This window comes from Vombatus ursinus, unplaced genomic scaffold (genome assembly GCF_900497805.2).
Source record: "Vombatus ursinus unplaced genomic scaffold, bare-nosed wombat genome assembly UNPS02010980.1, whole genome shotgun sequence".
Classification (NCBI taxonomy): domain Eukaryota; kingdom Metazoa; phylum Chordata; class Mammalia; order Diprotodontia; family Vombatidae; genus Vombatus; species Vombatus ursinus.
In genome coordinates this window covers 4,212,000-4,268,262 of record NW_020950758.1, presented here as the reverse complement: position 1 = coordinate 4,268,262, position 56,263 = coordinate 4,212,000, and the positions used below count along the sequence as shown (strand labels likewise).

General features: G+C 51.8%; 2 protein-coding genes across 2 annotated transcripts in view; one reads left to right on the top strand and one right to left on the bottom strand.

Annotated features, from left to right (window-relative positions):
• Positions 1–7,137: 7,137 nt before the first annotated feature.
• DDX1 (DEAD-box helicase 1) lies at positions 7,138–36,907 on the bottom strand. The gene is made up of 26 exons (XM_027855613.1): positions 36,841–36,907; positions 33,753–33,804; positions 33,370–33,433; positions 31,646–31,675; positions 28,737–28,833; positions 25,273–25,320; positions 23,986–24,069; positions 23,488–23,571; positions 22,419–22,495; positions 21,827–21,899; positions 21,651–21,727; positions 21,411–21,525; positions 20,446–20,584; positions 19,455–19,515; positions 17,382–17,480; positions 16,979–17,068; positions 15,700–15,888; positions 13,615–13,666; positions 12,258–12,404; positions 11,265–11,356; positions 9,783–9,855; positions 9,515–9,587; positions 9,373–9,415; positions 8,719–8,814; positions 8,310–8,430; positions 7,138–7,449 (listed from the first exon to the last, which is right to left on the bottom strand). Exons 1-26 carry the CDS (start codon positions 36,854–36,856, stop codon positions 7,319–7,321), a joined length of 2,223 nt encoding a protein of 740 aa, XP_027711414.1. The 5' UTR covers positions 36,857–36,907; the 3' UTR covers positions 7,138–7,318.
• An 18,668-nt stretch (positions 36,908–55,575) lies between these two features.
• The window catches only part of NBAS (neuroblastoma amplified sequence), a 267,157-nt gene continuing 266,469 nt past the window's right edge, over positions 55,576–56,263 (top strand). The window contains exon 1 of the mRNA XM_027855628.1: positions 55,576–55,693. Within this exon, the coding sequence (XP_027711429.1) occupies positions 55,580–55,693 (114 nt within the window). The 5' untranslated portion in view covers positions 55,576–55,579. The remainder of the gene's footprint in view (positions 55,694–56,263) is intronic.

Genomic DNA, 56,263 nt, shown 5'->3' with positions numbered 1-56,263 from the left:
AAATAGATGCCGGATTAGGTAGAATATAGATAGATAGATAGATAGATAGATAGATAGATAGATAGATAGATGGATGGATGGAGAGATGGATGGAGAGATGGATGGATGGATGGATAAATAGATGACAGATTAAAATAGATAGAAAGATAGATGGATGGATAGATGGAAGGATAGATGGATGGATGGATGGATGGATACATAGATGGATGGATGGATGGATAGTTGGATGGATGGATGGATGGATGGATGGATGGATGGATGGTGTCAACAGGCAATTACACCGTTATGAGAATTATGTGAAAACTAGATTTATTACAAAAGAAATGAACATGCATGTGGAACACAAGCCAGGTGATAGATAGATGACTGAATAGATGAGTAGATTAGACAGACGGACAGGCAGGCAGACAGACAGATAGATAGAACCTTTATTAATCACTACGTGCCAGGCACAGTGCAAAGTGCCAGGAATGCAAGTAGAAACAAAAAGGCAGTTCCTGCCCTCCAGGAGCTTACATTCTAGCGGGGGAGCGCACACATAAAGCCGGGGGAGGGCACAAGGTAGGGAGGCGGTCTGGGCCACGCGGGGCTGATGCGGGTCTAAAGAGAGCAGGCTGGCCGGCGGGGACTCTTCCTCTTGTGGTCTTGCCGCCAGTGGGAGGCAGATGACCAAAGGTTGCCTGATGGCCCTTCTTTGCCGTTGCGTCTCTGGAGAAATCGGTCCGACCTTTACCAAGGGCGTGAGAGCCTGAGGCTGGAGCGAGCTCTGCGGGGGCAGTTCGTTCCCTCGGGCACTACAGAGGCGGCTCGCGCACACTCCGCTACAAGTCCGTAAACACAGCAAGGTGGCAGGAGTAAAAGCTGCCAGGTGGCTCGGCAGACGTGAGTCAGAGACATGAGTTCAAATCCTGCCTCAGACACTCACAAGCTGTCACCTGAGCCGCCTGCCTCAGTTTTCTTGTCTGTAAAAACGGGGACAAGAGCTTGTCGCCCCCAGGGCTGCTTAGGGATCCAGTGGGACTGATCCGTAAGGGGAAGCGGCGAGCGCCTGCCCGGGGCTCGGGTCCAAACGCTGCCCGTCCGCCCTGAGACCTCGGGCTCCTTTTCTGACCTCGAGCTTCCTCTCCCTACAAAATGGGGAGGGTCGGGTGTGCCCCTCACTCCTCAGAAAGACTCAAGAGGCTGCCTAGAGCCCCCGGCCCCTGGGGGTCGGAATGCCAGGGACCTGCATCCCTCTTCTACAGAGGAGAGGCCTTGAATGCCGCCCACTGATAACGGCTGTGACTGGCAAGTCCTGGAGAAGTGGACACGGGGGTCCTGGGGAGGGAGGGGGTCCGTGAGAAGGGCGTGAGGGAAGGGCCGCCCCGCCTGGCAGGGGCTTCCTGTTCAGGTACACGTTGTGGAGCCTGAGGAGCTGGGTTCAAATCCAGCTCTGGCACCGATGGCTCTGTGACCTTGAACAAGTCACTGGGCTTTTCTGGGAGAGACCTCTGAGACCCCTTCCAGACCCCTCTGGGGCAGGGCTCTCTCCTGGTCTCTGGGGAGCCCCCGGCCCCTCCTCCATGGGACCTGCACAGAGAGGGGTCCGGGCCACACAGGGAGGTCCCCCAGGGCCGGCGCGGCGGGGGGCCCGCACAGCGGGGGGCTTCCAAGGCCCCGCACCAGGCTGGCCCCGGAAGAGAACGGTCCCAGCCAGAGGAATCCACCCCGACGGTGGGGCGAGGCTGGGCCGGGAACTAGCGGGGACTAGGCGACGCTCGGCTGACCCCACGTGGCCGAAGCGGGACACTGCAGCCTCCGCAGCCGGGCCCCGCCGAGCTGGCTCAGAGCGCCACCGTGCGGGAGCAGGGGGAGAGGCAGGGCCGGGGACGGGGATGGGGAGAAGGATGGAGACAGAGGCAGAGACAGAGGCATTGATAGAGAGAGACAGGGACAGAGACAGGGACAGAGGCAGAGACAGAGACGTGGGTGCAGATGAGGGTCACAGAGTCAGGAAGAGTCAGAGGGCCCCACTGTTGGCAGAGAAGGGAGCGGACGATGGGCCCCTACTTAGAGAGCAGAGCTGGATCCAGGGGCCCCGGCTCTGAAGCGTGGCTCACCCCTACTCCTTATGTGATTTTGTCCTGTCTGGGCCTCAGTTTCCTCATCTGTAAAAGGAGGGGGCTGGACGAGAGGCCTCTCGACTCCCATGCAGGCCTGAATCTAAGTGCTCATGATCCTTACTGCTGGAGGTGAGGACGTGACTCCACATTCCACAGGGAGGTCACGAGGAGGCCCGGCCAGCCCCCAGGGCTCTGGATTCCTAACCCAGGACCCTCTCCACCCTCCCCACTCCACATGGCTGCCTCCTTTGGCCTGTTGAGACGAGTTACACCTAATAATAACAGCTAGTAAGGTTTGTGAAGCACATTAGGTAGGTCTCACTTAATCCTAGGCACCATTGTTACCTACAGATGAGGAAACTGAGGCTCAGAGGATTAAGCACCCAGGGACACTCAGCTGGTAATGCCAGAGGCCGTTGGGATAAGAACCCAAGTCTTCCTGGCTCCAAGTGTATTTCCCACACTGCCTCATGCACACACAACTAGAAAGTTTTGTCACTGGTTCTGTTTGTTTGTTTGTTTACAAACAGACCAGAAAGCATCGCCCCAGATGAGCACAGGTCATCCAGCCAGCTCTGGACTGGCCCTGAGCTGTCCCAGCTGGTGAGCTGGGGCTGGCACAATCCGGCGCCCCATGGTATCCGACCTGCTTTGGACTACCAAATCAGGCTTCTGGCCAACTTCTTGTTATTCACTGCCCTGCCACTGGCCGAGGACCCCAGTCCCCACCCCACTAACGTTCTCTCCGGAAACAATAATCAAATCCACACTGCTGTTATGGGAACACATCAATCGTTCTATGGCTACATTTGCCACTCGGGGACTCTAGACCCAACTCCCTTCCCTGGCCACCACTGCCCTGTGTGTGATGTCTAACCCCACCCCCACACCTCTCTGGAATGGAAGCTCCATGAGGGCAGGGATTATCTCACTAACAAGATTCCTATCCCTCAAGCTTAGCTCAATTCTGGAAACACAGTGACTTCATTCATTCATTAGCTCACTCACTCATTTGCTCATTTATTCTCTCCACAAGCCCTAGAAATCGTTACTTTCACATACACATTTCAAAAGAAAGTTTCAAGGTATCATTTCTGGACCATGAGGGCCAAGATTCCTGACTCTTCGCGCTTGCCTCATGAGCTGGGCGTCACCACTCCCTGCACTCTGCCCTGGGTGGCTTCCTGGGTGGCTTCCTGGGGAGGCTTGGGCAGCAGCAGCTCTAGTCTGCCGCTGTAAGAACGCTTGTTTGGATGGCATACTGAGCAGGGCGGGAGGGAAGGCAGGTCAAAGAGGAGTGGCCTGGGGAAACTGAGACCAGAGCCCAGAAGCTTCCATCACACCCAGCCCCCCCTTCCCACTACACTACCATCACAACTTCAGCTTTTCTACTCTTTAGTCCACCCTGTGCACTGCACAGAAATCCTACTCAAAGACCCTCACTAAGTGCCCTGTTCTCAGATAATAGAGTAGGAACCTAGTAACTGAAACCCCCTAGCTTCTGGGTCCAAGCCTATCTCCTGTTACTCTCCTGCATGACCTCTACAGGGCCACTAGTTATGGCCTGCCCTCTCCCGGCACCTGTACTTGGAAACCTCTGCCAGCCCCCCACCCAGCCTGCACTTCTCCCTCAACCTAGGTGTGGGGCAGCACTCCACACCTCCTTCTCCTGCCACTCTGCCTGGTAAGTTCTGTGTACATCTGTTCTAATGACTTCTGTGTGCATCCCCTTTTCTCTTCACTTAGGCTCTCCCCACAGTGGCTAGCACTGTGTGCTTTGAACACAACAAGAGCTTAATGCTCACCGACCTGAGAGTGGCCGTTCGGTACAGGCTGGATGAGCTGGTTTGGGAGGTAAGGTCCCACACTTCTCTGGGGCTCTATCCCACATTACCAGACTCCTCTTGGCCATTTCAAGCTGGATGTCTCCCCAAAGCCATCCTGGGGACACTCATTGTCCTCAGTTTCTCACCCTCGCTCAGCTACAAAAGCAAGGAGTTGCTCCACATCTCTGGTGTCTGTCCCTGGCTCTCTTCTCACCTGGCCTCCACCTGAGCTCAGGCCCTTGTCACCACCAGTCTTCATATTGGGATGGCCTCCTATTTGGTCTCCCAGCCTCCAACCTCTTCGTTCCCTAATCCATCTGCCCTTCAGCTATGCAGCGAGTCAGTCCCCTACCCAATCATCTCCATCAGCTCCTTTGACCTTTCTGAGTGGGCAGCACCAGCTGACTCATCTCCATAGGTCTACAGGCCATAGAAATCTCTTCACTGTTGGCTCCTCCCAGGCCCTCAGATTTCTGGAGGGCTCAGGCCAAAAATGTCTTCATCCATCTTTCCACAGCTTCCTTTTATGATTAGAATGTAAGCTCCTTCGAGGGCAGGGACTGCTTCCACTTGGATTTCTAGCACAGTGCCTAGCTTCCAGGACCTTCCTCCCATTCCAGTCTTCTTACCTATTATTCCCCATCATTCAGGCCAGTCATACTGGCCTAACTGCTGATATTCCATTTCCTGACTCCACACATTTGCCCTGGCTGTACCTCATGCCTGGAATATTCTCTCTTCTTACCTCCATCTCTTAGACTCTCAGCTCAAATCCCACCTTCTGAAAAAGACCTTTTCTGGTTCCCTTAATCCCCAGGGCCTTCCCTGAGACTACTTTCCATCCACTCTTTCACCTTATATGACTTGTTATTTACATGTTTTCCCTCTCATTAGAATATGGGCAATGAGGAAGAATTTCCACTTTTCCTTCACATCCCCAATACTTAGCACAGTGACTAATACAGTTGCTGTTGCTTAGTGGTTTTTTTTGTCGTGTCCAACTCTCTGTGACCCTTTTGGGGATTTTCTTGGCAGACATACTGGAGTGGTTTGCCATTTCCTTCTCCAGCTCATTTTACAGATGAGAAAACTGAGGCAGAGTAAAGTGAATTGCCCAGGGTCACACAGCTAGAAAGAGACTGAGACCAGATGAGAACTCATGGAGAGGAGACTTCCTGTCACCAGGCCCGGCACTCTATCCACTGTGCTATCTAGCTGCCCAATACAGCAAGGGCTTAATAAATGCTTTTTTGATTATTTAGCATACTTCCCAAGTGGTATCCAAGTGAATTCCATGACTGGAACAAATTTCTTCCTATAATGTTGTGAAGTTTTCCAATTAATTTCAGAATGTCAAAAATAAATCTGGCTGCCGTAATTGTTCCAATGTCCTGATGTCAGCACTAGCTGAACAAACTCTGTCCTGTCATCCACCCATTCTTTACGTCCTGTGATTTGAACAGGACAAAATCACAATGGGAAGTCAAACGTGGACCTCCTTGTAAGCCAAGATAGATGAAACATTCCGTACTGCATTTACTACAATCAAATCGAATTAAAAGCAAACATCAGTTGTGGAAACACGTTCAGCAAAGGCATCTCATCCCACAGAAACCTTCATCCTGGGGGAGTCCTGTGTGTGCATGCTGCTGACAACATTCAGTAACCCCAGCTAACAAATTTAAAGAAGAAAGGAAGGAGAGAAGAAAGAAAATAAGGGAGAGAAAAGAAGGAAGAGAGGAAAGTTGGGGGCACGTGAAGGGATCAGCACCCGTGTGGAGGCACAGTCAGAATCCTCGGACGCCCCCTTCTCCTTCAGTCTCTCCCCCAGCGTGGATGGGGTGCGGGGCTCCTTCCCCACCAGTCTGTCTGGCGTCCCCTGGGCCTTTCATGACTGCCTGCGCAGAGCTGGCTAAACACCAACACAACTTTATCTGAAGAGTTCTCACAGTCTCTACGCATGACTACTTCCAAGAAAAGTCTGCTCTGCTCTCCAACATTTGCCTACACCCGTGTTTGTAACCCAATATTATCGAGGGAGAAAGAGAGAGAGAGAAGACTACTGTGTCGGGCCAGCTCCTCCAGAGGAGCCCAGGGGGAGTTGTTGGCTGGGGGAATCCTGGATGTCACACATGGGTAGCTGGCTGCAGATGGCCAAAAATGAGGCCCCAGGGGGCCAAGTAACCCAAGCCCCGAGGCCTTTGGACACAGACCCAGGCCTCTCCAGGTGGCCCCGGGGCCATGGGCCCTACCTCACCTCCTGCACACAGTGGCAGGCACATTTCTGTGCCGGGGCCAGTCTTCTCCTGCAGAGCTGAAAGTCACTTCCAAAAGTCTGTCAGTCACCAGAACGTGCACCTCTCCATCAAATCTGAGGTCACATGAGAAGCTTCACTCCAATTCCGATGGGAAGAGCCCCCCAGGACCGAAGGGCGAGCATGTGGAGGAGTGACTACAGCCGAGTCCTGATGGACGGCACAGACAGGAGTGACCGTGTCCCAGAGTGGAAGGTGAGGCCTCAAGAGGGAGTTGTCTTTACTCTCTCCACAAGCCCCCACACACCAGTGAACCGGTCCCTCTGCGGCCGCCTGGGAAGCCCCCTCCTTTCTGGTTCTGTCATCTAGGGTCATGAGCCAAAGCGCTGCCAATGGCCTCCACATGCCCCCTGGAACCCACTCTCTGCTTCCCAATCAACTTCAAATGCCTGATAACGTCCCTGCTCCTTCCTGCCTCCTCCATCTTGGGAGGGGAGCTCACAGCCCCCTCCAGAGACAGCTGTCTCAGCCTCTCCCAGCCTCGTTCAGCTCAGGAGCGGCCAGGGGACGGACACCAGAGTCACTCACAAGTCCGCTATCGCCAGGTACTGACGTTCAGTCATTCCAGCCGTGCCTAATGCTCCATGACCCCACTGGGGGTTTTCCTGGTAAAGACACTGGAGGAGTTGGCCATTTCCTTCTCTAGCTCACTTTACAGATGAGGAAACTGAGGCAAACAGGGATAAGGGACTTGCCCAGCGTCTCACAGCTGGTGTCTGAGGCCGGATCTGAGCTCAGGTCTTCCTGACCCCAGGCCCAGCGCTCTGTGCACTATGGCGCCACCTTGCTGCCCATCCCGCTATCCCCACCTGACTTCAATTAGCTCCCAAGTTGGATGGCGGTCAAGTTTTTAGAAAAAGTAGTCATGACACAATGAAAGAAGGTACATGAAAATAGCATTGTCAGGCTGGCCGTTTTTATTTCGGACAATCGTTATAGAGAATTTTGAGACTCAAGCTCCCCGACATGCAGGAAGGTCAGCATTGCTACTAGAAAGGCCAGCGTGGGTGGAGTGGCCTTCGGAGCCTGGGCCCAGCATCCCCAGAGCCACAGACACGCGCATGCGTCGTCCCCATCAGAAGGTCCTGAAAAGCTGGTTGGGAAGGTAGCCGAGGTGCAGGAAGGAAGTCTGAGCCTCCTTTTCAAGGGCAGCGAGCTCTTGGACCGTAGGTGCCAAAATGTCCACGTGGCCTTTATAGGTCCCGCCTAGGCCATACACAAAGACCCTGTCAGCAAGGCACCCCGCCTCCAGCTGCCTCCCCATTCTCCCTCTCAAGCCTCCAGCCCCCCCGCCTGCCAGCCACATATCACCACGAGGCGAGGGCTCCCTCATCTTGGTGTTTTCCGTCTGACCCAGACGTAAACGGGAGAAGCCATGAAAGGCCCACAGCTCCCCAGAGGGGCCCGCCGTTAGGAACCAGGCAAAGGGAACCTGCCCGCAGGCTGGCCATTCTAGGGAGTGGATGCAGGGAGACAGGTGAGGCCTCCCAAGACCTGGGATTTCTCCCTCACGTCCCACTCTGAGACTCCAAAGGGAGAGGTCTGTGCGCGGTCGTCAGCATCCCCTTTGCAATAGAAGCTGGCCGGCAGGTGAAGGGGCTTTTGTTGACAACACCTGGGCAAAGCCAGCTGATTAAGCCAACCCACGCCGACACCTTAGATGAGCTTGGCTGCCCAGCTACCCGAAGGAAGAATTCACTGATTTTGTTGGGAGGACCAGTTCTGGAGTACGGACCAATGTGGAAAGAAAAGGAAACCGCTGCCTCCCTCTCAGCCTCCTGCCTCCTCAGCCACACGGCCCCTCTGCCAGGGACTCCAACTCAGGTTGGTATCAGGAGGGCAGCGGTTCACATGCACTCTGGGGGAAATGAGGTTTGGATGCTGGCCCGGAAACCTGATCATTTCTAAAGCTGCCTCCAAGGAAACAATTCAGGACACACCTCCCACTACAGCCTCTGGGTGGCCCCCACTGAGGCCCAGACATCCTAAGCAGAGGCCCCACCCCCACTCACTTCTGCCAAGCCCCAGCCACACCAACAGAAACCTCAGGCTGGGCGTTAGCTCACCTCCAGCCGCTCTCTTCTGCCCATAGGTCACCTTGCCATCAAATTCATCCACAGGGACTTTGATGTCTGGTTCAACTTGAGAGATGGTGCAGTTCAGGTGTTCCTCGATCTCAGAGAGCAGCTGAAGAAAGACACAGGGGCAGAAGTGGATTCATTTTAAGGAGAGATTTCCTTTTCCCCACGGCAGATTCTGCCCGTCCCATCGTGAGCGGCTGTGCAGGGGTCTGCGGCACCCACCCCTCTCAGGAGCAGCAGCCCCAACCCGGAGTCTGTGTCCAGTTGAAACCAGGCACCAGCAGCTGAGCACACACTTCCCCGTAACGAGCTCTTGATTCACTGGGTTTGAGGTTAGGAAGTCTGTGATGACTTCCTGCTGCTCACCAGCTCCTGCCAAGGACAGCACTCTTACCTGCATCTCGTTGTACCAGATGGTGCAGCCGCCATCTTCCTTCAGCCTCGTGTTATAGCATCCCTTCCCACGGCTGCTGCACACGTGGTACCAAACCTAAGTGAGACGGTTAGGGAATGGAGAACAGGCGCAGGACCAGCCGAGACCACACCAGGCCTGCCCCTGCCCGCACCTGTGCCCATGCCCATGCTCCTGCCTGTGCCTGTGCCTCTGCAGGTGAATGAACTGTGTTCCCCAGGACAAGAGCAAAAGGCCAGAAACCACCCCCAACTGCAGGGACCCAGGCTGCTAAGAGCCTCTGGGGACCCAACCACTCTCTAGCTGGTGGCAGACGTGTGGTATCATTCCCAAAGAAATGAAACAAGGAAATATAGCCCAGGGAACCAGGCTCAAGAATCTTTTGCAATGTTCTCTACAGGAAGGCTTTTAACAGTCTTCATTGCTTAGCGTCACATTAAAGCCACATGTTTTTTTCCAGAAGCTCATTCTCTTTTTTGCTTTAAGAATCTGAAGGAAAGACTTCATAAAAGTCTTTATTCTTAGAAGGTGTGTGACTGAATTTAGTTCAATTCAAAACAAAAAACCCTCTCCCTTCTTTTCAAACATTTAACTGTCCACCGCATGTATCAAAGAAGGGTCATGCAGAAAGATTACCTTCTCCTTTTCGGTTGCCACCAGGGACACAGCCAGGCCCATTCTGAAACGATTCAAGGGCCCGCGTTAGAATTTAGCCCTGAAGCTCACAAGGAGCCCACGCCACCCCCAGCCCACCCCCCCACCCCGAGGACAGCGGTACCGTTCTGCTCGTCCGACACGGCCAATCCGATGGACGTAGTTCTGCTTTTCATCAGGCAGGGTGACATTTATGACTGAAAGCATAAACAATCATCACCAATGACCCGCCAGCCCTCCCACACACACATCCCACATCCAATCCTCTGCCTTCTCTCCCTCCTAAAGGTCACTTCATATGCTTCTAGGTGGCACACCTCGCAATCCTTTCAAGTTACGGTCTACACAGTAAGCTAACGTTTGAGTTATTTGTGAAGCACAGAGTCATTTACCGTAAGGGACCCCGTGGATGTCTATGCCTCTGGCCGCCACATCGGTGCAAATCAGAAACCGTACATCTCCTTTCTGCAGAGAGAGGGAGAGAGAGAAGGGGGGAAGCGATCGTTCACTCCCAAACACCTGTCTTCCCGGGAAACGAGCCCTCAATGACAATCAAGAGAGGTCCAGACGCTGGCCGTGTACCAGGAGGACCAAACCTGAATTCTCCAGCAGGTCCCTGACCTGCTACAAGGGATGCTGATGAGGAAATCAATCCCTTCTCACTCTCCTTCCCTTACCTGAAAGGTCATTTTTCAAACAGTGACTTAGAACAGGCAACATGGCACATAATGGAGCGGGAAAAACACAGGTCTTGGAATCAGCCCAGCCCGGCTTCAGGGCCCATGAGCTCTCCCTCCCAGGACTCTCTGAGCTTACTCATCTGTGAAATGGGAATAACCCAAGACTGCCCTCACAGCACTGTAAGGGAGGAACTCCGTTTGTTTTTAGAAGCCATATAAATGTGAGAAATCACTAACTGGTGATTGAAGAGGAAGAGCAATGGTACCAAGCACGCATTATTCAATACTTTGAGTGAAACGCCTCCCCTGACGCTGAGTGGAGGCCACTTCAGAAGCCCACTCTAGGACCCGGCCTGGGAGTGGAGGAGCACAGAAGCCCCGGCAAAGACCTTCCAGCTGAAGGGAGGGGGAGGGGAAGCCGGCCCAAAGCCCAGGACATACAACAGCAGCACCCCCCGGCTCTGGGGTGTGGCACATACACAAAGGCCAAGGCCACGGTGCTCTGGTGGCCTCTGCAGGCCACGCCCCATGGTCAGCACTGATGGAATATCTCACTGGAGCCTCACAACCACCCGGCAGGGAGATGCTGTTCTTATCCCCATGGAGCAGAGAAGTAAACTGAGTCTGAGGAAGGGGAAGTGAGCAGTCCAGAGTCCCACGGCTGTCGGCACTCTAGCTCCCTCTATCTCTGTTCCCCTGCCCACGGTCACTGCGGGTCAACACTGCCCAGGAGCATGCAAACTCTGACTATAGACTCTCACGGCCCACACATCATCACGCGCCAGACCTCCAGCAATGTTGTGCTGGCAGTGATGTGTCCTAAGACTGTCATCGGAGAGGTGCATGCTGGGAAAGAGGTGGGGGCCCTGGAGCCACTAACAGATGCATGATCCAGGGACCCTCATGGAAGGCACCAGGAAGAGAAGGTATAGTGGGTGGCAATCAGCACTCATGAAAGAGATCCGAGATCAATCAACTAAGAATTCTGATCAGGGCAGTGCCAGGGGCCCCCAAAGGCTAATGAGCCTGCCCAGGGCAGGGAAAAGGGGCGGATGTGGAACCTGGATTCAGGTCCTGACCCCGAGCAGTGCACTGTTCCCACCCGTAAAATGGGGCCACGACCCCTCGGCCTGTCTATCCCGAGGGCCAGCCCTTCCAGCCACGGGAGGTCTGGTCTGTTCCACGTGTCAATACCTTAAATCTCTCCAAGTTCTGCTTCCTCTCATGAGGCTTTCGGTCCCCGTGAAGACAAACACAGGAGAACTGGTGTCCCTTCTTGTCCGGACCTAGGGAAAAGCACGTTCAACACTGAGCGGCTCAGAGAGGCGATAACGGCCATGCTGCAGGAGGGCCCCCAAATCACCACGCAGCACGCTGAGCCCGATGCTGGATGGAGGTGAGGTCCAGCCAACAGGAGCTCCAGAGGGATTTTAGAGTCTGCAGGATGCAGAGGCCTCCCCTCCGCTGCCCATCACTCACTGCCTAGCACCCTGGCCCATGTGCACCACCGGGGAGGAGCAGCAGGGAAGCCCGGAGGCCGCGGGCTGGCCTAGGAGCCCTCACAAAATCCAGTGCTCGGGTACCGTGTGCCGATCTCAGCTAGAGAAGCAGCAGACCTTACCAAGGCTGGGACAGGTCACTGGGCAAGAGTGGGGCAGAAAAACGACCAAGAGTCGACACGAGGGCTTAACCCTGCCACAGCCTCCGCGGGGTGCTCGGGATGAGGGCACCGCCCCCTAGCCTCACAGGGCCCCCAGGACAGCCCCAGACCCGGCTTCCTAACACTGTCTGCTCGAGGAGGGAAGGGCCGATTTCACTGGGGACTCTCCTGTACACCTGGGGTCTGGGCGTGGATGCTGCCTGGAGCTTCCGGGGAGGGGCTGGAGCGCAGTGGGGCCGCTCGGGCTTGGGCACTCTCCCTCCCTACACACCAGACTTTCAGAAGCTCGGGCGTCTGTTAGAGAGGCGTCCCTTGGAACAAGGCAGACATCCCTCTCCAGAGGCTGCACACAAAACGTCAAGCGGTCTGTTCTGCTCAAGTTCCTCAGGAGGATGTTTTCCCCAGCAGTGAGGACCCGGGAGATCTGGTTACCGTAAGCTGCTTTGGATCTCTGGACACGCGCTTCCGCGAGGTGTCTGATCGTTCAGAGAAACGCTCATGACCTATCTCAAGTGAGAAAAACTTGCCTCCTCCTTGCTGCATGAAATACTGCTCCAGGTTGTCACAATCAATCTTGGTCCGGCAGAAGATGATGGCCTGGTCCATCTTGTGCTCCTTGATGGCCCGCACGGTGTACTCCCCCTTCAGGATCTTGATGGCCTCAGACCACATCTCTGTAAACCGAGCACAGCAGAGACCAGATCCCAGCTCGACGCTGGCAAGCACCGAGACAGTCCGACGGGGACCTCCAGGGCTCCAGCCGCAGCCGTGCTAGGGCCTGGAAAGCACAGGCTGATGCATGTTCATACACATAAAACGCAGACGTGCGCCACGTGGAAACACGCTAAGCGTGTGCGTGTATAAACACTCCCAGCCCTCGGTCGCTTCCTTCCCAACTGAATGCTGCTGCAGCTAAACAATCTGAAGGATAACATCAGCAAGCTGACCTAGCTGGAGCTGGGGTTTCATCAGATGGGTCCTCAGTCTACCTTCTCATCCTGCCTAAATCCCTGGGCAGCTAGGTGGTGCAGTGGACAGAGCGCTGAGCCTGGAGTCAGGAAGACCCGAGTTCAAATCCAGCCTCAGACACTTATTAGATGGGTGACCCTGGGCAAGGCACTTCACCCTGTTTGCCTCAGTTTCCTCATCTGCAAAATGAGCTAGAGAAGGAAATGACCAAACGCTCCAGTATCTTTGCCAAGAAAACCCCCAATAGGGTCACAGAGAGTCGAACACGTCCTGTAGTCCAGGGAGGATCCCCCCAAAATCTGAGGTCCTCCTCTTGACTCTTCTGCTATCTCTATTAGCCAAGGTGGCCCACAAAATGGCCAGATTTAGGAATTAGTTTTGAAAAGTAATCTGTGAAGGGGCAGCCAGATGGCACAGTGGATAGAGCACCGGCCCTGGATTCAGGAAGACATGAGTTCAAATCCAGCCTTAGACACATAACACTTACTAGCTGTGTGACCCTGAGCAAGTCACTTAACCCCATTGCCCAGCAAAAAAAATAAATGCATTTGTATAAATGTGTCCTGTATCTGCTTCCCTTTCCCCACAGTGTAGCCCCCAGCGGAGGGCCTGAGGGCAGAGACACTTTCGTCTTTGTCTTTCTAACCCTAGGGCCTGGCACGGTGCCTCAAGGTCGTAACAGGGGCATAAGCTGGCGGCTGAAGGGCCCAGAGTGGCCCTGCTGCCCACAGAAGGTGCAGAGACCAAAAGGCAGGTCTCTCAGATGCCGGGGAGAACCTCGCCACCCACAAACAAGGCCCCGAAGGGTGCCGGGCTGCTACGGTCCACAAGGGATGTGACTGGCTCAATCTCCAGTGGCCTGCACTGCACGATATGAATCCTTCACCGCATACCGGAAAGCTCACCCACACTCACCAGGGCTGTTGGTGCCAGGTCTGGTGTTATCTTTTGCATGGACTTCGTCAGTCTACCGAACAATAAACAAAAAACGGGATTTAAAACATGCGTTTTTAAAAAACATGCACAGCACACACACGTCATGAGGCTATTTTGGTCCCTGAGGTTTATAGTCTTTGAGGAAGTAAACGGCTTAGAGCAGGCATTGGACTTTTCAGTTTCTTAACATCAGAAACGCGCAGCCTCCATGAACGATGGACGGCGGGGGCACCGGAAGGAGCCAGGGAATCGGGACCCGGCCCAGACGACCTCGGGCTCCCTCCCCGCTCACTCCACACAGGAAGCACTTCTGGAAAGCTGTCAGTACCTGAGCAACGAGCCCTTTCTACTGGTCGGGACAAGCGGCCCTCCTCACGGCAGCCTGGCGGTCCCGCTGCCCCCTCAGAATGTCTCCTATGTCTGACAGTGTGAGCCTTTGGGGCACTGCGTCACACCACTGACTCCACGTCAACATGGTCAGTGCAAATGCATGAAGATAAACAAGACACGGATCCCATGCAAGGGAGGTGACCGAGTGGGCCGGAGCCCGGCTCGGAGGGCCTGAAGTGCCGCGCCAGAGCAATCCGGGAGACACGGACGGTGCTCGAGCACGGGACGGACATCAAGGCCTGAGGCTTAGGAGCCTCGTCCTGAGAGCCGCGGGGGAGGGATGAGAGTGGTCAGAGACCCCAGGATGCCACACAACAGGCTCGGGGAGCAGTAACGAGGACCTCAACTGGACAGACAGACCCACAAAGGACGGGGAAGCGGCAGCATGGGGAGAGGCCAGGACGTCTCCATGACCACGGAACATGGGCCAGGAAAGACTGTCACAGACTCAACAGAAAACGTGCAGAAAGGGGAGGCGAGAGGCAGAATGAGGTGAGTCCTGTGCTGGCCAAGGGGAGTGGACACCTCAGGCCTGGAATTCAGGAGAGCCACGGTCGACCCGCACACCAGAGGAATTCCCAACAAGTGGCCACCCGGGGCACGCCTGGAGACGTCCAAGGACGGGAAACAGCCCATTCCCCTCTGGGACCCCTTACTCCTGTTTTCCCCTAACCCCACTCCCACGGGACAGCCCTTCTCTTGGACACAGGCTTCTGTCCTCTGGTCTAAACAGGCCCAGTAACTGAAACAGACGGGGGCCAAGGACAGTACCCCAGGCAGACCCCAAATCGAGGAGGCCAGGAACAGGCTGACAAAGGGCCTCAAAAGCAGGCCCCAGGAGGCTGAGGAAAAGAAAATGAGGATGCACAACAGAGACAAGAGAAGGCTGTGGGAAGGGGTGACCCTCCCCTGCTCCTGTTCTGCTCAGCCCAGGGGGGGGGGGGGGGGGCAGGGGCTGCTCTAGGGCACAGTGGAGGCCCTCGGGGCTCTCGTTCAGCCACGTCTGGGCCTCCCACATCCTCCCCTCCCTCTCACAGCCGCCTCCTCAGCAAAGCCCCTCCTTCCTCTCCTGGGCTGACGTTCTGAAGCCCGAGCTTTCTGAGGCCCAGCCCGAGGGGCGCCCTTCGATGGGGCCTGTCCTCATGGCCTCGGCCTCCACCATCCCTCTGAAACCAGCCCGCATTTACTCGCTCGGTGCAGCTCTGTACTCCTCCTCCTCCCACAGAGGGTAAGCTCCTTGCTGGGTCTCTGCATCCCCAGAGCTGAGCAGGCACTGACTTTTCACACTTGGGAGTCCACGATTTGGTGGCTGCTTGGGAATTCCCACAAGCTGGTCACGCATCTACCCAGCTGGCTGCTCTAGCACACAGTTATTCTGTTTGTGAGCATTTACTAAGCACCTACTGTGTGCGAGGCACTACAATCCTCCTTTGTATGCGCTGGCAGAGCCACGTGAGTCATCTTAAAAGAAACCCGAGCTCTCCGGCGACTGATTCTCCCCTTCCCTCGGCTCCATTCTTAGGTTAAGGAGAATGAAAATCACCAGGTTAACTACATGCTGAGCGTAGAAGGAACTTGGCCCCCTAATCACTGAGCAGGGGATCGTGGGCGTGGCCCATCTGACCCAGCCTGCCCCTGCCCCCCCAGGCCCACCCCCACGGCAGGGCCACCTACGCGGATGTGGTTTTTGCCCAGTCTCTCCCACAGCCTGTCCGTCTTGGGATTCACAGGAACAACAACGTGGTGCACCGTCTCGGGGACCGAATCCTCCCCTTTCAAATCGACCCACGTAGGGAAATGCATGATCTTTTCTGAAAGCTTCTTGACATCAAAAGAGTGGAGGGTGGCCGAGCAGACGATGACCTGAAAGCACAGGGCACGGGGCCGTGAGCCTAGCGCTGAAGGGCCCCGACGCCCCGGCAGCTCGGTGTCTGCCGTCACATCACCCGCACCACAGAAATGCTGTGACAGGCTGGGGGACGTCATCCCAGGGGGAGTCCTCAGGACAGCACTGCGTGGGGGAAAGCTGGATGTCCTGACGGCCTCGTCTAATGGAGCTTGTGCTAAAGCAGAGGCTCCCAACGTGGGCGGTACCACGCCCGGGGGCTCTGGAACGATTCAGGCCCCGAATGCAATTGAGGGAAGTGAGGGGGTAGTGGAAGCACGTGAAAGAAGAGCAGAAAAATCTGAAAAACCGTTCACAGTGTTTCACCTGACGTGTGACAGATGTAAAGTTGTAGTGATTACACTATTTTCCAATCAAACACACAAAATGCAAGTTATAACTGATCAGTGGTCAAGTCCACTGACAAGTCTTAACAAGCGAGTGTTGGCAGGCGAGCCTGTCACCCACTATCAGGAATTCCAGCATGCTTGGGCATAATACGTGTGTGTAATGACTTGTTTATAATATGATACTGTACAACACTGCGTCACCAAAATTTCAATGCAGGAAAAAAAGCACAAATTTACAATTAAATTTTTAAATTTAAGATGCATCACTTTTAAAAAAAAAATACATTTTTTTAAAAATGATGCAAATTTCAAAAAAAAAAAACCAAACCATTAAAAGGGTTAAAGAAAGTAAATTTCCAGGGGGGTACTGAATAATTCTTTTTTTTTTTTTTGAAAAGGGGATGGTAGGCCAAATAAGTTTGGGAACCTCTGTGCTAAAGCTTTTTAGAATTACTTCTCTTATTCCTAGATCCCAAGGCCACAGCACTCTGAAGGCTGCAGAGTTCTTTGAGCCTGCTGTCCCGTGCCCTTCATCTTCTCCCTCCCAGTGGCCTTGGTGCTGGCAGGGAGGCGCTCCTGAGGCAGTCCCTCCCCAGCCACAAGCAGGGTTCACATGCCATTGGAGCTGGGCAGCTAAGGAAGGGCAGAAAACTGCCAGCACCCAGCTCCAGAAGACACTGTCCGGCGGGATGGAAAAGGCATTAGACGTGTTTTGTACCTGAAGTCTTTTTCCATCAGAAGTAATCTGAGGAATCTGACTGTGAATCCTATTGATGAAGTCCGAATAGCCCTGGGAAAGAAGCCCGTCCTGCAGGGAAAAGAAGCCGGCAACACTTTCCGTGAGCAGCCCGCAGCAGGTGGGCCAAGCGGGAGAGAACGTGCTGCCCAGGGTCCCTGATCCCCGCAGCTCCCAGCGCCACACGTGGGGCGCCTCAGGAGGCTCCGCGGCCTTTGGAATATACCAAACTTGAAGTGTTCCCTTTACTTTCAGAAGAAGCCGATTCTATTGCGAGATCGGACCAACCATCTCCCCCCACCCCAACCCAAAGACTAGAAGCTGGTTCTCCCCAAAGCCTCCCCGGCCCCAGCCGCATCCAAGAACCCGGTGGGCTCCGACTCACGGCTTCATCCAGAACCAAGAATCGAATCTGGGACAAGTTGAGTTTCCCCGTGGACACTAAGTCATCCAGTCTCCCCGGAGTGCCGACCACGATATCCACCTGAGGGTCCCCAAGCGAGAGGCAGAGTCAGTACAAACACACGGTGAGGAATTCCCACAAGGTCACAGTCAGGTACAAAGCAAGGAACGGACAGAAAGAGAAGTGACGGCAAACCAGTTAGTCCTTGATAAATAACCTGGGCCACGGCCCGGAATGCTAAGGAGATCGCTTGTCACGAGGCTTGGAAGGAAAAGTAGGATCTGCAGCTGATTTTTTTCCCCTACGTTTCTATTAAAATGAATATTGAATTCCTGAGCAAAACCAGACAAAGGGGGAGGGAGAGTCTGTCCAGTTTTGTTTTCTTGGCAACAAACTTTGGAGAGAGCCAGTCCAAATACCACCGTCCCTCTTCAATTCAAGCTCTTAATTGCTGTAACCTGAATACCCATTTGAGAGATGAGAAAACTGAGACCCACTGAGGTGGAATGACTGCCCAACGTCACACAATTCTGACATGTCAGAGCCAGACCAAGGCAGCTAAAGACGCAGCCGGATCCTGCCATTTCTGCTCCAGACTCAGGGGGCAGATGGGACACTGGCTCTCCAACCCTGGTGGGCACCAGCCACCTGCAAGGGCTGTGTGAGATGCTGTCCCAGGAGCAGCCGGGTCAGGCCCAGAGAGGCCCAGCATCAGGGGATGGACACAGAGCAGTCTATATCAGCAACTCCAAAGGTCCAAAGCCCAGAGAGGCCGCAATGTGCAGCAGTGGACAGAGCACCCAAACAAGGGCCTTCCCAGATCCTGAAGTCCCGACACAGTCGGGGCTTCGGAAAACCAGAGTCTGATCTGTGCTCTCTCGTTCGGCCGTGGCGCCGACCCACTCAGTCACTGCCATGTGACAGCGCGACGGCTCTGGTCCTCCAGGCCTGCCGGACGTCTGAAGGAGGACTGAGGGCACGGGGCCTATGCACCTGCCGGAGCTCAGGACAGCTGAGGCGGGCCACTGCCAACCCGGTGTGGCAGTGCAGAAAGGGGTCCAGAGAAGGCCTGCGCCCTGAGCCCCCAACACCAGTGTGGCCTGCTTGGTTGAGTGGCTCTGCCCGGCCCTGCACACATCTTCCGCAAATGGGAACGCACAGAGGACGTGAGGCTCAATGGCTACGCGCCAATCCAGTGTGAACTCTGCACCAGCCCTTCCCTCCCCAGGCCTCAGTTTCCTAATCTATAAAACGAAGGGGCTGGCACAGGTGACCTCTGGGGCCTCTCCCAGCCCTCGATCTGTGATCCTCCAGACGCAGGCAGACGACAACACGGCTCCAGAAATTAAGAGCATTGTTCCACTGTGTCGTAGCCAGGTGCCCACGATTAGTCAAATTATTAGAAGAGTAAGACATGGCCTCCTCCCTCCCACTTGTCCCATCGTCCGCACACGGTCTTTGAGCTTCTGTGCAGCAGCCACCAGAAGACCCAGGGCTGGAGCCGGAGTCAGGGAGACCCCGGGGTTCAAACCCTGCCTTGGCCATTCACTAGCTGTGTGACCCTGGGCAGGTCACTTCACCTCTGTTTGCCTCAGTTTTCCTGTCTGATAATAAGAGAGCCTCCTCCCAGGGCTGCTGTGGGGTCAAGTGAGACAGCAGTGCAGACCTGTGAGCACTGCAGAAAGGCTAGCCATCGTCCTCACCATCAGCGGAAGCTTTCTGACAGTGAGTGAGCTCCCCGCCGCCCGGGGGCCGAGAGAGAGCTCGGGGAGGACAGTCCCTTGGGCACGTCGGCAGGAGTCTGTGCCCAGAAGGAACCTCCTCTGACACAGCCACCGGCCGCGGTCTCGCCCCACACGACTGTCTGTGTGCCGTCTGCCCCATGACACGTGAGTGTTTGTCCCTGACTGGTGGGGGGAGCCTCGAGGCAGGCAGATCCTCCGGCAGGAGGCCGGCATGGGGGGGCAGCGAGGGCGAGGGTCGCTGCAGGCGTGAAGAGAAGAGGCCCCAGCCTCTGCACCACCCCCTGGGCCGTCTGCGACACAGAGAACTCACCCCCTGCTCCAGGACAGAGAGCTGATCCCGGGCTGCCACACCACCGATTATCAGAAGCTCCCTGGGAGAAAGGACAAAGCAAAGATCACGCTGGTTTTCCAAGGCACCAGAGAACAAACAGAGGGCCAGTCGGGGACGGGGAAGTGACTACCCTTGGCCAAGGCCCACCGTGTCCCTAACGATCGAGCACGTCCTCAGCCAGGGCGGAGCGGACCACGGGTCAGGGGGTACAGGACACACACACAGTCTTCACCTCCACGGACCCAGAGCGACCCCACAGCACTCTGCCTTCAGGGACGCCCAACTCCCCCTCCCTGAGATCCTGTCCCAGAGTGATTCTACCAAATCCCACTTCCTCCAGGAAGCCTTCCCTGATGTCTCACAGCCAAGTCTGGGACCACCTCACCTAGTGTTTGTCTGCACCTTGCAGGCGCTTAAATACTGTTTTGGGTGGTGGGGATACCGTATGGGTCACATTCCCTGATTAGGCCACAGCTACAAGGTGGACCACAAGGTTCCACCCACACAAGGAACCATGTCAAAGCTTTCCCAGGCCTTCTCCTGCTGTTTCCTGCCCCGGGTGTCAGACAGGTACAAGAGCCATCAGAAGTCAGGAGGCCCCAGAGCCTGCCCTAGCCCTGGGAATAACTGTGATAACCGGTAGAATTCAGAAGGACCTTGGTGCTCTCCCAGAGCTCGGCCAGGACAGTCCTGCATGTCATGGGAGGATGAGGCTTCCCCCATCTCGCCCCACCACGCCAAAAGTAAACCTAGCATCCCGACTTTCTGTGATTGCTCACACGCAGACGTGGGGTTTGGGGGTCTAAAGTTCTTATGATCTTTTGACACACAAATCTACACAGAACACTCGCCAAGCTGCTGAAGCCTCATCTATCCCCATGAAGGAGCCGGGAGCCAGGGCCCACCACTCAGCCTGAGATGGTGAAGCAGGGGCTCTCGTGACAAGGAAAACCGCTGGGAGGTTAATTACCTCAGCTTCGGGTTATCCACGTATTTTTTAAACTGCTTGACGTTATTCAAAGTCTGTTCTGCCAACTCCCGGGACGGCTCCACAATGAGGGCTTTGGGAGCGTTGGGAAGAAACTTTGTCTGTGCCACCTGTGCACTTCCTGTGAGAAGAAGAAATGACCAATGCTCCTGGTGGGGAGGGCAAGCCAGGATGGCGCCCCCAGACCCACTCCAAGTTGGCTCACTTCAGAGACCCGGCACTTGTCTGGTACGTCTGGGAGGCATCACTTACTCAATGCATTCCCTGTAAGCGCGAGACCTGGGCCCAAAAAATGACCCAACCTTTAAAGTTTGGGAAAAGCTTCCCAGCTGGGAGAGAATGGATACCTAAAGGCCTTTAGGAGGACGAGCTAACCTTGCCCCATGTGAATACCGGCCTCATCAATGTTGTTTCATAGTGACCCTGCTAATATAATAGAAGGGAACCTCAGGTCTATCCCACGATTACAAAATAAATACATAAATGAAGCCCCCCCTACTTCCAGGTGGAAATGGCAGAGGTCAGGTCCCTCAGCAAGGCCTGTGCCCTGAACAGGGCCTAGTTATTCGGGGCTACCCTCGCACTAGCGATGAATTGCTATGGGATGGGGGAAGGTCCAGGGAGCAGCCAGGGGAAAGTTTTGCAGAAGCCTGGGCCCAGCACTGCTGGAGGGCCCCCCCCCATCCCCAATGGCAGACCACCCGTGTGTGTGAGGGGAAGATGGAGAGGGGCTGTTGTGCCCTGCCCAACCCCCCACCAGCCAAAAAAGAACTGCCAGTCAAAGACTGTTACCAGTCAAAGACAGACTCAACAATCAACTACCAGCCAGCAACGAACCTCCTAGGTATCCCCAGTCCCACCCACTGGTTCCCCGGATGGCTGTCCGGAGCTGTAGGCCCCCCCCTCCCACTACCCTCTGCAAGACCCCAGAGGCCCCAGCACAATACCTGTGTGTTGAGATTTCACAACATGGCCATCGGAAGCCTTGCACAGCCCAACAAATCCGTCTTTGGGGGGAAATTTAAATTCTTCTTCACCAAAGTTAAATTTCAGTTCAGCATTCTAAGACAAGGAAAGGAAAAAGTCAGAACTGGGCAAATAGTGTCACAAGGGCATAGACATTTTAATAAAAATAAAACTCAGGAGCCAATTATGATCAGATTACAATTGTGTAATTAAGCGTTTACCTTTAAGACACACGCAGCAAAGAATGCTTGGTTCTTCAAGTGGGCTGGTATTTCAAAAGCTAGACCAAGGTCTTTTCCTTCAAAGAAAAACGGGGAGAGGACAGAGAAAATAGCCAAATTTAGTGCAAGTGAATACAGTGAAATCTTATTCTGCAGAAAATCCCCAAGGAACTCACCATTCTTTGAGAACTTGACCTGCCCTTTGTCAACATCCAGGTAACATCCAATTGTATCGTGCATAGTAAATTCCTAAAACGGCAAAAATGAAAAAGCATAAACGAGTTATTAATAGCAAATTTTAGCATCAAAATAAACTTTAGGGACACCATCTCCAAAAACTTCTTTACAATTTTTAACATACATCTTTTTAATGTGTACCGTATAAATTTTGTACCACAAATTAAGTTTATTAGGTTTTGAAAGGAACTAGCACAAAAAAAAATACCACTAATAGATTAGCTCAACGTTAAAAATGAGACTCTAATGTCTAAAATATTAAAATGAAGAAAAAAATCAAAACAATATTTGACAGGAAGTTTACATGTTCTCGTAGAACTAATAAATGGCAAAATTATAAAAACCAAATGATAAATGGAATGCCACTACATTTTCTTGTTGCAATTTTGCAGTGTTTCTTAACCTAACACCAAATGTTTCATGGAAAGATGTTAAAAAAAATTTCTTCCTTAAAATTCCTCTTCATATATTACTTTGCTGAGAGACCAAGAACTGCATAAAAATGACGTGTTTCCACAAATGATAGCTTACCTCTCCATAATTGTCAAATTGTTTGTTATGGGATTTTTTCCCAGTTCCACCAAAGCCAAAGCCAAACTTGTCAGTACCTATGTGAAGAAACTCTCCTTATTAAACAGTACGATGACAAGACTTCACCAACTCTGTACAAAGTTACTATTCTATGTCAGCGCATGGTTAACGCCCCCAAACTTAATTTCTTTCGCTTGTCAACACTCGAACTGACATTGTCCATCATAGCCAGTCCCCAATCTTCTCTCTGCCCTCCTGAAACAGGAAACCAACCGAGAAAGCAACCTTCTTTAAAAAAAAATGCTATGCTATTAATGACAGCTCAGAGATTCTAAAGGTAGTGATTTCCCCATCCCTGTAGCTCTTTGGCCAGAAGCTGAATGCCCACTTTCCAGAAATGCTGTAGAGGCCATTCCTGGTTCAAGTATAGAGTCTGTGGTTCCCTGAGCTTTGTCTGCCTGAATAATCATAGTACAGTGATTTTACAGTCAGAAGGGACACTCTGGAGTTGTCTAATTCAACCTCTTGGTTTTTAAAGATAAAGAAACTGAGGCCCAGAGAGCCAAGAGGACGTGACCCAGGCCGCACAGGAAGGAAGGGAAGGCAGTAAGATTCAACCCTAGGCCTCTGAATCACAGTGCTGTCTAACACACTCCCTTCACATCAACTCACTTTACGGTAGGCAGAGACTTGGGATCAAACACATAAATCACAGTTCAAGTCCAGCTCGTCAATCTACTAATCTCACCTCTCCAGCCTCCATGAACTTCCTCAAAGCTTTAGCTTCTTAAAAATTAATGTGTAAGACTGCTAAAACACATAAAAATGTACACCTATGGTGAGGTCACAGAAAGTGAAAACCAGGAGAAAGCATTTCTGGGCAGAGCCACAAAAACATGAACGGTCAAAGTCTTATGCTTGGCCAAAGAGAAATTACAGTTCTTTCAATTGCCAGGAAGCTCAAGTCTCGAACCATTACATCTGTTGTCTTTCCAGTTATTTCTGGGGGAAAAAAAAGGGCACCCCACCCAAGTCGGCCAGGAAGCCGCAACATGCGGGGCCAACGCACCCAAATCGAGAGAAGCCTGGGCAGTTGACCATCCAACTCTGCACAAGCCTTGGTCGTGACAGGACACCTCGTAGTAGTGTTTTCCTATCGAAACAAAGATTTTAGAAAAGATCATTCAGACATCATCCAGCCAGAGAAATGGCTAATCCCAACCCACATTTTAAAGTTCTGAAGCTGGGAGGGGCAAAGATAGAGGGAAGAGGATTGCACAGGCCGCCCCCCATAATGGGGACAAGACGCTCTCCCTACCCTCTTCCCACCTCTTTCTTTAATTAAAGGCTCCTCCAAGACCTTCTCTTGCTCCAATTGCTCTGGTTTTACTTCTTGGGGTACCACTCGTCCCCCAGCTTTTTCTGCCCCATTTTTGTCTTTGTCTCCCCATCGCTGGGTACTGTGCCTGGCAGATAGTTGGTGCTTAAGTGAACCCACCTCTCCTAGTCTATGCCATCACCAACCCCTCACCAGTGCCTGGGAAGCATGGCTAGAGGGCAGAGCTACCTTTCATCACTCCTTTCGTCGACCGACACCCATGCCACTCCTTCACTTCTCGGCTCTGGCAACAAAGGCCGTCCGACCCAATTGCTAGAGGGGAGGGGGAAATAAGAGTATGTCAAGACTGCCCCGAGGGAGGCACCCCGCATGGAAGCAGACAGAGATGGGGGCACCAGGACCAACCACACCAGAGGGGCTGCAGAAAGGTGAGAGAGGCCTGGCACAGAAGAACACCCACCTGCCTGCCTGGGGCATAAGGAGATCAGGGAAGCTGATCACCTGATGGGACCACACCTCAAATGGCTCTGAACCCAAAGAGGCCAGAATGCGCTAAGACCCACTGCGCTGGGGCTCCGCTGCAGTGATCCTCACTACAAAAGCACAGGCTGTCTGTGGGCAGGGGCCTCCCTCTGGAGAGGGCTCAGAACTTCCCTCCATTTTCCATCAGCTCATCTGCTCGGTCTCACTCCATAATCACACCCCCGCCCTCAGGATCCTCTGGCATCCCCTTCTCCCCTGTGGACACCAGCTTCCTCTTTTGACTGTAAGCTCCTTGAGGCCAGGGATGGTCCTTCTTTTCTTATTTGTAATCCCAGTGCTTGGTACATAGTAGGTGCTTAATACTTGTTTACTCATTATTGACCAAACTTTTTATCTCTGAACAGCACAGGCATTTAAAAACAATCTGCTGTTTTAAGGCACCTTTAAGAACATAGCTCCCACGAATAAGACAGCTCTTGGCACAATGCTGTGCAGATGTGAAGCTATCTGTGCTTGGGATTACAGGGACTGAAGGACAATGTGCAATCTTCTCCACCACCGAGGGACTCAGGAGGGCAGTGCGAGTAAACACAAACACAATCAGCATCTGCTGGCCTAAGGCTCTAGCAGAGGAAACCTTTGTAACAAAGTTCTAGGAGCCTAACACGCTCCTCGTACAAAGGAATCTCTCTCACATCTGCTGAGTGAATGAATTCTAAACGTGTTCTGTAGGCGAACATGTAGTGACCCAACCTCCTGCCTTTGCAAACACAGACCTAACGTACCGAAGTTCACATTTGCGGCTCAAGTAGGAAACATTAAAAAAGAAAAGCCCTGGAACAATTCTCCCTCAAATTTCTTCTCAAATGTCATTCAGCCCCCTGTGTCACCTTAGCAAAGAATCACCGCACAGAACACGGCGTTGCCTCGTTTTCTGAAAGTGCAGATGTCACCAATGACCTAGAAGCCATCCCACAATCACAGACCCTCCCAGGGTCCCGTCCACCCAAAGGGGCCAAAAGAGCCACTCACCAAAAGCCGATCCTCTGTCATACGGGTTCATCTGCCATTTGTTGAGCACTGAAGGGAAAAGAAAAGCAAACATCACATTTGATTCAGAGCAAGAGACAACAGATGTTTCTACTGACGCCTAAAGTCCTACTAACTGAATTTAGCTGAGCATATTCTCTCTGCCCCCAACACCCCAGGGGAGAGGGGAGGCAGATCTAAGCCCCTCCTCTTTTGGATGGAGAGGCCTGGAGGTGTCAGGAACTGGGCCACGACCAGAGCCGCCTCCCATCCTCCGCCCCCCAGAGAAAGCTTTTCTTCCCCATGGACGCACCTCAGAACAGGTCACCTCCCCTCGGAGATCAGTTTGCCCAGATCATATGATTGCCAACATCCCTTCTTCCAAGCCTATTACAGAGAAAACCCCCTTGGATGACCTGCGGCTCATTCAAAGGGCAGAGCCTAATTCTTCTTTTCAAAGCTATCATACAAGGGAAACACGCAACTCCTACTGCAAAACAAGTTTCCTTTCTTAATACGTCTTAATGTATAAGTGCTAGAATGGAGGGGCCTGAGTTATTAACTCTGGTCAATCAACAAAAGACAGGACAGATATTTTGAGTACCCAGAAGTGAAAAGCTGTTGCAGACACTAAATCAACGTAACAAGGAAAAGCAGGGAGCTCCCCATCAGATCAGCCTAATCAAATTCATGTGTGCGATGTCTGAGACGACTCTGACGTCCACAACACACAAAGAACTATCAGAGGACACCAGATCCATGCCCAGCAGACGGGAGGGGAGGCCAGGCCAAAGGCTTATGAACAAACAAACAGCTTTAAAAGATGAAATGCCAACTATGAACACCCAAGCACCAGTCAGAGGAAATGCCCATCAAAACAAGCCTGAAGTTTCTCCCAGACCCATGAATTGGCAAAGATGACAGGCACAGTCAATGTGGGAAGGGCTGGCTGTGCAAAGTGAGGTCCCTGAACTCACCCGGAGACGTAGTGCTGGGACTGGCCCAACCACTCCAAAAAAGCAGCTGAAGTGACATCGGCTAAGTGACTCGAGCGCCCCGTGATCCGGAGAGCCCACTGCTAGGTGTATAACCACAAGGGGGGGTCACAAACACAAAGAAAGCCCTCCACGCCACGAAATCTTTCCAGCGGAGCTTTTCTGGGATAGAGGCCCATCAGCAAGGGTAAACAAACTGTGGTACGTGACTGTGATAAACAGTGCTGCACCAGGCGAAACGGCAGATGTGAAGAACACAGGAAGACACAAATGGTGCAAAGCGAAGTCATCAGAAACACGAACACACGCACGATGACAACGGCCACGTGAATGCAAACTAAAAACCCGAAGTTGAATGCTGTGGAATTCTAATGCCCAGGCTTGGCCCTAAAGGAGAAACAGGAAGATGTCTACGGGGCCGGCCCTTCTTCACAGGCGGGACTGTCACGTCTGACTGCGGCTATGTTAGCTTGGCTGGGCTTTTTTCCTTTGCTATAAGGGATGGCTGTCTGGGTGGGAGAGGGAGGACGGAAATGCTGGAAAATGAAAACAGGAAAAAAAAAATTTTCAAGTGACTCCCCTTGGGCCCAGAGATCCCCTGCCAGGCAGATGCCCCAAGGAGGTAAAAGGCCTCATTCATATGCACCACAATATTTATAAGCAGCACTTTCTGTAGAATGATGCACACTGGAAACAAAGTCAATGTCTCTCAATGGCGAATAGCGAACGATGCCTAAATGTGCTCTAAGAAACGACAAACGTGATAAACACAGAAAGAAGCACAGGAAGACTTCTACCAAGTGAGAGAATGTGAAGACAGACCCAGGAAAGATGATGACAAGGACACAAACAGAAAGACCACCACCAACAAAAGGTACCACGATGTAATCACAACAGCCAAGACTGGCCTCAAAGAAAAGATTTGAAAGTGAGCCTCCCTCCCTTCCTTGCTTCGAGTTAGGGAAGTATCAGTGCAGGAGGCAGATGGGGAGATGACCAGATGGGCTAGAACGCCTGGGCTAAGAGGCCTGGCTGGCCAGCCAGCATCAACATTGAGCTGGAAGGGGCAGGGGATGAACGCTGCCTCGATGGCATCGATCGATGCACTCATTAGTTTGGCTGTACTGACTTTTTTGTCTGGAGAAGGAAAGAAAGGGCCATACTTGGAAATGAAGGTGATGTAAAGCAATAAATTGTTTAAAATTAAGAGGCATGCCCGATGCAGAGCACACCTGGCACCCTGCTTGTAAATACTTATACTGCTCTATCAAGCAACAAGGTGGTTATTCTTGTCTTTTTTTTTTTCCCCCAGGAGAGGGATGGAAGTGGGAGGGAGAGAAAAATGAATGCTATTTAAAAAAAAAACAAACTTTTTTTTTAAAAAGACAAGCTATTTTACTACTGCACAGTTCTAGGTATTAGAAAGTTCTGTTTTATATTGAGCTGAAATTAGCACCTAAAACTTCTCCTTCCTGGACACAGGTGCGATTTCTAAAGGAAGATAAAAAAAGTCCTGTCTCTCCACTCTTTCCCCAAAACAGTCCTTCACACCCTGGAAAAAATCCTCTCTTCTGTCCCCCTGCCCAACAACAGCTCCCCGCACCATGAGCCCCATCACATGGTGCTTGTCTCCTTCCTCTGACCCTGCTCTGATGTGCCCACATCGGTCAGCAGCCCCCACTTCATAGCTTCAGTTCAGTTATCGCACTGTGGCATCACAGTGCTTTAAACAATTCAGAATTAAGATGTACTGATACACAATATCTCTTCATATATCATTTGTTTGTTATAATACTAGGTTATATCATGCAAGAGAATATTCGAGATAGGGCAGGAACCTAAACTATATCCTAAAAACCATGAAAGGTTGAGCTGAAAAGAGGCCTTCAGAGATCACTGTAACCCTCTCCTTTAACAACAAGGACACCTGCAGTCAGCAGACATATGCTCACTTGCCAAAGGTCTCCTGGGTGGTTGGTGCCCAAGCCAGAAACCGGAAGAGGTTTTTTTGACTTGGCTCCCCTCCATTCTGTATGACCAAAAGGAATGCATGAGATTCTGAAGCAGTGAAATCCAGCCATGCCATCCACACCCTAACTAAAACATCAGAAAAACTATATACTCCCTTTGGATTTTCAATATTCCACACTGAGGGATGTCAGTATAGAATCCCCCGAGAGCCAGCGCTGAGCCAAGTGCTCCCAGCGCCCGGCGCGACGCCTTAACACCCAGCACAATGTCCCACACGCAACAGATGCTGCAAAAACATCGGTCCAATCAAATTTAACCAAGCCCACAGGATGGTTCTCTACCTCACAATATAATGTTGAGCTCTTCTCAAACCTTTACCAATCTGCTGTATGCTCAATGAACAATCACACCAGTAAAGTATTTGCAAAACGAACCCCAAAGTCCCTCAAATGTTCATAAAGTTTGCTTACTGAGACAAAAAACGTTCACATTCTAACATACCTGCAGCCCCAGTTTTCACGGTGGTCTTCCCTTTCTTGCCCTCCTGCTGGTCTTTCAGGGTCTCATACACTATCTGGATGACCGGGATACTGAAAGCCTGGAGGAGGAAGAGATGCAGCTTACCAAGGCTCAGCCACACAAGGGCTATAAGCGTGCAAACCAAGAGAGGGTGTACAAAGGGGACTGGTCAGAAGACCTAGACGATGTTTGCCCAACTGACCAACTAACGTACGTGACCAAACCCAACCTGAATGAAGGATGGAGGGAAGAGATGGCAGCCTTCGAGGGACAGAAGCCAGCCCTTGGAGATGAATGGGGAAACGATGGACCCGGGGCCTGCCAGCCTGTACTTAATTACTCCTCCATCCTGCCGTCACTCTGAAATCTCTTCCTTGACCATGACCTCTCCCTCTGCCTTCCCTTAACAGTCCTACTCTCCTTCGGCTTAGAACCACAACCCCTCGACCCCTTGGTCTCTCCCAGGCCATCTCCCCGGCTCTGGCCACACTCTCCTCTTCTCCCCACGTGAACCCCTTAGCAAACCCTACACTGTCCTGCCTACCCATGGGTTCTTGCCAAGTTTAGCCTTGAGATGGGATCACTCCCATCACTTGGCGCCTTCACTCCTACACATGTGCTATGGAACAAAGGTGGAGACGGTCACGCAACCACCGGGTTCGCCACAAATTGACGTTACATAATCTCACCTGGGCCCTCACTGCTGCTAGCCAGTCCTGCTGTATATACCTCCCTCACCAACTCCTTCTCCCACCCTCCACAGCAGCTCTTCCAAACCTTCCCATCCCTCCTCAAACCTCCCATGGGTCCCCCTCCCTCACTCTCTCAGTGAAGAGGCTTGTCTCACATTTACGGAAAAAACTGAGGCCAGTCACGCCCTCCCCCTTCTCCTCCTTCACCTGTCTCACATGAAGAGGAGGCCTCACTCCTGACCACGGCTGCTTTCTGAACCTGCTCAGGCGATCCTGCTTGCCACCTCTGTCATCCCTCCTCTCTCATTTATTTTCACTCTCTCCCTGACTCCTGGCTCATTTCCCCTACCCACAAACATGCCCATATCTCTCCCAATTAAAAAAGTATCTTCAATTTGTCCATCTAATCCCACTATTATCCCGTATTTTTCACCTCTTTTATGGCTAAACTCCTTGAATAGGCTGTCCACCCTAGGGGCCTCCACTTTCTCTCCTCTTACTCCGTTACAATCTGGCTTTTGACCTCCTCATTGTACCAACACTGTTCTCTCCAAAGTGACAACGATCTCAGTCGCCACACCCAACGGCCTTTTCTCAGCCCTCATTCTCCTTGACCTCTCTGCAGCCTCTGATACTGTGGATCGCTTTCTCCTCCTGGACACTGCTGGACACTCCTCTCTCCAGGTTTCTAGGACACCTTTCTCTTTCTCCTGACTCTCCTGCTCCCTCTCTGACCACTCTTTCTCTGTCTCGTTCACTGGATCCTCCCGCGGATCGCGCCTTCTCACCCGAGGTGTCCCCCAGGGCTCTGTCCGAGGCCCTCTTGTCTTCCCCCTCTAGACTGCATCGCTTGGTGATCTCATCAGCTGCCACCCCTACGCTGCTGATGCTCAAATTTGCCTATCCTGCCCCAAGCTGTCCGCTGATCTCCAGTATCCCATCTCCAACTGGACGTCCAGTACCCACCTGAAACTCCGTTTATCCAAAACTAAACCTATGACCTTTCCCCCTAAATCCTCCTACCTGCTCCCTTCCTAAAGCTGCTATAGAGGGCACCCTCATCCTCCCAGTCCCTCAGGCTCCCGACCTAGGAGTCATCCTGGACTCCGCACTCTCTCTCATCCCCCAGATCCAAACTGCTGTCAAAGCTTGTAGATTCTACCTCTGCAACATCTCTCCAACACACCCCCTTCTCTCCTTGGACCCTGCCCCCACCCTGGCACAGGCCTTCATCGCCTCACGCCTGAACTGGTCTGCCTGCCTCAGGTCTCTCCTCACTCTAATCCATCCTCCATTCAACCACTTCAGGTGATTTTCCCAAAATGCAGGTCTGTGTCACCCCCTCCTCAAAAATCTCCAGTGGCTCCCTATTGCCCCTAGGAGCAAATCCAAAAAGCCTTTCCTCACCGGTCTCTGCTCTGCCCCTACCTTTGCATTCTCCTTCTACCTGAGTAGCCCCCACCCCCACCCCCCAACACCCTGTGATCCCGTGACACTAGCCCCCGGCTGTCCCTTGAATAAGATGGTCTGCCTCCTGACGGGAGTTCTCGCTGGCTATGCCAGATGGAAGCCTCTTCCTCTTCCCAGCTTCCTTCAGGCCCCACTAGAAGCCCCTCTTCTCCAGGAAGCCTTCCCGGCCTCTTCTAATTCCTGTGCCTGCCCTCTGGTGATTACTCCTGTGTCCTGTCTCCCCCCGTCTGAAGCTTGCCGAGTGCTTGCTGCCTCCCCCACCACACTGAGCTGCGTTGGGGTGGGGGTCGTCTTTTCCCTTTCTTTATATCCCCCCACAGGCCCTGGCACACAGCAGATGCTCAGCAAAAGTTTATTGTCGGGTTGAAGGCAATGAGTGACTTCTACTTGCAAAACTTTTTTAGTGTCAAATTCCGAGAAGTCAAAGGGGATAAATACTGAATGTTTACGTAAGGCATATTGCCCTCAAAGAAAAGATCCAAATGTCTCACCCCAAAACACGCTGAGGCATTTTCTTTAAAAATTCCATCCAGCATTCAATTTCAAAGGACTCTAATTGAGCAATTTCTGGCAACAAGCCACCTCCGTCTCCCTGGTTAAGAAGATGAGGTTCACACTAATTTCCTCCGAGAACTAAAATACTTCAAATACACCAAGGAGGTAGCTACAGAAAACCCCTTCAGAATTCAGTTACATTGCATGGCATGAACAGTTCATTTTATTACTTACGCCAGTCTTTCCACTTCCTGTTTCTGCAGCCTGCAAAGGAGATAAATTGTTTATAGTTCAGATCAGCAATTAATGGCCATCATTAAACTAACATTTATTAACACTCACATTTCCCTATCAGCCCTGGTTGGTATGGACTGCCGGCTACTTTCACTTTGAAGTCATTCTTATTTCTGCTTCTCCTAACCCCCAAAAGGAGGCAGGGAAGGGGCCTCCATCTGGGGTCTGGGAAGTCACAGGGGCGTTGAGTGCCCTGTTAAGCCCTACCCAGAGGCTACAGTGGCAGGGCTTTGATCTCAGTTCTCAAAGCCAGAGGTAGAGGGGTGGGAGGAGTGGGTGATCCCCTGGGAAAGGGCTGGAAAGCTGAAGATGGAGGAGGAATGCTTCCTGGATTTCAGAGGTGAGTGGCCTGGCTCCTCCTAGGGATGGTCTCTGAAGGTCCAATCGAACCACAAACAGAAGGATTCTTGAAGAAAAAAGTCAGGACCAGAAATCTGGACTCCTCAGTTAGAGTGGAGACCGACGACCCGGCCTAAGAAACGGCCTGTGCCATGGCAGCGAAGGTTCAGTCACAAAAGCCGCAGGCCAAGAACTGGCGATGGCGTTTCAAGCCAACAGGGAGATGCGGCAGCACGCAGGAGTGACAGCAGAGAATGCTCCGTGTGCACGTTTTTGCCCATACGACACCACGCCTGCGGAGACCTCTCAAGCAAGCTGGTCTCCACCCCACAGGAGAAGATTAGGAGTGGGGCATCATGTCTCAGAACTCGACCTCTTTCGGGGAGAACGAAGGGGTCCTTGAAAGGACTGAAGAAGTCACACACAGGCAAGAAAGGAGTCACTGAGTCACGGAAAGCAGACCCTCCAGGTGCTCCCTACAACAACCCCTCAGATCCGCCATGCAGCCATGGGGGTGGGCGTAGATAGGAGGGGGACTGTCTGCCAAGGGTCACAGTAAGACAAGAAAGGCACCGATGGAGCTGAAAACTGGGCTGAAGGAGGAGACCAAAGAGGTAGGGAGCAATCTGCCCAGGGAGCCAGCCCACACTGGCCAAACCCGAACCGGCCATGGGCCACTCCTGGTGATTCAAGTCGGGACGCCATAAGGGAGCCCAGCAAATACTGCCAACGACTCCCAGGCAAATGTCACGTTGCTGAACGATATCTGGGGCTCTACAGCCCGTCTGAGACCGGCGGCGGAATGGACAGCTGCTCGCCAGGCGCTGCCGGGCCAGGTAAAGCATCCATAACCGTGCCGCAAAGTGACCCCCAACGTCCACACCCGCTGGCCCGGCCCCCAGCCGGCCCCCGTTATTTATACAGCATAACTTTCTGTAGCTTCGCAGAACTGGGAACAAATAGATGCCCCCGGATCAGCTCCAACAAGGGGGGGGCATGAACTGTCCAAGGGATGACAAGAAGGGAATGGGGAGAAGCCCTTCTCAGTCCAGCTGGGTGACTGACCAGGGCCGGGGAAGGAAGGGGCCCAGGCCGCCAGGCAGAGCTGCCAGGAAGACGAGCTAAGAGCCCCGCACACACTCGAGACCTGACCCTGAGAAGGTGGGCCAAGAGCCCCGAGAGGGGCAGGGGCACACGGCGCCATGGACCATGCAGGAGGCTGGCTACAGATGTCTAACCCCAGACACGCAGCACTGACAGGTTCTGGCAGAAATCTGACTTTTAAACCTCAAGGCAATTTTAAAAGAGTACCATGTTCAACATACCATAAGCACATCACCTCCTCCTAGAATCAATGGGATGGACTCAGCCTGGATATCAGTTGGGAGGCTAGAAAGAACCATATTATGAAAAATCTTAGTGTGAAACAGATAAAATAAAAATTAATCCTGAGAGTAACTTGACTTAATTTAAACCACATTAAAAAGTAGCCCCAAAGACTATTTAAACTATCGATCTGCAAACACGCATTATTTGAGGTTATCTAAAGTCCTACAAGCTTCAGAAATAAACGAGCAGTGGTTTAGATAATCACAGAAAGGCTGCATTTCACTTAGGCAACAAATAGTGGCCAGAGCAGATGGTGAAGAGTCATGCACAGGCCTTCCGAGCCAAGGACAGTTACTGCTTAAGCTTAATATATACTCACAGCCAGTCCATCTCCTCCACAGCTTGAGCAATCTCAGGCATAACACCCATTTCTGTAAAAAATTTTCAAAAATTTAATTAGTTTAAAAGCTAATCAAGGAAATGAAAATGAACTCATTCCCTCTTCAAAGTTCCATCTATTCAAACCGGAGGCCTGGGGATGGGTGTTTTAACCCTCTACGAATAAGCTACAGAACCACAAGTCCAGTCACTGTGCTCACCAGGGGCTGCCATGAAAATCTACACAGGAGGAAGGGGGATCAGATGGGGCTCCAATGTTCCTGAGTCCCATGAAAGACCTCCGCTGCAGGCCGAGAAGGAAAGAAAGAATTGAGACAGTTGGAAAGCCTGTGTGGACTGTGGGACATGAATGCTGGAGGCCTGGGAATGTGGAGCACACAGCCAGAAAGGAATGCAATATGAAAGCAAACAACAACAATAAAACACTGATTTAAAATAAATTAGCTGGCGTGGAGAAAGAAAGTCGTCCAGCACTGTTTCTCAAAGGCAATCCAAGTCCTCAGAGAACCCTTTCAGTATGGCACAGTGGGAAGGGCCCTCGATTTGGAGTCTGAGGGACAAGGCCAACGGCTTGTTCTGCCCCTCAGAGTCTAGGTGACCCTGGGTAAGTCACTGCTCTGGGTCTGTTCTGTAAACTGAGGGAGTTGGACAACAGGACTTCCAAGGCCCCTTCCACTCTTGAATCTCTCTGGTCCTTGTTCCTAAAATCTAAATTCACCTTATTATCTCCTCTGAAATGTAAACTCCTAGATAAAAGGGTTATTCCCACTACAAAGTAAATACAGAGTTACAAATTACTTCTACCACTTAGCAAAATCAGCTGAGGCTTACAAACTTTTCTAAATCATACAACTTGGAGCGAAAGTGTGATAAAGCACTCCTCTCTGGTAACACTGTGGTCTCTGGATAACATTTTCTTTGAACCCATCCGTTCCCTTCACAGATGCTCACCAAAATGCTGAGACACGGTTTCCTTTCATCAGCTCTAAAAATGGCGGACCCAGCCAACGCCCACTCAATTTCGACCTGGCTCTGGGTTCTATAGCTTTACCTTCTCAACTGCTGCCCCTGTTGGAGCCTTCCCTTACAGAAAACGTTCCTGTTTCACCATTCACTAAGATTCTTTCCCCCATTGCTGGTAACTTATTTCATTAAAGTTCTGTTCTAGATCTCCTGTCTCCAAACAACATGGCAGTACGTTTGTTTGGATGCTTCTGACAATTCTGTTTCCCCCCTCCCCCGCGCCATCTTCTTTGGTCAGAAAGTACCAAATGGCAAGGGCTTCCTTATGATGGAGGATCTCCAACCCCACTTTCCTCGACTTCCGGTACATGTGGAAATGTAGTAGAATGGAAAGACAAAGGGCCAGGCGTCAAAACACCTTGTTTCAAATCCCAGTTCATCCCAGAACTAGCTGCCTAGCCTCAGGCCAGGGATTCTTAACTTTTTCTGTGTCCTAGGCCCCTTTGGTAGTCAGATGAAGCTCATGTTTTTAAATGTGTAAACTATAGGGTTTTACAAAGGAAACCAAAGATAACAAAATACGGGGGCAGCTCTGGAGTCAGGAGGCCCTGAGTTCAAATCCGGCCTCAGACACATAACACTCACTAGCGGTGTGACTCTGGGCAAGTCACTTAACCCCAACTGCCTCATCCAAAAAACAAAAACAAGTAACAAAATGCAGTTGTTAGTTATTTTTTAAAAAGCAAGTCCACAGCCCCAGATTAAGAGCCCAAGCTTTAAAGACAAATCCCTCCACCTTCCCCAGGTCTGTTTCCTCATTTATAAATTGGAGCAGTTACACCAGACTGCATCTAAGATCCCTGCTAGCTTCCAAATTCTAATTCTATCCTTCTAGAACCGCAAGCCTCAAGAGATGTGGGCTAAATGGGTCTATAGGCACGTTCATTCGGTCAGAAGCAGAAAAGTGGAGTATCTAGAAGACAATGTGCCTCGCTCAGAAGGCTGTTAATCTGGATAAGCAGGGGGCTCAGGGAAGCCCCTGCTCCTGGAGGAGCCCAGTATCCCCAGGAGGCAGGTAACACCACTAACTCCCACCGAGCAGCATTTTGCAATTCACAAAGCGAATCCCTCACCACCACTCTAAGAGACGGAGGTGTGGACAGCACAGAGAGGGGGCCTGCTGCTTGGAGGGGACATAAAGGAAGGGCAGGAACACCACCGAGCTCCGCCTCCACCCGCCTGGCACCGTCCTCACGGCCCCAGGGTGTTACACTGCCTGTATCAGGAGCTCAAAGAGACCACCCCAGGCTCAGCAAAAGTGGAAGGAAAGGCGTGGCAGCCGGCTGGGAATCTGGCCGAGAAGGTCAAAGGACAAAGAGAGAGACCCCAAGAGACCCCGCGACACCCGGAATCCAGGAGGGCACGGGCTGCCCCGAGGCCAGGTGAACTCCAAGATGCCCTTTCCCTGAGCTCAGTAGGAAGCTAACAGCCGTCTACGCAGCGTCTATAGAGCGTCTATGCAGCGCGAAGCTTCACCGGCTGCACGTCCTGGGGAAACTGAGGCCTGAAGAAGCGGAGGGGCCCGGGGAAGGAAGGGGGCGATTTCCTGGGGGGGCCCTCCCCCCCACATCTCGGGTCACGGGGAGGTCGGGGGTCAGAGCAGGGACTCGAAGCCGGGACGCTTGTAACAGACCAGGAGTGACGTCCCCGCTCCCCGAGGCCCCGCCCCCGCCCCGCCCCGCGAGCGTGCGAGGATAGGCCAGGACTGAGCCTATCACGTGTCTGAGGGGACGGAAAAACGGAACGCGTGCGCAGAAGGGGCGGGGAGCGCGTGCGCAGACCGGCCGGGGGCGCAGGCACCTGTGGGGGAGGGGCGCGGTGACAGGGGAGCCGGGGGACGGTGGGGAGCTGGGGGTGGGGATGCGGCCCCAGGAGTGACCAAGAGAGAGAGGGAAGGAGGGGGAAAAGAGCCCGGCGCAGGCCGAAGCCGGACCCAAGTCTCGGGCGGCTCGCTCCCCGACGCGCCCACCACCTCGCGAGGACCAGTCTGCCCTCCTTCCGCCCCTACGGCCCGCCGGCCGCTCCCTCGACCCCCACGTACACACCTGAGAAGGCCGCCATCTTAGCGCTGTCTTCACTCCGGCGGCCCTCGCCCGACCTTAGTGCGCCTGCGCGACGGGAGGGCGGGCCTTCCGCGGCCGTCAGGCCCACTGCGCCTGCGCGGCTCTCGGGGGCGGGGGGAGGGCGGAGCGCCTCGGCCGCGTGGGTTGTGTTTCCGCGGGGTTCGGGGAGGGTGGCCCGTGGGGGCCGGGACCGAGGGGAGGCGTGGGTTCTAATTCCGCCGCGGACGTTAGCGTGTTCTCCCTGGCCACACGACTTGGCCCGCGAGCACTGGGTAACCGCTCCTGCCCCCATTTTACAGAACTGAGAAACTGAGGCTCGGCGTGGAGGCCCGACTTCCTTCCGTTTGCCCTTCTGCCTGGGCGGGGCGGGGCCGGGGAGAAGGCTCGGAGAGGCCTGGCGCCGCTCACGGCGCAGGAAGGACCCTTGTTGAGGCCCTACTAAGTGCCAGGCCCTTTGGAAACTGGCCACGTGCTCCCGCTGCCTTTTCCCTGCCAACCTCGGGGACCGCATCCCGGGCGGATCCCCCCCTTTGTGTGTCTCCCCCTTTAGAATGTAAGCTTCTGGGGGGGGTCTGCTTGTGTTTGTATGGCTGCTACATGGCAAGGCCTAATAGATGCTTCTTGACTGAGCACATGCAATGGGTGAAACCGTCCGCACTCTCGGGAAGCTTCTCTTCCCACGGGAGGCTTTTAGGGTGGCACGAAGACTGAATCAGAGGAGGAGGCACTAGGGGAAGGGGGAGGGGGCTGACCCCAGGGTGAGGATGACCTGGGCCCCTGTCCTGGCTTTGATTCCAACAGGTGGCATGACCCTGGGCAAGTCACTTAACCCCGCAATGCTCGGGAGCACTTCGGGCTAAGTTACAAAGTAAGGGATTTATGGGGCTGCAAGTTACAGAGATTCCCAGGAGAGACAGACAGGGAGGGAGGGAGCAAGTCTGGTGGAAACAAAGCTGCGGCATCCTCCGCCCCTGAGAAAGCTGTCCACGGGGGAGTTTTCTCTCCTGGGCAGTTCTTGGGGGTTTCCCCGCAGTAAGCCCAGCTCCTGGGGCTCAGGGAGCGCATCTCAAAGCTTCAAACCCCATTCTTTTCTTTCATTCTGGCTCCCGGCGGAAGAGAAACCCTCCGCTTGCCTTCCCCCTCACCCCTTGGTCAGCAAAATCTCCTTGTTTTGGGAGGAACCTGAATGTCCTAGTGGTTAGACCTAGACCTGGGGGCAAGAAGATCTAAATTGAGTCCTGCCTCTGATGTTTACTTTGTGACTCTTTGAACCCAAGTTTCTCCATATGTGAAGTGGGTGTAATGATGGCATGGGTTATCCTGAAGATGAAATGAGGCAATATTTGTGAAGCACCATCTAATAGCAGTTTTTATCACTGATACCTTCTCCACAGACAAGCCCAGGCCTCTCCCAAACAAGAAAAGGCATTTACTTGACCCTGCCATTCATTCAAATGATTCTTCTTCTCTCCCTTCCGGATTCCTGGGATTGTCCACCCTCGTGGCCTGCATTTGCTTCCTTTCATTCACTTCGTGTCCCGTGCGATCTGAACCCCACCATTCAATTAAAACTGTTCTGTCAATGTTACATGAGCTCCCCTGGGCCTTCACTGCTGCCAGGCAGTCCAACTCTTATCTCCTTTATCAGCTCCCTCTCCCAGTCTCTACAGTGACTCTTACAAACCTTCTCATCCCTCCCCAAACCTCCCATGGCTGCTTCTCCCCACCTCTCTCAACTGAGAACCCTAACCCTCAGATTTTACAGAAAAATATTGAGGTCATTTGCCGTGAGCACACTCTTCTCCCCTCTTCCTCTTCTCCTATCACTGCCCCCTCTCCTCCCTCACCCCGTCTCACAGGAAAAGGTGGCCTCACTCCTGACCCAGGTTAACACCTCTGCCTGTTCACATGACCCATCTACAGTGTCCTCCTACAGATCTCCTCCCCTGACAAACTCTATTCATCTCCCATGGCTCATTTCCTGCTGCCTACAAATGTGCCCGTGTCTCCCCATCCTCAAAAACTCCCAACTTGACCCTTCCATTCTTGCTAACTTTCATCCTCTATCTCTTCTGCCCCTTGTAGCTAACCTCCTAGAAAAGGCCGTCTATACTAGGGGCCTCCCCTTTCTCTCCTCTCATTTCTCTTAGCCCCTTATAATCCGGCTTCCATCCTTGTCATTCCACTAAAACTGTTCTTTCGTAATTTAACTAATGATCTTTTAGTTGCCAAATCCAATGGCCTTTTCGCAATCCTTGTTCTCCTTGCCCTCTGCAGTCCCAACTATGATCCTACCTTCCACAGGAAACTTTCCCAACTCCTTAATTCTAGTACCTTCCCTCTGCTAGTTATTTCCTATTTATCCTGGATTAGCTTGCTTTGTATATATTTGTTTGCATGTAGTGTCTTCCATTAGATTGTAACCTCCGAGAGGGCAGAGACTGTCTTTTGTCTCTTTTTGTATCCCCAGTGCTTAGCAGAGAGTTGAGCACATAAAAGGCACTTGATTTCTTAACAGCTCAGCCTACCAGCCTTTCTCAACATTTTCTCAACTGCTGCAGCTTTTGACACTATAGACCAGGCCATCTTCTCAAGGTCTGGCCACGCTAGTTGGCGTTTCTTGGCCTGAGAGCATGTGCAGTGCAAAGTGCGCATGTGTTCAGAAACTTTACTGTTGCCAAATTTTTTGCAACCCCCACATTGGCGTTGTGACCCACAGTTTAAGAAGCGCTGCTGTAGACCACCTCTTCCTCTTGGATATATCCTTTCCATTGGTTCCCATAACATTCATCTCTCTTGACTCTCCATTTCTTATTCCTTTTCAGTCTCTTTTGCTGGATTATCATCCTTATCCCTCCACTAGGTGTAGGTTTCCCCATAATTCTGTCCTGGGTTTTCTACTACTCTTTCTCTAAATTCTTTTCCCTTGGTAATCTTATCAGATCTCATAGCTTCAGTTATCATTCTTTGTGCAGATGACTCCCAAAAATCTGTCTGTCCAAGTTCATGTTCATTCTTGACATGACACTATCTGTCACATCCTCTGCCATCTCCTTTTTCTTTTGCCTTCAGTCTTTCTCATCATCAGGGGCTTTTCCAGTGATCCCCATCTTCTCGTTATGTGGCCTTCAGCTTCAGTACCTCCCTTTCCAAGGCATAGTCTGAATTAGTTTCTTTAAGTACTGATTGATTTGATCTGCTTGCTCTCCAAGGGACTGTCAAAAGTCTTCTCCAGCACCACAATTCCAAAGTGTTGATAGTGCAATACTCAGCTTTCCTTATAGTCCAACTCTCACAGCCGTGGTTTGCTACTGGAAAAACCATAGCTTTCACTATATGGACCTTTGTTGGAAATGTGATGTCTGCTTTTCTGTTCAGATTTGCCATAGCTTTCCTTCCAAGGAGCAAGCATCTTTTAATGTCATGACTGCAGTCACTGTCTGCAGTGACCTTTGAGGCCAAGAATATAAAAGCTGACACTGCTTCCATTTCTCTTCCATTTGCCAGGAAGTGATGGGACCAGTTGCGTATTCTTAATTTGTTTGATGTAAGCTTCAAGACAGCTTTCATCCTCTTTCACCCACGTCAAGAGGCTTCTTAATTTCTCTTCACTTTCTGTCTTCAGAGTAGTATCATCTGCCTATGTGAGATTGCTGATCTTTTTCCCAGAAGCCATAATTCTGGCTTTTGATTCATCTAGCCTGGCGTTTCACATGATGTACTCTGCATATAAGTTAAATAAATAAGGTGACAATATACACCCTTGTCATACTCCTTTTCCAATCTTAAACCAATCAGTTGTTCCGTGTTCAATTCTAACTGTTGCTTCTTGGCCCATATACGGGTTCCTCAGGAGACAAGGAAGATGATCTAGTATTCCTGTTTCTTTGAGGACTCAACACTTTTTGTTGTGATCCATACAGTCAAAGGCTTTAGTGTAATCAATGAAGCAGAAGTAGATGTTTTTCTGGAGCTCCCTTACTTTCTCCGCAACCCAGCAAATGTTGACAATTTGGTCTCTAGTTCTCTGCCTCTTTGAAAACTAGCCTCCTCTTCTGGTAATTCTCAGTTCATATATTGTTGGAGCCTAGCTTGCGGAATCTTAAGCATAACCTTGCTGAGATGTGAAGTGAGCACAATTGTTTGGCAATTTGAACATTCCTTGGCATTGCCCTTCTTTAGGATCGGGAAGTAAACTTGATCTTTTCCAATCCAGTGGCCACTGTTTAGTTTTCCAGATTTGCTGGCATATTGAGTTTTTTTGTTTGTTTGTTTGTTTGTTTGTTTAACATCATCATCTTTTAGGGTTGTAAAAAGCTCAGCTGGAATCCAGTCACCTTCACTTGCCGCATTGTTAGCGAGGCTTCCTAAGGCCCACTTGATTTCATTCTCCAGGATGTCCGGCTCTCGATCAGTCACCATACCGCTGTGGTTAACGGGGATGTGAAGAGCTTTCTTGTATAGTTCTCTGTATTCTTGCCACCTCTTCTTAATCTCTTCTACATCTGTTAAGTCCCCACCGTTTTTGTCTTTTATCATGCCCGTTATTGCATAATACGTTCCATTGAGACTTCTAATTTTCTTGAAGAGATCTCTATTTCTTTGCATTGCTCATTTAAGAGAAGCTTCTTATGTCTCCTTGCTGTTCTCTGGAATTCTGCATTCACTTGGGTATATCTTTCCCTTTTCCTCTTTCCTCAGCTATTGATAAAGCTTCATCAAACACCATTTTGCTTTCTTGCTCTTCTTTTTCTTTGGGATGTTTTTTGTTGCTGCCTCCTGCACAGTGTTGCAAACCTCTGTCCATGGTTCATCAGGCAATCTATCTACTGGATCTAATCCCTGAAGTCTATTCATTACCTCCTCTTCATATGCATAAGGAATGTTATTTAGGTCATGCCTATACAGTCTGATGGTTTTCCCTACTTTTCCCAATTTAAGTCTGAATTTTTGCAATAAGAATCTCGTGATCTGAGCCACAGACAGCTCCAGGTCTTGTTTTTAACTGACTGTGTAGAGCTTCTCCACCTCTGGCTGCAAAGTATGAAATTAATCTGATTTCTCTATTGCCCATCTGGTGATGTCCGCGTGTAAAGTAGCCTTCAGGGGTGTTGAAAGAGAGCGTTTACTATGGCCGGCAAGTTATCTTGACAAAACTCTGTTAGTGTCTGTCCTGCATCATTTTGTACTCCAAGGACAAACATGCCAGTTTTTCCAATTTTCTTTAGATTTCCTCCTTTAGCATTCCAATCCCCTATGATGAATGTGACATCTTTTTTTGGGCATGTGCTATTTCTAGAAGATGTTGCAGGTCTTCATAGAACTGGCCAACTTTGACCTCTTCTGTACCAATGGTTGGAGCACAGATTTGTATCACTGTGATGTTGAATGGTTAGTCTCGGATTTGAACAGATATCATTCTGTCATTTTTGAGGTTGTACTCTAGTGCTGCTAACCTAGCCCTAATCTTTTTGTCAACACTGAAGGCTGCTCCATTTCTTCTAAGGGATTCTTGCCCACAGTAGTACACGTAGTGGTGCCCTGAATTGGTTTCACCCATTCCCATTCGTTTAAATTCACTGACACCCGAGACGTCGATGTTTAATCTTTCCATCTCCTGTTTGACCACATGCAGCTTGCCTCGGTGTCTAGATTTCACGTTCCAGGTTCCGGGGCAGTGCTGGCCTTTGCAGCATCGGGCTTTCTTCTGGTCACCAAACACATCTGCAGCGGCGCTTCTTTTTGTCTCACTTCATTCTTTCTGGAGCTCCTCGGCCTGTCCTCTGGTCTTCCCCGGGAGTATGTCGGTCACCTTTCGACTCAAGGGGCTCGTCTTCCGTTGTCTTCTCTTTGAGCGTTAGTACAGTCCGTGGGGTTTTCTTGGCGAAGATACTGGAGTGCATCACCTTTTGTCAGAACTCTCCATTGTGACCTGTCCATCTTGGGTGACCCTGCACAGCACGGCTTGTTCCATTGAGCTACACGAGCCCGTTGGCCACGACAAAGCAGAATCTACCCTCGCCTCTCTCGTACTCCGGCGGCCGAGCAAAAACCTTGGCTTTGTTTTCCTGTATCCCTCTGAGTTTTTTGAGTTGTGCAGATGGTGAGAAAAGGCTTGCTTTTCCTGTTTCCCTTCTCTGGGAATCTAGACCCGTGGGACGGTGCTATTGAGCTGGAGGCCCAGGCAGGTCCCGGGGGTGAGAGTGGAAATCACTGGAAGGCTGAGGGTTGTCTCTGGCATCCCCGAGGTGCCTTCTCTTCCTCAGGGAATCTGGGGCCTTTGGGTGGTATTGTAAGGATGGGTCCTTTGGTGTAGGGGAGGGCTTCCTGGAAGGGGAGGAAGAACCTGTCAGTGATTCAGAGGCTGCTCAAAGGATTTGACCTTCGATTGCATTTTCTGGGAAGTGACCTAGTGACTGGCTTGTAGCTGATTTGTGTCATTCCCTCCAGGGCTTGTCCAGAAAGTGGAGACTTTTAGCTGCTTACAGTGACTTAGAAACATGAGATACCCCCCGAGGTTCCTGGAGAAAGAAGCTTGTGGAGGAAGATGGTGGTAACATGAGCTAGAGATGGAGTTCTTGGAGAAGCCTCCCCAAGACTGAACCCAGCCCAGGGGGTGTTGAGTCGTGGGTTACGCGTGTCACCAGTGTTCTCGGACCTTGCTTTCCCTGAGCAGAGCAGGCTCTAGCCTCCCCTCCCCCCAGGGTTCTACGCGTGCCCCTGAGGGGTTGGGATGGCTTTCTCCAATTCTGCTGGTTTACCCTCCATTCCGGTGTATTTCTCCCCTCCCCATCCCCCACCCAGTTTGCTAGTGATTAGAACCTCAGTCCCATTTAATCAGTAGTATCAATTAGCTTTCACAAAGGGACGCTCACTTCCAAGGCCAGCGTGAACAGTAGTAAAACCAAGCTCTCAGGGCACACTTTGGTCTGAGTGGCCTCAGACTTAGTTTCTACATTAGTCCCATCAAGTTCACCTCTAGCTGTGGAGTCTTTTCGGAATGAGTCCTCGTCCGCACTGCCAACACTGAGCTGGGTCCCAGAGGTCACTTCTCAAGCCTCAGGGCCTGGGTGGGTTGGTGGCTTCCTTTCCTGACCTCTAAAAGCTCAGAAGGTAATGGCCACCTCCAATAATGGCCTTTACCTAAGTGAAAGACCAAGAATGGAGGCCCTTGGCCTCAGGCTCCACATCATCCCTGTCTGGGTGGGGATCTGAGGCCTTCCCTCTGACAACCTTGTCTCTCCTCTCATTTGAGCGCCTCCAGAAGTCACAGAAAGAGAAGAAAGGACAAAGGTGACTAGTGCCTTCTGAATGTACCCCTCCTTCCACGGGCAGCAGATCAGAGCCAATTATAGAATGTCTTCACGGGCTCCAAATTTTTCCAAGGCTGGCCCCTTACCCATCTCCGTGACTGCAGAAGCACATCTACCTTAGGCCAACCCATTGATGCCTGGGCAGAAGGCCTGACCTTGTTGTCCAGCCCCCTCTTACAAGTATACCCACGTGGACTAGAGCCCTGGCACATACACTGACCCCGTCATCTTGCTCAGCTGCGGCAACTGCCCCCTTCTCAGAATCTGGGAATCCTGCTTCTGGGAGAGTCACGATGTGTGAAGGAAGTGAGTGGGAGAGCCCACGGAGCATGTGTGGACATCCTCTGACTGGTTCTGGACAGCTCCCTACATGGTTGGGAGTTGCCTGTTCTGATCGGCTTCCGAGCTGGAAGTGTCAGCGACATCAGAAAGCCTTCTCTTTGGTCCATTCCCATCAGAGGGAGCTCAGTGACTCTCTCCCCCAAATGGCCCAGTCCTTGGTCTTGTCATTCATTCTTTTCATTGGAAGTACAGTGATAAAGAGTTTCCTGCCACGGGCAAGGGCATCCCAGGAATCCAGGAGTCCGCAACGGGTTCTGCAGCCAGTCAAGCCGGCAGCGATGCCCCAAGGAGCAAGGAATCTTGGGGAGTGACCTTTGGGACCCCAGCCCCATGGAAGGATTCATCCAACAGTCCTGCTGCAAATGGACATGAACCTGTTGGGGCTGGTGCTCCAGAGGAGCTGAGCTAAGTTCTGAACCCCCTCCTCACAAACTCAGCTGGGGGACGAGGGTCTGCCCCGGAGGTGTTGGAGGAAATGCTCGGACGATGCTTGCTTTCCATCTGTCTTTGAAATGAACATCCCTTTGCAAAGGCCAATTAATGTGAAGTGAGCGTTTCTGTGGATTTGGGACATTGGCCCAGGCCCCTGACCATAGAGGGAACACGGCCAATGAGGGCTTGAGCTGATGCCCATAAATGAGAGAGAGCCCACAGTCCCCTGAGGGTACCCTAGAACCCTGGTCCTGGTCCTAGGGGTGGGTGCTAGAGCTTACCACCCCCTGAGGGCGCTCTAGACCGCTGGGGCAGAGATGTTTTGGCATTGGTTCTAGGAGTGAGTGCTAGAGCCTACCACCAACCCCCAGGGTGCTCTAGAACCCTGGTCCTGGTCCTAGGGGTGGGTGCTAGAGCCTACCACCCCCTGAGGGCTCTCTAGACCCCTGGGGCAGAGATGCTTTGGCATTGGTTCTAGGAGTGAGCGCTAGAGCCTACAATCTCCTGACGGTGCTCCAGAACCCTGTGGCAGAGATGGCTTGGGCCTGGTTTCTAGGAGTGGGTGCTAGAGTCTACATGGTACAAGGTATATTTCCAGAGTTTGTGAAAAGCTTCTCGAGGATGAGGGGGCCTTGCCTCTCATATAACTAGTCCTGTCACCGAGCCTGGTGTGTGGAAATGTGGTCAAGTGGACAGAGCTCTAGATGCCAGACTCAGACTCAGGAGAACCCTGAATCCAGGGATGGTTCTCTGAAAAACCATGTGCCTGCTTCATTAACATTGCCTCCCTTACTTTCTTAAGTCTAGAGTCTAGCCAATCAACAGAACAAGGAATCAGGCCCCAATCTGTAGCTTTTGCAGATTTTCAGGATTTCAGGGCTCACAATGAAAATCCCAGCAGAGGTTGGCTGTGGCCCAGCCCTGCCTGAATCCTAACGTGGGCTCAGACACTGATTAGTGGTGACTCCTCAAGGGGCAAATCTTTGGGTCCCCCGGAGCCTCAGTTTCTCCATCTGTAAAATGGAGTGCAGTAATACTCATACTCCCTTCCTTGCAGGGTTCCTATGAAGAAAGTACTCTGCAAATATTAACATGCTTTAGAAGTGGCAGTGCTTCTCATTAGATGCTTAATTTGTGGCATTGAATTGGCTCTCCCTCCTTTCCCTGATTCCCCTGCTGTGATGGGCCGCACCTCTTTAACCTTTTCCCTCTTCTCCCCAGAAGGTTCCAGCGTTTCTCTCCGAGTGGACGTCTATCTGTGACTTCTACAAGTAAGCTGTCAAAAATTTGTCCGGGCCCGTCAGGCTGCTGCCTCATTTTTTCTGCCCCAGTATTCACCTTCTGCTGCGGGTGGGGCCCATGGGGGACAACGCCAACAGACACAACTCCAGAGATGGAGGATTCTGTATCCTCTGAAAAAACCAGCCAGACAAAGGGCGTTCGGGGTGAATTTCTGAAGGACGTCAGATAGAAGAGAGCACCTAGCTCCGATAATCTAATTATAAGCGAGCCAGGCCAAAGGACAACTTATGGCTGAGGAACTGACTGGCCCTGAAAGCATTAATGTGCCTCTGTCTTGTGTCTGACATCTCCAGCACTCGTCAGCCTCCCTCAGGGAGGCTGATAGCGCTGAAGAACACACAGCCTGTGCTAAATCGCTTCGCCCTTAGGCCAGGGCCCCGGGACCAGAGGACCACTGGGTCACATCAAGGCAGTGGGAACTGTCCAAGAGGCCTGCCGAATTCTGCCACACAAGGAACCTCCTGATTTTCCCTCTGCATCATGGGAGAGCATGGGCCGTCCTCACTGTGCTGCCTGTCTACTGAATCGTAAATGCACTTCTGCCTTAGTCCTGGTCCAGGAGCTTTGCTGACTCATCTCCACAGGACTTTATCTAGAGGCCGGAGCCTGGGTAGCCTTCCCTTCCCCCTCCTGTCCCTGCTAGCCTCAGCTCCCTTTCCCACGTTGTCTTTTCCTTTAGAGTGGAAACTCCTTGAGGTCAGGGAGTTTCTTCCTGCTTGTTTTTGTATTCCCAGTGCTTAGCACCTGGTGAGTCCTTGAGAAATGTGGGTTGACTGCTGAATTCGTTTGAGGTTCTCTTGGCACAGGATTTCTTAAGGAAGTTGGATCTAGAGTCTCTGCTCAAAAAAGAATTAGCCAATGGGGAATGTTAAGAACCCCCCAAGGCCCCTGGGACAAATACTCTGTGCCTAGCTTAGAGTGGTTAGAGTAGTCAGAGGGCGAGAACCTTTCGAGGTGACCTCGTCCTAATCTCCCTTTGACTCAGTTTCAGGGAAAAGAAGTAACTTGCCCAGAGCCCCCAGATTTGGGGTCAGATCCCAGGGGCTTGCTGTGGAAGGGCCCTTAGAGAGCCCGAGTTCAGCTCCTCCTGACTCCTCTCTGTGGACTCTGCTGTCTTCAATCCAGCTGTCAACGGGCTTTTGCCGACATATGATATGGTGTCTCCAATCTCTGACCTTTGTAGATGTCTTCCTTGCCAAGAGGACACTCTTTAAAAAGTGTTTTCATTTTGTTTTTATTTATTTTTATTGACTCTTTCTATTATACTTTATTTTTATGTTTATTATCTCTCAAACTGCCCCCTCCCCCAATAAAGAACAATTCAAAAACAAAAACAAAACCTCTGTGATAATTTATGATAAAAAGGCACAGCTGCAAACCAAGCAAGGCCGATTCCACATTGGCCACGTCCAGCTCGGCGTCTCTGTCTCTCCTCGCCTCTCGGCAGGAGGGAGCTGTTCGGAGTCATTCTCCAGCCTCTGTTCTCATGCTTTACAAGCAGACTTTAATTCTCAGGTCCTTCAGAATTGCTCTTCTCTATGATGATGACATCGTGTAAGTTGTCCCCCTCCCTCCACACTTGGCATCTGCTTGTAGAGGTCTCCATCTTCTGGACTGTCCAGTTCATCGTTTCTTCTGGCGACGTAATGTTTCGTGACATTCATAGACCATGATTTGTTTAGCCACTCCCCAAGAGGCGGGCACCCCATTCATTTACAGTTTGGGCTGCTATGAAAAGAGCTGCTATCAATATGTGTGAACAGATTTTCCTGTTTTTAATTCTGTGTGGGGTAGAATAAGCCTTAGAATGCCATCCTTCCCCACCTTTGCTTCTCGTCTAAGCTGAGGGGCCACCTCCTTCATGAGGCCTCTCCTGATCTCCACCCCCCCAAAACACACACCTCAAAATCACTGGTGCTCTCCCCTACCCTTGAAATCACCTTCTGCATATGTAACTCCAAATCTAGTGTTCTCACCATTGCCCCATGTTGTCCTTATGTCAGGGAACCAGGAGGCACTACAGTACCACAACAAGGGTAGGGTAGCCAGGAATGCTGCTCAGGAGAGAGCACAGGTGGGTGCAAGGACGAGAAAGCCTCACGGTGAAGTGGGAGCAGGAGCTGAAGTAATGAGGCCTCCAGCGACCCCTTGTTGGAGCCATGAGAGACTCAGGGAAGGGGCAGCAGAGAGGGATGAGCAACCTGGAGGTTCACAGGGCTTAGGCAGGCCAGGAGTTGTCAACCACAAGCCGCCCAGTGAGATGGAAGACACCTGGACATCTGACTGTCCTACCACCACCTCCTAAAGTCCTCCAGGTCTTCCTGCCTACCCATCTGCCACTGTGCCCTCTACACCCCTGGGCACTTTCATCTGACCTGCTGCTGGCTCACTGTTAGGACCACTGGGGCTGACCAACAAATCCCTCCCTTCTTCCTCCCTCCCTCCCTTCCTTCCCTCCTCCTCTTCATCCCTCCCTCCCTCTTTCCTTTTTCCCTCCCTTCCTTCCTTCCTCCCTGCCTTCCTTCCTCCCTCCCTTCCCTCCCTCCTTCCCTTTATCCCTCCCTCCCTCCTTTTCTTCATTCCCTTTTTCCCTCCTTTTTCCCTCCTTCTCTTCATCCCTCCCTCCCTCTTTCCTTTTTCCCTTCCTTCCTTCCTTCTTTCCTTCCTTCCTTCCTTCCTTCCTTCCTTCCTTCCTTCCTTCCTTCCTTCCTTCCTTCCTTCCTTCCTTCCTTCCTTCCTTCCTTCCTTCCTTCCTTCCTTCCTTCCATCTCTTTGCCAGCCAAGGAAGAAAGAGAATCAGATGCATTTGAAGAGACAAAAGTAACAATGTCCTTGGATCTAGAACATTTGAGTTCAGTCTCTGAACCACTTGAAACTGTTTGGATTTTTTTTTTTAATTTTTTAAGCATTAGTATGTGTCTGGCTAAAACCTTACGGGGAGTGCTTGGAATGGACGTCAGAAATCGGGGTTTGAATTCTAGGGCCACCATTAATTAACCACATGACTGTGGGCAAGCTTCTTCAGCAGACCACATGTTAAAGCCCAGGTTGAATTGAGCTATGGGGCCATCCCAGGGATCTAGTTCCTGGGGCTCCTCTGGAAATTTCCAAGGACTCCAGGGTCATGGTGACTCATCCCTTAGGCCTGTGGGGGATGACAAGCTTCCTGGCTGCTTTGGGCCATGTGGTGTCCCTCCTAAAAGTCTTTGTCACTTTGGTATAACAGGAATTCTGAGGGTTCCCTTGGTCCTTCCCCTGCCTGGGACCACATTAGGAGAGGCGGGTGCTGTTTTGGTTGAAAGGAGAAATTACTTCCAGCTGGCTCTCCTCCTTTGCCCCTCAAGGTGGCAGCATGTAACTTGGAGACATCCGTGCAGGGGTGGGGCAGGGCTAGCCCCAGAGGCCAAACCAACCTGCCTACACACCGACTCCCCATTTTCTATTCTGTGGTTCCCAACCAACTCAAACCTACGCCTCCCATGTTATGTATCAGCTCCACCTGCTTTTTCCACTGTGGGCTCAGGATTTCCCATTTCATAGCGAACAAACTTCTCTTCCTTTTAGGCCTTCTCCTCTCTTGCCACCATCAATCAATGGCACTCATGGACACCTGGCTCCTTGCAGCCAAGGCCCTACCACGTGATCTCACCCCCCCCATTCACTCTGTCTCACTGAATGGTCAGTAAAGGTAATCCACCCTCCACCCCGTGCACTGTGGGGAGTTGTCTCACTTCCCAGCCCATTGCTTATGAAGCCAGCAGTCTGGGGCCCCACCTAGCAGGTCCAGGAAGGTCCTAGCAAGGGGGCTGTTTCAGTGTCTCCGCCACAGGTCTTCTCCCCTCTTCAGTTACTGGTCACACACTCTCTTGTTAGGCTTCCAAGCACTCTGTGGTCTCCTTGGGTTGTTTCTGTGACTTGGGTAAGGAAGGGGAGGGAGGTGGAGGGGAGGAGGGCCACAAAGCACTCTCTTTTCATTTGAATGTTATGGTGATTTAATTTTACTGTTGGAGATCCCAGCCTCTCATGACTCTCTAGCTTGGGCCTTTATGTTATGGCAGCACTTTCCCGGCCTGCCCATCTTCCTTGGGTCCTTCCCTCCCCAGATTGATACCTTTGGGATTGTAAATTGGGCCATCTTTTTTTTTTTTTGGATTCTTACCTAACCCTTAGTCATTGAATGGGTGTGGCCTCAGATAAAGTGTTGGTGGGCTGCAATGACCTCTGGATCTGGAAGATTGGCGGGAAAGACCTTAATTTAGAAAGGCCAAGGTCACCCACTTCATCCTGGGCCATCGCCAGTCTTATTGACCTTTGTCTTGCCACTGGACTCTGATGACTGCTGGAGAGATGAGTTTGACTCTTTTCGCAGCTCTACCTCATTCAGATCCATTTCAGAGTAAGCTGAGACTTCACACTCCTGACGCTATCCATTCTCTTGAGAGGGAAATGAGAGGGAAAGCCCCTGGCCTCCAGTCATTTCACCCCAGGTGCTGAGCGTGGGTCTGTAAGTTGCAGAACAAAGAAAACCAGCTAAGCTAAAGCACCTGACAAAGCAGGAGAGACTTGTCTGTGACCTGGAGGGAAGTTACCTCAGCCTCTCCTGCTGATACTCAAAGTGCCCATCGCCCTCCACTGGCCCTTGGCTACCTGCCTTTAGTACTATTTTCCTGGACAGCCCTAGGGTCAGTCTTTCTCTCTTGGTTCTGTTGATTTTATTCCCTGATTCTCAGTATTTCTCCAGGGATTCTTACCCCCGGGTGCTGAATTTTGTTGTTCTGTGATTTTGAAACTGTAAAGATCCTCAGTTAGGATCTTTGGTTAGGACTGACTCCTTACCACGTGCCGGCCTGGGGCACCCATCTTCAGAGCCTCCTGGGCCAGTGGGCCACTTTGACAAGGGGGAAGAATGACGAAAAGATGACTTGGCCTGAACTGAAATTGATAAAGAGCAAAGTTGAAACTTTGCTCAGAACCTGTGCTTAGCCATTATCAGCGTCTGGTTAGCAAAGCATCTTTTGTTTATTAATAATACTTTTTTTCCTGACTTTTAATAGGACTTTTAGGTTTGTAAAATACTATGCACACCTTATCCCATTTGATTCTTGAAGAGCCCCATGTGGTAGTGCTGAAGGCATTCTAGTCTCCATGTTGTGGATGGGGAAACTGAGGCTCAGGGACGTCATTTGCTCAGGGTTACTCAGAGAGTAAGTGTTGGAGGTGAGATTGGAACTGAGGTGGAATGGCTGGCTGCGTCTTGCCCCCCAGCATCTCCTGGGGCTTTTCCTTGCTCCCCACTCTATCCATATCATCCCAGGCTCATTTCTCTAGAGCTGTAGGTGACCCCAGGGAACATCTGGTCCAACTCCCACTTTACAGATGAGGAAACCAATGAAATTAAATGACTTGCCTAAAGTCACACTGGGAGTCAATGGCCAAACTGGGATTTGAACTCTGCTCCCACTGTACTCTTTCCTCTGTACCACCCTGTCTGGGATCTCCCAAACTGCCTTGAGACTGCTTCCTGGAATGGCTTTCTTTTTACTTGAGGTGTCTGGAACTCAAACCCTTTCTCACTACTTGCTCATTGCTAGTAGAGTGGTGGAGCCAGGTTCAAGGGCCATCGGAGACATAGACAGACTCTTCCTATGCGTGACCTTCCTCCGTCTCCCCCCATAAACAAGATCTGTAGACCCCACTCCCCGCCATGTCCTAGGTCACGTCTGCCCAGGGCCAATGTAAACTCGATTTGGCTCTTCCTGACATCACCGTGATGGGCTAAGCTTTGAGGCGGATTCTGTATGGATACCATATGGAAGAACAGAGTCCCCGAAGAATTAAAAGTTGGGCCAACCAAAGGACAGTGGGGAGACCCATGGTGGGGATGGTGTGTAATTTGGGCTGTGCCATGCCCAAATTATTAAATGCCTACTGCATGTATGGTACTGTAACAAGTGCTGGGGACACAAAGAAAGGCAAGACAGTCCCTGCCCACAGGGAGCTCCCAGTCTAATGGGACTGGCAATATGGAAATAAATTGATAAATACACGATATATACAGCCGCAATATATACAGAGTAGATGAAATAAATGACTTCACTAGGGTCCCACGGAGTATGTGGCAGAGACTGGACTTTTTTTTTTTTTTAACTCTAATTAGAATGTAAGCTCCCTGCAAGTAGGGATTGTTTCATTCTTTGTCCTGGTAGCTACAGCCCTTACTCAGCACAGCGGGATATACATAGTAACACAGCTTAGTGGTGCCTTGAGTTGCGTGTGGGAGCTGGAGTCAGGAAGACCTGAGTTCAAATGTTGCCTCTGATGCTTACTTTGTGACCCTAGTCAAGTCACTCAATTCTTCCAAGCTCTGGTTTCCCCATGATAATTATTATTCCATTTTTACAGATGGTACATAGCAATCACTTAATAAATGCTTGTTCTGACAATCTCTCATTGCCCCATGAACAGTGGCAATTACTAGTGGGGGCAGGGTCATATAACCTGCCCAGGTATATCATTTTTGGGGGGCACAGGGTACATCCTCACACAGTAGGGGAGAAGCCACTGGAGTCTTGGCTAAGACATACCCCAGAAGCGTAGCCCTGAGATGAGAGACAAGCAGATGCCAATCTGGAGTTTCCTGGTCACTGACATCTTTGGGACTTGGCTTTCTGAAAATTAGGGCATTTTTGGAGGCTTCTGGGTAGGAGGAGCTGGAAGCCAGGAAAGGCACAGCCTCCCCAGGTGCTCTCCAGGGGGCCCCTTTGTGCCTTCCTCTGTAACCCGATGAGCTCTGATTACACACAGGAGGGAATTAGAAGCCAAGGAACAGCCCTACACTGCTCCCCCAACTGATGGGAGAGGACTCCTGAGACTGTGGCACCATCGGGGGGAGAGGGGGGGAGCTTGGCTGGTCCCCTCACTTGCCTCTGAACCACTGGCACCTAGCTCCTGGCTCCTCTCTCCACTAAACTGGGGGCCGATTCTTCTTTTGCCAAGGAAGAGAGCTTGGGGGGGAAAGCCCCTCCTGGTGCCCACCCACAGCAGCTCAGGCACCTGTCTCCTCATAAATGCCTAGTTCTTCAATGTTTGCCGTGATTGTTATTAAGCAGGAATCTGTTTGCCTTCCTTGGTGTAAAAGTGATTCCCAGCGGCTGTTAAGCCTTTGTCTAGAGTGATTAATCACAGTCCTCAGGCTGGGGGAGGTGTTCAGAGCCCTGCAGAGCTCCTGGGGATGCATTGCAGCTTCAGGGTTCAGGTGAGTGATCTGTAGGCACTGACTCCATGTGGAGTCCCAGACACACACAGGAGAAATTATACATTATGGGCAGGCGCAAATTTTCATAAATAGGAGAACCTATAAGCAAGGAACATATAATAAAAATGGGAATATACACATAACAGCCACACAGCCAAACATGTATGCACAAATATACATATGTGTATATATATGAGTACGTATGTACATATATGAGAGTGCACCCGTATCTGTCTTTTTGTTTCTTTCTTTGTCTCCTCTGTATCTGTCTCTCTGTGCTGGAGTGTCCACCCAGCAAGATTCCTGCTGTAGGGGAAACCCTCCTTAACTTCCTGATATACCTTTACAGGTAAGGGGGCCCTATAGCCTCCATTGAAGGATTCAGAGAGAGAGGAGACCAAGAAGGAGCTGCCCTACTGGTGTGATTTACATCTTAAAGGGAACTCACCCACTAACCGTGACAGGTGGAGACCAGTCTCACTTATACAGTTATATACTATTTATCCAAGTTACATGTTGGGGCTCAAGAACTAACGCAGGAGTACCAAGTGATTCAATAAATATGTATTAAACACCAGCTATGTTTCAGGGGTGGGTTGAGACAGTTAAATGACTGGGTCTGGAGTTAGGAAGACCTGAAGTCAAATCTAGCCTCAGATACCAGCTGTGTGACCCTATGCATTCACTTAACTTCTGTTTGCCTTAATCCACTAGATTAGGAAATGGCAAACCATTCCAGTATCTTTGCCAAGAAAACCCCTGGACAGGGTGGTCCAGAGGCTCATGAAGAGCCAGATGTGACTGAACTGTAACAACATGTGCCAGGTGGTACATATAAGCTCGGCTACAAAGAAAGGTAAAATTCCATCTCTGCCCCTGAGAAGCTCACATTTTAACCAATGTAGAGAAACCTAGACTAATGGAGAGCATCATGAGACCTGACTTCAACTTCTTATGGTTATTCCTCAGATATAAAAGGTGAAGTTATAAACAAATCGGAGGAGTGAGGAAGAAGTTACCGTTTACATCTACAGGTAGGAGAAAAGGTCCAAAGCATCCTTGGATGCTCATGTGTTGTAAAGGCAGTTTGATGGTATGGACAGTGCACAGGACAGCTGGAGGTGGGGTAGGTTATAAAGGACTTTGAACACCAGAGGATTTTGTATTTGATCCCAGGGGTGATAGGGAGCCAGTGGACTTGATTGTATTGGGGGTGACAGACCTCCACTTTAGGAATGTCACTTTAACAGTTGAGTCTAGCATGGACTGAATTGAGGAGAGACTCATAGCAGCTGGCAGGCAGACCCTCCCCCAGTGGACTATTGCAATAGTCAAGTCCAGAAATGAGGTGATGAGGGTCTGCACCAGAGCGTGGGCAGTGTCAGAGGAGAGAAGGGGGAGTATATGAGAAATGTGATGAGGGTGAAATGGACAGGCCTTGGCACCACATTGGATGTAGGGGGTGAGAGAGAGTGAAAAGTCGGAGGGACTGGGAGGATGGGGGTGCCTTTGACAGTAATAGGGAAGGAAGGAGTGGGGAGTCTGGTTTAGGCAGAAAGGTCATGAGTTCTGGTTTGCACATAGTTAAGATCGGTCACCTAGTGTGTGCTGTCTGAGAGGTGGTTGGGGCAGGAAAGGTAGATCTGGGAATCATCAGCATAGAGATGGTCATTAAATCCATGGCAGCTGAAGAGATCACCAAGTGATGTAGTCTAGAGGGAGAGGAGAAGAGGACCCAGGACAGCTCCCTGTGGGACAGCTGTGGTTACTGAGGGCATGATCTGGGGGAGGATCCAGCAAAGAAGACAGAGAAGGAGCGGTCTGGGAGGGAGGAGGAGAGCAGGACAGGTTTTTTGGGTGGGAAAGGGGGCGTCCTGAAGACCTAGAGAGCAGAGAGTCCCAAGGAGCCATTAGCTGCGTCTGAGAGGGGAGCCCAGCGCCTGGACCGCCTTCCTCTCAGGCAGGGGGCGGTCCCGAGGACTGACGTCACAGCGAGGCCCCGCCCCCCCTCTCCGCCCCCTAGGTAGAGTGGCCGCCTCGGGCTTCCGTAGCCCGGCTCCTGCCCCAGCCGGCAAACATGGCCGCCGCCGAGTGGAGGCTGCCTTCGGGGCCGGCTTCGGAGAGCGAGGACGAGAACATCCTCTACGACCTGCTGGTCAACACCGAGTGGCCGCCGGAGACGGAGGTGCAGGTGAGCGGCGCGGGGGCCGGGGCAGGGGCCGGGGCCGGCCGGGGGCGCGGAGGGGGAGGGGCCGCGGGCTGCCTGTGAGCCACGTCATCCGCCCTGCGGGAGGGGCTGCTCCCTGGGGGCGGGGCGGGGCCGAGGGCGTCGCCATGGTAACTGTTCTCTTTGCTGATTCCCCCCCATCCTGTGCCCGGCTGGCGTCTGGACATCGCCATGGCGACCGCATCTGGGGTTCCCTGCCCCGGCTTCCCCCCCAGCCCCCCCCCCACGGCCCTTCCGCGCCCCCCTCCCTGCACTGGGCCTCAGTTTACAGTCTGAACTTTAGGGGTTTGGAGCAGGGGGGCCCTTCGGTGTTTCAGGTTTCAAGGACACTCGGCCCCAATTGATATCTATGTTCTAGATTCTAAGGACACCCTAACTTCAACATTGCACATTCTAGGTTCTGAGCTCTCTCCCAACTCTGACACCCCGCGTTCTAGGTTCTGAGGTGCCTTCCTGCTCTGATATCCTAAGGTCCCTCCCACTTTTGGACATTCTGTGTACTAGGTTCTAAGGCCCCTTCCTGCTCTGACACCC

Bases quoted from the DNA above. Each gene is read 5' to 3' on its own strand.
- DDX1 (XM_027855613.1), bottom strand. The intron at 17,481-19,454 runs GTGAGTTCTCTG...GGGGACCCTCAG, and splicing joins TCTCTGTCCTGGAGCAGGGG to GTGGATATCGTGGTCGGCAC. The intron at 11,357-12,257 runs GCAAGTTTTTCT...GCTTTTCCCTAG, and splicing joins TTTCATGCAGCAAGGAGGAG to GTCCGGACAAGAAGGGACAC.